Raw genomic sequence first — 72,089 nt, 5'->3', positions numbered from 1 at the left:
AAGAAGCCTACACTTGCATCATGACATTCTACACAAACACTTGCATGAGGATATTATACTTTTGTACTTGCCCGAATACATTCAGTTTAATATCAGACTGTAAATAAATCAGATGAATGAATGAGCACACATTTAGATTCTGCATGACTCTAAAAGCATTATGATGTTGTATTGTTCAAATGGTGATCATATATCTTATGACATCTGATGCAGGGATGGATGCTCAAGTATCTTATGCATTTCATTCTGAAAGGAAGCTACACCCAGAAAAATTCAAAAATCAATTGGCTAACCAGGTTCATTTTCCACACAAGTTGTTACGCTCTAATGGTTGGACATTGAGTAGCTATGATGTTTCTTGCCCTCTTAGATGTTGAACTTCTTGCTTCTAATGGTTGGACATTGATAAGCTGTGATGCTTCTTGCCATTTTAGATGTTGGAACTTGAAAGTTTAAATTTAAAATGCTTTCATGGTTCATAATAATGCAATCATATTTTGTACTTCAAGTGCTTTGCTATTTATCATGCAACTTGGACATCATATGGTGCGAAACTTGAAGCATATTTTTAATTTTATGCATATATGGTAAAATGGCATTTCACCTTTGGTTCCTTACCTGATAAGTGGTTCACGTGTTAATTTTTCTTCATTTTTTCTTTTAAAGCAACAAAAAGGAGAAAGAGATGGGCAGTGATCAATGTCAATAGAAATTCACTACTACGTTGATGCTTCATATTTTTGAGGGTGTGATGCCAGTATTGGAGTTATAGTCACCAATGTATGCCTCATCTATTCAATGAAATGTGAGAGCTGGTATGAAGAGAGACTCAGAAAAGACTTCAGAAAGCAGTTCTGTGAGAAACGAGAAGCAAAGGAGGATAAGCAATCTCATACCCAACACATATCATCTAATCAATGTTTACATAAACAGAGTGGAGTTAAGGGTCAATCTCACAGCCATCCCTTATAACCTAGTCTCGGCATAAGTATGTTCATTACTTAGTTCAATATACTGATTTTCTCTGAGAAAAGCAAATAGACTAGTAGATACGATGTGGATGGAGGCCACCCAATAGTTAACTTCTGGAAAAGTTGACCCCAAAAATGCTGCTTTATATGATAACCATTGCCACAAATATCATCTACGGGTATAAAAATGAGAGGTTTTTTCTTGGGTATAATATGACAAAGTTGTTTTTCTCGGGAAAATGTTGGCAATTTTTTTTTTAAAAAAACTAGAAACAAAAATAAAATGTGAAAAATATGAAAATAAAAAACTGGTAATTAAAAAATGTAAAAACCGTGAAGAAAATGCAAAAAAAAAAAAGAAAACCAGGGGAAAAAAGCAAAAAACATGAAAAAGGGAAAAACGTGAAAAAAACTAGGAAGAAAACACAAATGAAACAAGTTTTTCCCTTTTTACTGGCTGACTTGTTTTTAACGTTTTCGTTGCATTTTTTTTTTCGAATAAAACATGTTTTCTGTGACAATGATGCTAACCTCCAAATCCATACACATGATATTGGTTTTGGCAGATGCCAGAGTTTTCACTTGTTATTGAACGACAAACCTGAGGAGTCTAAACGGGGCCAAATAATAATTTTTTTAGTTATTATCTTTTGTGCTAACAATATTTGATTGGTCCCACAGAATGATATTGGACTATCACTGCTGTTTTCTCATCTGTTATTGGAAATAATATGTGGCTTAGAACAATGCTTGTTGTAACTTCTAAGTGGCATACTGTGAGCACATTACACTTGTAAATGCCCTTTTTGTGCTATATATCTACTGTACCATTTAAAAAATGAATGCCTTTAGACTAGTTATTTTTGCTGTATCTTTTTTCTTTTCTCTTCAATTCATATAAGTTTGTTTGTGTATTTGTGTTGATGAAATTTGTTTCAATTTGTTAGACAACCTATGCAAAGCTTGGTTGCTCTCAAGGATGGTTTGCTGCTCCTCTTTTCCATAAATCATCCCGGTATGATTCCTAAATTTACCAGTCAAAAAAATTAAGTGCCCTCATTCCATGTTTTAGGAATCACTTGATGTGTCTATGCAGTTCTGGAACTTATTTGATTTACAAAACATGCTTTAAATTCCTTGATTTGGTTCTAGTGGATGTTTTCTCCATGATTGATGTGCATCCTAGAGAATTACCTTACAAATATGTTTGCGCCACATGGTAAATCATATACAACTAACTATTTTGTTGTTGTAATTCTAACTGGTTGGATGAGAATATTCAATCAAATATGCCAGAGACTTTTGTTATCAATAATGCAGGTGGTTGGTGGGTCCTAAGAGAAAGTGGGCACATGACCATTTATGTTCCTGACCATCCAAATATCCATGCAAAATATCTTGTCATATGTTTGAATAGTTTGAAAATGGAAAAATCTTCATCATTTTTGTTGAGAACGATGGGGGAAGAAACATCAAAATCTCATTTATTAGCTCTAATCTCTTCTTAAACAGTATGTGGCATCCTTATTACCACATTTCATCTCCATAGGAATAAAAACTTTGACTTATAGAACTAATAAAGATTTAATCCACATCACCTCTGCTGCAGTTAGGGCCATAGATCTATATTCAGATTTTGCACTAGACCTGGTTACGACATTTTGCTTCTCCATGTAATTAACTTTCCTCATACAAAAACACAAGACCCAGAAGTAGACTCTTTAAGTTCAATAAAACCTGCATAATCGACAATATAATATGCTACGACATCAAATGTTGGTCTTTTCTTAAATCACAATCATTTTCTAGGGGAAGACTTTAAGTACCTGAAAATCTTTGTGGCTGCTGCATAGTGTACCTTAGTCTGTTAATGTTTATTCATAGATTGACTATCTTCGCTGACTGCCCAAGATATATTAAGGTCTAATGACTGTGACATAAAGTTGCTTACCAACAAGTAAACAATAACCAAGGTCACTTTTGACCTTTTTCAGACTCGGTCAAAGTTGACTGAGTCCAAATTTGTCCGATTTTAATGTTAACGATTTTTACATTTTAACTCTTTAAACCATTTTAATGTTAAAATTTTCGAAACCTTCATTTTAATGTCCCACTTCCCTCTTTTTTCTTCATTCTTGCTTCGTAGTGTTGGGATTCGATTTTTGCTTCGCTAGCTCCTTTATCTTGTTATGTAAAAGTTTATGTTTCTCTTTTGTTTGTGCTTATGCTTCCGTACACGTGTGATTTTCTTTGGCCTCAGTTCAGCAGTAAATTTGCGACTGAGGAGAATGAGAATCAAGAATGATAAATTTTGGATTATGATTTATGAATATGTTATTCTGTTTGTGATTTTTTGATATATATATGTGTGAATATGTTATTTTGTTTGAAATTTTTTGACATATATATATATATATGTGTGTGTGTGTGTGTGTGTGTGTGTGTGCATGTGTGCGTATGGCCATAATCCCGCATCCAAGTTTTTTAAAAATGGTCTGTAACCGTACTCGCACCGGCACCTGTACCCGCACCCGTACCCGTACCTATGTAACATGGGTTCTATATAAAAGAACTCATCACATCATTCATAAGCCATTGTATATTAACATCACATTTAGAAATGAGAAATAAGAAATTCATAATGACATAATAAGCATCTATCACAACCTTAATGTTTAAACTTTAAATGCCTTGGAGGTTGTTGCATATATATTGTCTTAGACAATGTTGTAAAAGGCGTATATGCATATCGGTTGGGCCAATCTATATACTGTATCGCAAACGTAGCATAGTGCATTGTAAAATTATTTTTTTAATTATAAATATTTAAAAATAGAAAAATGGGAAAATTCAGAAAAAACCCAAAAAAATCTAAAACAAATATTCAATAGAAGGTTTATCTTCACTGCCAACTAATCTGTAGATTTTCATTAGAGGTACATAAATCTTCAATAAGTTCACACATGATTCCCAAAATTCAGTGTTGAATATAGTATCTAGTCACTATCCACAACTGTTGTGGCCTTTCTTATATAGGCATATGGATATGCCGCCCAATCATCACTTGAAAACATCTACTTGAGAGGATTTCTTTGCTTAACTAGGATTTCTTTGCTTGACTATACCATGTACAGTCAAAACATTTGTGGCAAAACCGTGTTTGTGCAAGTCAAATCAATTCAACCCCATTTGTGAATTTTTTCATTAAGTTCGAAACATAAGCATGATTATAAATAAACTTCATTATTTGGCATCTTTTAGCTGTCCACTTCATATCATTTCTTTCACCAAGATTTTGAAGCATTAGGTTGAAACAATGAGCAGCACATGTTCTTCAATAGAACATCCTATATCGTGTTATTAATATTTCACCTGCAACTTTATAATTTGCCACATTATCCATAATAAATTGCACGATATTCTTCTACCCAATTTATTGTACAACTTTATAAAAAATCTCACACAAAACATCAACAGTCTTAGGAGTATCGGACAAATCAATATATTTTAAGAACATTGCACCTAAGGGGCAACATACAAGGAACTTTACCAATGTTCTGTTCTTGGTGTTTGTCCACCCGTTTGCCATCACACTGCTTCTTATGTCTTTCCAGCTCAATTGCAGTTCATCACCACATGCTTTGACATTTCTAACTGCATTATAAAGAATTTTACCTTGCAATTTATGATAAGTGGGCATTTTAGACTGTCGACCTACAGAAGCGATCGCATCTGCTATAGGCTTAAAATGATAAGAGTTGGTTGCACTAAAGGGAATGGATGCATCATAGAACCACCTCCCGATGGTATCATTTGCTGCGTCGACAATGTCCTTTGAACACATGCTTGTATGAATCTCAGGCTGAGGACTTGCAACAGTACAAGTGGGAAAAAAAATTCTTCATCGAGACGGATCCAATACTTGATCTCCCAATAGTTACTCTAGTCTCTACCACCAGTTCCAATAGTACGACCATGGTTCCTACCACGTCCTCGTGAAACTGTACTTGTACCTGCACCTTCCCCTCTTCCCTTTCTGGCTGAGGCTGAAGAACCACCTTTGTGCATGATGCCTTTCCCTTTATCTGTTCCCATACTGACACCAACATTTTCTTCTTCAAGCTCAACATCTTCACCTTAGCTTCCTCTTCATATGGCTATTGGCTCCCCATGTCCTACATCAACGTCATACCTTTCCTTCTCAATCCTATTTGATTTCATAGTATTAATAAGCTCCATACACTGATGCTTGATATAGGGTGGCAATGGGTTTCCTTGCAAACTAGTGCATTGAGCCATTTCGTTGTATCATTGGTGCTTAAAGCAAGAGATCCCTCCTGATACGATTTGCTTACAAAAATTACAAGTAACTTTTAACCTATCTTCAGGGTCCACCATTGTACACCACTGGATGCAGGGTCCAACATTATATCTCTACAAAACAAGTAAAAACCTACAATTAACTATAGGAAACAAGAGAAATCCACGATGCAATGGTGAAAATGAGAAATTTTTTACCTTCTTGATGTTAGAAACTGAAAAGCCCTTTCCTCCAAGCCTCTCACCATTCCCACTATGAGAAAGCTTCTCCACCAACTAGTAAGCTCTCTCAAATCGACGACTCCTCAGCGATTTTTGGTGAAAAGGAGTAAAATCTCTCCCTTCCACAACTCTTAGAGCATTTACAAAGAAGGAGAAAGAGAGAGAGAGAGAGCAAAGTTGAAAAACATAACACAAAAAGGGGCATGACAAACCCTTTTTTTTTGTTTTTACCTATATCGTATGATACGGGCGATACGTTTATGATACACGAGTGTATCGTGTACTGTAAACATACCATGCATGTTTTATATGCTTATACGGCATGCGCGTATGTATTGTACGATATGGATAACATTGGTCTCAAATAAGTTTCCATAGAGGAATGCATTGTTTACATCAAATTGACATAATGCCTACTAACAATGTACTACAATTGAGGTAACCAATTTGGTGGTACCAAGCCTGCCAACTGTGGAAAACACTCTCAAAGAAATCTACTCCATAAGTTTATATAGAGCCTTTGGCTACCAACCTTGCTTTATGTCTTCCTGTGGAGCCATCGGAATTATGTTTGATAGTAAAGACTCACTGACAATCTATGATATCTGCATCTGAAGGAGGTGTGACTAGCTCCCACTTCCCATGTTCATGTAAGGAATCCATCTCCTGTTACATAGCTTGTCTCCACTGGGGCTCTAATAGAGCCTGTTGATGATTTAAGGGAACTAAGGTAGCCAATAAAGTCGATATAAACGGTTTCATACCCAAGTCTGACATCAGTCACAACTTTGAAGATGAGACGAAAAGTGCAGTGCCTAGTTCCTTTCCTCCCAACATTGAAGTTGAGATGTAAAGTGCACTGTCTGGTTCTTTTTCTCAATGCAATGGGTTTGTCATCATCTTTCTCTGGAACTTCAACCTGCACCTATTCTTTGGGAGTCACAACATCAATACCCAGACTACTGGCATTACTTACCACTGGCAAAGAAGTGGTAGAGACACACTTAGTCGGTGGTTTTTGAGCATATTCAAATGGGGGATCATAAAATGTAGCAAGATGGGCCTTTTTAGGGTTTGTAGGCAAACTTGGCTTAGACTCACAAGATTCATTAAGTCACGTAGTTGGAATGGACTCCAAAGGAAATGAGGGTACAACAAGAGGCATGTTGTCGCTTTGATCAGGCTGTAGCCTCAATGCTGAAGTAGAGTAGTATCGAACAAACTTGAAGAATGTCATATCTGCACTGACAAGCTCTTTTGTAGCAATAGGATTATAACACATATCCTTCTTTGTTCTTAGGATATCCCCAAAAGATACATTTTATGGCTTGGGCTCCAAGTTTGTGATGGTTAGGACCCAATTTATGCACAAAGCACACACATCCAAAGGCTTTTGGAGGTATTTGGAAAAGAGTTTTGATAGGAAAAGTATCTGAAATGGAATTTGTTCTCCTACTGAAGAGGATGACATACGATGTTTAACATGTTGTAAGGATGACATCTCCCCAACATGAGGCCGGGTACTAGGCCATATCCTTAAGGTATGGGCAACTTCAAGTAAATGTCTGGCCCAAAATTTTCATTGCTGTACCCTTCTCCCCCACTTACCCCAGCCATGTGATACAACTATGTCTGCTTTTGTCATTTAATCGAACATCGATTTGTTCAGTTAACTGACTATGCTTGTGAAATACTTTGCAGGAATATTGCTCAGCTTGCAAAGGTGAAGGTAATGAAAAGGCCTGGTCACTGGGAGGACCTTCACATCCCACGCAGGTAATTCTGATGGATTGCAGAGTTCCTTTTTGCGAACATATCTTGTATAAAAACTTGATGGTATGCTTGTGTCAACTGATCTTCATGCAGAATGTTCAAGGCTGATGTATGTATTCCACCAGCGTCTATAGTTTGGAACATCCATTAAGCATTTACTTGTTTTAATAAAAATTACCTAGTCAACAAAAAGGTTTACATGCTTACAACCATATATGAATATTATTGGTATGTCTTGGACGGCGTGCCTTACTACATGTTTAACTACCTGTTGTTATTTCATTGTAGTTCATTTTGTAATATCTTTACAGGTCGGAAAGAGTTCTGCAGCCTTTAGGATATATTTTCATATTAACAAGGGGAGAAATATCCTGCCCTTTTTCAGATTCATGTTCCACCTGCCTTTCTTCCTTTTTGTTTTCTGTCAGTGTGGTGATACGTATGGTTAAGGTTACTATTTAGCACGTACTAATGGATAACCAGAGGATCAGGGTTGGAAAAGTTTTGAAAACGTGTTGACATGCAATGAACTGGTATAACTTCAAAATGTTAACATTTAAAACTCTTATTTATAAGAATATATAACTTAGTTTTATTTGGATAATCCATGACAAGCTATCAACTGAAAAATCTGACACATTTAAAAACATATGTTGCAATCCTACTCAGAATCTAGATCACATTCATCTCTGTTTTCTAATTGATCTTAAAAATGAAAAAGTCATCATTGATTAGTTAGCTGAGTCTTGCTTTGGTTGTCGTCATCTTCAGCATCAGATCCATCATATGCCTAAACTTGCCTAGCTTTTCTGGTGGTTTTAATCCATGGGGAACGCCAAACAGTAAGAAAAAGAGAGATGTAAGTGCTGGTGCTTTTTATGCTTCTCGCTGCATTTGCTTGTTGCCATTGAGATTATTAGCTTTATGTCTTCTGATTATTTGTATGAACCATGACGTTCGACAGAGGGACTTGACTGCACCTTATGTAGATGATGGTCTTATTGAGGTGGTAGGATTTAGAGATGGTTGGCATGGACTTGTTTTACTTGCGCCTAAGGGACATGGGACTCGACTTGCACAGGTACAATTGGTTTCCCTATGTTGCCAGTCAAGTACAATGTTTAATTAAGAAAGTGTGAGTGTAATTGTAGTGTCATACTTTCATCGTTTCACAATTGTTTCTTTTTTTGAACGGAGAAATTCTGTCAGATCCAGTAAAGCCATCCTACACTTGCATTTTACTACGTTAGCACCTTTTTACCGCATAAGCTGTAAGTAATTCTTGTACATGGTTGCCCTTGGTTGCGGAAATATGTCAAAGTGATCTTGTTTGGAAGCCTTGAAATCACCAGGAACACTTGATATGGGTCATTAACAAGGCACAAAAGTTGGATAGATTTTGACAGCTGTTCAATCCAGGCTGTTGATAAGGAGTGCACAGGCAAAAAGAAAAGGAACAAAAGTACTGAAATTCCACTTGGCATGTTTTGGCTGCAAATAACGTTTCTATACGCCTGAATTCTATAAACCAGGATCAAGGGAACTAAAATTGATTGCGAACACTCGGAAAGCTGAACGTCTTTAGTAGTCTGCTATAAATTGGAATCGGGTCACAACTTGTGCATGCAGCTCAGCAAGTTGGACCACATATCTGGTTTGCCCACGATGTCAGTGTACTGACGAGTGTACGCTGCCAACCTCGATGAAGGGTTCTTGTGGCTTGGCGAGATAAAAGGTGAAACAGATGGCAACCTGATTTCTAGTCTTCTGTTGTCGGAAGCAAGAAAAACTATGCGATTTTTGACCTCTATATTTATTTAGGAGGTGAACATGGCCATGTTGTATGTGGCATGCATACATGTGTACTTATTATTTATCTGCTTGTGGAGCTGTGCTTTTTGCTGAGTGCATACTAGATGCCTTCTGCAGAAAAAAGCTGAAATCTGGCTACTGCTTTCCATAAGATATATTGTGAATGCCACTTATATTTTTTGGAAAATGGGTATACCTTTTGCCATTGCCGTAAATAGCTTTTTTAGCAGTCACTGTCTTCTAAAACGCTGCGTCAATGTATCTCATCATTATCTATACCTGGTCAGCCTATTCACAGAGTTGAAGGTCAGTTTGATCACTAACATGAGTCTTCTAATTGTATGCAATTCACTATAGACATCTGAATACAATTGTTCAATCTTCCCTTTTCTGTATGCGCCTCATTGCCATTATTTTATGTTAGTAGCATGATCTGGTCTCACAGTGACCCTCTTTGGACTATAACGCTCATGTTTTACCCATGTCGATCCCTTCCTTGCGGTTCTATTGCCACTTAATCATGAAAGGGGACCGAGATAAGATCAGCTTAAAGTCTGGTTATATGTTCTCAGCCTTGTGTTTTGATGAAGACTAGTATTTTGCATGCTCAGATTCCAATGTCATGATCTCTTATGGTTATCTTGATGTAAACTGTATGTCCGTGCAGTGCAGAATTATTAAAGTACACAACCCTTGTCATGCTGCTGCTGCCTGAGATTTTCCATGGCGTTGTCATCCTAGTAGTCGGGACTCATCTGGCTTAAACCTTTTTTTTTTTTTAATTTACATAGGGACAGGTGTCTTCGTATGCAGGTTTTCACATTTAGTCCTAATCCATTCCAGACTGAAATTTCCTTCTTAAAAACGAAAAATTTCATAATGTCAAACTGCGTCTGCATGGCTTCTATGTGTTTGTTGTGATAGGTCCTGAACTTTGTTTAACAAGTTTGATTTGAAATGTTTTCAGGCACGTCGCGTACGCTTTGAGTTTCACAAGGGCGCAGCAGAGCACACGTACATGAGAATGGATGGGGAACCATGGAAACAGCCTCTCCCTAGTGAAGACGATACTGTGGTGGTTGAGATTTCACACCTCGGTCAAGTCAATATGCTGGCTACTCATGATTGCAAAGCCAAAAGCGTTGACGATCCTAGCACTCCTTCTCCTCGTCGCGAGGATGAAGACGATGAGGACAGTATGGCGTCCGATGAGGAGTCCGAGGGGAGAAGGAAGTTTGGAGCGGCGGACACTTTCAGATTTTCTTTTGATGATGATGTTCTTGCGCGCAACAGTTAGTGCTTCTCATTGCTATAGACGTGGTAGATTTCCTGTCATTCGAAATCTGTAATTTTGTTGGTCCTCTTTCTAAGTTTCCTTTTGTTGGGTGGAATTTGATTCCCGATGTTTTCTTTTGAAATAGATAGAAAGAGGAAAATTGGCAAAACATGTTGTGTTTATGTTCAGTTCCTTCTCTATGGTGGTGTGGATTCGACTCTCTTGTATATTCAGAAGAAGCATCATAACTACTTTTTGTTGGTCCTACAAACAGTACTTCTTTAATTATTAATGCTATTATGTAGCCTATTTTTAAGATAGTTAAAAGGACCAACCTGCTGAAAATCGATCAGCTCCATAAACAGCCTTAGGAAGGTCTTATAAAGTGAAATTTTCAGCTCAGCACAACATCGACAAAAGGAGGATGGTTTCAGAAGATACCATTATTCTTAAATGCTACATAAACCAATTCAACTGCACGGTGAGTTTCAATCATCTCTTCATTGCAATGAAGTTAACCACCAACATGGCGGCATTAGTTTAAAAAGATTCCACAGAAAACCATGGTAGGCAGAAACTGTTTCTTTCATTTTTTTTTTTTCCTTTTTGGTGACTGGGAGGCTATTCTCACCGCCGAGTGAAGGCTGAAGGCTCCTTTCTTCCTTCCATCTTCCCAGGTTATAGGATCTTCCTAGGGTATAAGGCTGATTGTGGTGCCTCTAAGAGATGTCCATGTCTCCCTTTAGCAGCACATAGGGTTTGACACCACTGAAGTTGGAAACGAACACTGACCCTACCAGCTCTTATCCTACCATAGTGCCAACAGCTTCAGGGATTGTTTCTTTATCTTTGTACTTGTGTTCCAAGGGCAAAGAAATAAAAAATGCACAGAGAAGTTTGAATTAATATCAACCGCACCTGTGAAATCTTCAGCTATTTTAGCGTTTTTGAGGTCTTTTCATTATCCCAGAAGATACCTAGCTCCAGTGGTCCAATCAAAGTGAATTGTGCAGTAACCAGTCGAGAACAAACTGATGCCACCATGAACATGATAGGATAAAGATGAACCGACCACAAGAAATGGAACTTCAGAAAACTTCTTGCCTGTCCCCTGCCACTTCCACCACCAGCAGCAGCAGCAATCCATTGCCGCCTGCAACCATGCTGTTCGCGTTTCGATTATGAAGAGAATAAGATAGATACAGACTGGTCATGCAGTCCCCATGATGGTGGCAAAGTGACATACGCTGCCGGAATCCGGTGGGGACCCTCATTAAAATGAGAGGCTCTTAAGATCCTGGACCTGGGTAGGTGAGCCTGTGGTGAACGACGACGGAGCAAAGGGAACGTGGGAAAAGGAAACTTTTACAGAACATTTTACCAACACGTTCAACTTTTGAAGAGTAATAAAATATTGGTTTAGTATGAATATCATTTACTTAACTGCCCGAACTATACTAAACTTTTTTAGTAAATTTTGGTACAACAATGCTTATTAATTAAAGACTGTCAATCATTGAAAAAAGTCTTACGAATAAGAACGGGATACTAGTCCAATAAACAAACTTAAGAAATTTTCTATTAAAAAACTTGATCAATTCTTTCGTGTTGTTTTAGATTCTTATAATTGGAATTAGAAAAACATAAATGACATTGTACGTAATCTAAAAGTTTAAGCCTATTATTTTTTTCTCAATTCTCTCTTTGTTGGAAGTGTGAATGTGGGTGGAGCATATTCTTGCATCCGTGAAGCACCAATGACGAATATATTCGGCATCATCATTAAGAACCTTTCATGTCTTCAACAAGTAGGAAATAGGACGAACCAGTAAAACGATATAAGAGGTCTTCAAATTGCATAAATCCACCCTACCAAATAAATAACTGATTTTTTTTTAGAAAGAATCTTCAGAAGCTGCATATTCACAAAATAACACAAAAATATCTCTCATAAACGACTATCCCCTTGATGAAAGATTTTTTAGGTACTTTTGTCATTTCAAATAAAAATTTATGGTTTTTCGTTGATGGGCTGGTCTTTGAGGATTTTGATAAAAAATTGGGTTTATTTGTTTTAAAAGTGAAGCAATGGATTGGTAAGTGGTTTTTTTCTATATTTTTTATATTTTAATTTGTTGGGGTATTATGCCATCTTATTTTTATCTCGTTATAGTATCTCGGATCCAAACCCAGATATGGATCTACACGAGTTCGACCCGTTTCTATCTCTTCTGCCAGGAAGCCGCAGCTCGGAGTTATCGGCATCCTTAACCATTTGGTCAATGAAGGCCAAAACCAACCCACACCCACAGGATTCACCTTAAACCAGAAGGCTCAGGATTGCGTTCATCTTCCCACGTTTCGTATCTAATAAATTGTAATCGTCCATCATTCATCCCTATCCGCGACCTTGATCGGCAACTCAGTCGCCCCTCCACGCGGAGGGAGCCGCCGGTTTCTTCAAATCCCACGGCGCTCTTTCTTCCCTTATATGTTCCTCCCTCGGCTGTCTTACTTCCAAAGTTTGCGATAGCAACAATCCCGAGTTCCTGTCATCAGCAAAGCTCATCCATATTCCGTCTTCACAACCGTTCCTGTCGATTCCATCAAGTTGGTCGTCTCAAATCCGCACGAATCAGGTTCCCGTGAATTTTCCGGCGATTTGGGCAAGTGGGTCGTCTTTAACCCGGTCGAGTTCTTAGCCTTCCGGCGATTCCGTGAAGCGGGTCGTTTTTAATCCGTTCGAAGAAGAGCCCTTTTTCTTCTACAAGTAGAGGGGGAATGAGCCTGAGGCATGCAAGCAGGGTCTGCCTGGCATATGGCGGCAGGGCGCTCCAGGTGCTGAAGGACCAGGCGCCCAAGCGCGAGGTGGCGGCGAAGATCGGCGGCCGGAAAGACGCCGTCACCTCTCGCCAGGCGAGGCGCGTATCCGCCGCAATGGAGCCGGTGAAGAGGAGGGCCACCGAGGAGAAGAACAGGCGGGCTGAGGAGTCGCTGCGTACTGTCATGTATCTCAGCTGCTGGGGTCCCAATTAAGCCTCTGAGAAGGAGAAAGACCCTCCTATTTATGAGAGTCGACACAGTTATGATGAGTCAAAAGTTGTTTGGTTGATGTCTATCAATACTGTATAATTCATATTATGAGAAATAAATATTTTGAAAGTGTAAATACTTGACCGTAATCTGTTTGATGTTTTCATATCTTGTTTTGTGTTTAGAGCAGAAGGGTGGTTGAGATGTGCGAAAAAGTTGTCATTCTGAATGATAGACAGAGGACGAATTATATGAATTACTTTATGTCAAATTAGACTTCAGGCCGATTCTTGCTTCTGTTTGATCATATCATATGTATTTCGTAGTTCTTTTTTACAAATCGAGGATGTCTTTGAGATCCTTTTTAGATGACAGAGCTTTGGAGCTCGAGCTCTTATAAGAAAGAATTGGGATATAATCAGAACAGTTGATCGTGAAAGGGATCTCTCGGGTGTTGTCGTCGTGAAGCACGATGGTTATTGTAGGAGAGATTCGCTTTCTCTGTTAACTCCTCATCTCTCTCCTAAGATGTCGAAAAAATCTCTTCTAAAAACCGTCTTTTTGTTCCACGCCTTGCCGTTCTTGTGCTCTTCTCTTCTAAAAACTGTTTTTTGTCACACCTGAATCTATGAAGGTGAGTGTTTTTAGCAGTTTTCACTCAAACTGGACACGACTAACCTGAGGTGACAGTCATCCAGTGTTGGTTAACCATTTTTTCATTTTTGATCACTCTGCTTCACTGTACTTTGCTTTCACCTTGCTTTAAGAGTTTAATAATGAGCTGCTTGTACCTAAAATCTCATTAGAATTATATCCTGTTTCAGCAGATTCTCTGCTACTGATATGGGTTTCCTCAGATCCACTTAGCTCCACCCGCAAAATTCTATCCTGAACCCACCGATATAATGATTTTCTTAGTTTATCCATCATTTTCCCATTTCCTCTTGGATTTTGTTGCCTTTGATTTTTGAGAAAGTGATTTTTATAGAAAACCGAGAGGAGATTTCATGTTAAGTCTAAAACAAACTTGTTTCTAGCGGGCCATCTAATCCATGCCCAATCTTAGAGAGCTAACTCGTCCAAAGTGCTCTCGTCTAAAAATTTTTGAGGGATTGAGTAAGGGCAAATTGGTCATTTTGAATGCAGCCTATAGTAATATTTTGGAGTTTTGATCATGATATCATATTTTGGTCGTCTACTGAGGTTTATGTATACCTTAAGACTGTCACCCAATTCAGTGGGCCCCACCACTGAACTAGGCCTGGAGACCAACCAGGCTCGACCCACTACCGGCTTAGACCTAAGGCATGACCCTGTTGACTTGGTTTGGACCTGCCAAGCCCAGTTTGAACTTGCTCGGCCCTGTTTTTCATAGGTCTAAAGTCCAGAAACCTGGTCTAAGCATGTCATGCTCGAACCAATCACACCAAGCTAAGTCTCAAGTAACTCGGTCTTGGCAAAGCCAACTGCACCCAGTCCCAATGCACCAGCCTTAACTTGCTCCAATGTCCTATGAGCCCAACATGACCCACCTAGGGGATGCCCCTCTCTATTTCAAATCCCATATCTTCAATATAAATCTTTTATCTAGATCCATATCCGTGTTCGAGTCTACAATCCCTTCGACTTTGGATTTTGATCCAAACCCACAATTCAAATCCAAGATCTATGATCTATCCCTCTGCTCCAGATTTGAATCTCTACATCAGATCCCAACCCAAATCACTATTCCAAAATTTCATTCATAATACTTGACTCAGCTTTTAGAAGCTTTTTCTAAATTCATATTTCTATCCAAATAGTTAAGTCAGCCCTAAGATCCATGAACTGAATGGACAGGGCAGTGCCACCGAACACATGCAACCATCCATCTCAGGGTTTACCCAAAGTTTTTCTCCTTTCTGCTTCTTCTTCTTCTTCTCTAAATGTAATTAGTGTCAATAGATTCAAGTAAAAATCCAATTCAAAATGGGCATAGAAGATCTAACAAATTATATCTACTTTGAAGACAAATCAAATCGAAATCCAAATTGCTTTACAACAAATAATATACATCATACGTATCATTTAAAAAAAAAAATCAGGTTTAGATCCAAATCTGCATACATTAGCTAACATGCATAATATGTGTATCGTCAAAACGAATCAGATCTAAGTCTGTTTTCAACACCAATACACATAGATATATGTTTACAAAATAATTCAGAGCCAAATTTGTCATATGTACTTCAAAACAACTATATTCAGATCCAGAATTGTTTAGAACAACTAACTTTAATACACAAACACAATCTATTTACAACTATTACCACACATAAGGATGTCTTTTTAAAACAAAGCATATCTAGATCTAGATCCATATGTAGTTGTAATTTCAAAGGAAATGAGTTTGAACTCAAATCCATTTTCAACCGCTTTACACACACACACACACAAAAATGCAAAATCATTGAGATCTAGTTTATTTAGAACAACTAAAACATAATCTTATACCCTGCATCCAAATATGAATTTGTATCAGATCCGAAACTCCTTAAACACCAATCCAACTCACAATGTCATATTCAAATTTTGTAAGAATTATTTATACTTTTAACACAAATTTAAAGTTCTTCAATTATTTTTAATCAAACTCATTATAGGTATTAAATCTCCAACCAAACATGAACTTCCCAAAACACTTCAATTCAGACGGAACAGGTCAGTCCAAATCTATTTAGACTTACATATATAAATGCTCTTGCTAGAGATGCAAAATAAGCCAAAGAATTTCTCACCAGAATCCATAATATTTTTATTGTTCCAACAATTCTGTTCCAGAGCCAACATGAAACATGAGAATAGACGTTCCTGAGAAAATAAAACTTGTTAAGAGTGTTGGAATTAATGTAATATTGAGCTATTAAGGGAATGGTAATCCACGTCATGAAAGTCGTGACATTGAACATCGGTAGAACACACACTTCCGCTGAGATACATAGCACGGGGTTGTGTTGCTTCTACCAATTCTTTTATGGCAAAAGCAGCCCAACATGCACACTAAGTAATGCACCGAGTGTTGCATGGGCTCTGGTCCTACTTTTTTTTTAAAAAAAAAAATTATATGTAAATTTTAAAAAATTTCACTTGTTTTATATAAAAATTTTGAAAAATGATATTTTACAACTAGTCAAAATTTAAAAACTTTAATTCACCACTCCTCATGAAATTTCTTTTAACTCTAACCCTGTCTAGGGACACTAGAAACCTCATGCCCAACATCTCCATCTAGACCATCGTAAAGTGGGAACTTCAAACATCAACACATGAAAAAACCCTAGTCTCAAGAAATCTCTCTCTCTCCCTCTCTCTAAAAAAAAAAAGAAAGTAGGGCAAAAAGTACATACAATCCCAAAGAATTGAGGTGAAGACTCATGTTCCCATTGATGAATGTGACTAACAGGCCATATCTGGCTAGATATTGACTTGGAAACACCTGTGCGAGAGTGCAGCCTAGTAGGAGGACTTCAGCGATAGAGCCAGGGCTGGAGCCAAGGGGGGCTCGCATGAGCCTTGGCCCCACCTTAATTTTTTTTTTAAAATTTACATATAAATTTAAAAAATTTTACTTGTTCTATATAAAAATTTTAAAAAATAATATTTCCACCATGATCGGGTGCGTTTTGCTAAGTATTTAGCCAGATATGGCCCACTGGTCATGTTCTTCAATAGGAACATGACTCTTCACCTCAATTTTTTGAGACTGTAGACACTTGATGCCCTACTTTTTTTTTTTTTGAGAGATTTCCTAAAACTAGGTTTTGTTTTGTCTTGGCGATTGAAGCTTGCACTATACGCGAGGTTTCTATGCCGTGTTTTAGTGGCTTGCACATACTAAAATTTTCGGGTGGATTAAAATGCAGAAAAAAAATCTCACCTTCTCCTTCCAATCTCCTTAAAAGTTAAAACCGTGTTCTCTTTTATCTCAACTTACTTTAAAAGTACACTCCAACTTTTGATCAGACATTTTTAACTAGTTAAGATTATTCGCCTTAGAAACTAATCTCAGATAAATTTCAAGTTACTTGAGAGCATGAAAATTAAAAGGAAACTTTTGCCCTAGGTACTTCAGTCTAAAGAAATATTTTCCTTTGGATAAAATAGACAGGGCTTTGCAAGACGCAACAGAATTTCTACGAATTTGGGTTGTTGCAATTAGGTTAAATCTACACCGAACCCAAATGCGTGATGGACCCGTGAAAATGCTTTGGGTATTGGATTTGGATGCATTCGTTGCGTCATGCAAAGTCCTGTCTATTTTATCCAAAGGAAAATATTTCTTTAGACTGAAGTACCTAGGGCAAAAGTTTCCTTTTAATTTTCATGCAATCAGGTAACTTGGTGCGAAATTTATCTGAGATTATTTTCTAACGCCAATAATCTTAGCAAGTTAAAAATGTCTGATCAAAAGTTGGAGTGTGCTTTTAAAGTAAGTTGAGATAAAAGAGAACTCGGTTTTAAGGAGAAAACTTCACTTGATTTTTGGGAGATTTTTTTTTTTTTTTTTAAACCCCAAACAAAATGTCTTACATCCTTTATAAAAGTCCACTCAGACAAGTCTCGTCACGTATTTGCTTTGAGGCCCACCTGGACTTCACTGGGAAGGAGAACCTTTACGTTTACGTACGTTAGAGAGATTTCTTTCTGGATTTTAATCAGTCCGAAAATAGGATCAATTCCTTTCGGGTGAGTAAGGGGTATTAAACCCACCGTCCGAAAAAGGCCCGAAGGCCCTCCCATTCCCCCTGCCTTCGGGGTCCTGAGCTGCGTCGGTGTCAGCGATAGCAACGGTGCACCCTTCAGCTTGGGTGCCGCGCCCTACCGTCTTAAGACACAGAAACATAGCGCCAACGGAAATCAAACTAGAAACCTGCCTTAATACAGGCCCCTAGCTCGACCAGCTACGCTATGCCCCTTGAGGCAGGATCAATTCCTTTCACTCCATATCTGCTGTTACTGCTTTTCCGGCATATTCCCTTTCCCTTTTGCTCTGCCTTGCATGAATTGGTTGTTTTGCACTATGCCGAGTGCACCTGTTCTGCTTTTCAACATTTTATGTAGCCGATTTATAATTAGGCCTGCAAAGGAAGACTAAAAGAAAGATCACATAATGAATGTTTTTAATAAGCCCATTTTAAAATGGTCCTTATTTTTGAATCCCTTGTGAGAATCCAAAGGTCCTTCAGAGAGGCAATTGTCTTATAGCATGAAAATAATTGAATATATAAATGTCTATTGGAATGAAAAATACTTGTTAAAGTAAATAATAGGTCTTTAAAAAAATCAGGTTTTCTGACATATGCCATTTTAAATGTACAAGAATAAGAAGTTTTTTTACCACATTATGTATCTTTATTTGCATATACAATTGAAACAAATGAAAGCTGTTAATGTTTTTGATATATACTAAGCATATTTTAATAAACTGAGGGCACGCGCCTACCCAGAACACTAACATATCGTCAGGGGTTAACAATCTAAAGCAATACACATTCAAATCAAAACCTCATTCAAACCAGCACGCTTTCACAGCAACAAAAACTACATCAGCACGCCCAAAAACCGAGCGCCGCAAATAGCTGGAGGGTTGAAAGAAATTCTCGGAAGGGAGAAGAGGAAGAGCCGACCTGTGCGGAGGGGAGAAGGGGGAGCTGATGTAATGCTTTCATCAAATTACAAATATTCTCTATTGACGAAAAGCAATGGACTTATAATTTTTAATGCGACAGACCTATAAGGGTGAGAATAATCACCGGTATAAAAAAAATAAATAAAATTACAAAAAAAAAGTTACTAAGAGCAGGAAAAATGAGAAAAAAGTAATTAAAAAAATTAAGAGAAACTCACGACATAGTTTAGAGTACGAGCATCAACAAGAGGCATATATATATATATATATATATATATATATATATATAGAGAGAGAGAGAGAGAGAGAGAGAGAGAGAAAGGAAACAAGAAAAATAAAATAGGAATATGAGGTGCTTCTATTCTATAAGACCGTTAGAGAATGACACCCATGTTTTCACATTATTAAAAGTTTAAATATGGGTCGGACAAGAAGGAAGAGAGAAATTTTTGAAAAGTAACTTCATTGACGTGAAATGCTGTGTCACTAGTGATTAGATTTTTAAAATAAAAAAAAATCAAAATATTGAAACTTTTACTCATATTTATGTGCTGCATAGCTGAAGGGTATCGCCTTTATTGATGTTTTCCAAAGAAACATCACTAAAAACAAAGAAAGATGAGATTGTAATTGATATTTTTAGAAAAAATTACACTAAAAGTTAAAGTGGTTTTGTTTGGATAGCGGAAAAAGAAAAAAAAATGATGATGGATAGAAAGAAAGAAATTGTTAAAATCATATTTGTTTTTTGATTATATGACAAAAAGAAAAAGATAAAATTTATAATACTTTACAATAATACCTTTAACATTAAAAAATTTATCATTCAAATAAAAATATTTTTAATTTGATTTTTTGATTCAATAAAAAAAAACCTATACTTCCAGTCGGCATTTCATTTTATAGTAATAAATATGATAAAAATTTATATCAATCAAACAAAACACTATTTTCAAGTATACTAATTGGATGACATAAAAATGACAAAAACTTGATTTTGGCAAAGGAGCAGATGTAAAATGCCATCCAACTCTCGAGCAATGGCGAAAAGGGAGAGAAAGACAAATCCCGAGTGGCCCGAAAAGAGAGAAAGACATATCATGCATCTATCGAAGTCTTGACCACAGGCGGGAAAGAAGAGAAAGAGCCAGGCAACATCAATTGATATCTCTTATATGAGTGAGTAAAAATGAATAAACTTTTCTTTTCCTTTCTAATCCCCCTAATTCTAATCCCCCTAATTTTGGAGAGACTAAATTTACGTTATAACTCTCTTTCCTTTCCTTCCGTTTCACAAAAAAGAAAAAATCTTAAAGACAAACCAAACCAAAAGTAACATGTTCACTGATGTCCTGTGGAAAAACGTCACTGAAAACTTTCAATGGGGGGATTTTTGATATGCATTTACTGATAGTTGTGTGGCTTCTACCAATTCTTTTAGAATGAAAGCAAGTTGAGATGTGCGTAACTGTAATAAGAACTAATGCACCCAGTGTTGCAAAACAACCAATTCACAACTTTACTCCAGGTAAGACAGACAAAAGGGAAATGAAATGAAATATTTCAGACAAGCACTAACAACAAACTTAGAGGAAAGCAGCTGGTGCACCTGTGGGCCATATGTGGCTGGATACTGACCAGAATCATTACACACCCCAATGTGTTAGTCGAGGGCTGGTCAGAGAAACTGCACTCTTCCGCCATGATCGGGCACTTTGTGGGTATTTAACCAGATGTGGCCCAGTAGTCATGTTCGTCAATAGGAACATTGACTTTCCACCTCAATTTTTTGGGATTGTATGCAAGTTGCCATTCTTTTTCTTTTCTTTTATATGTTGAGAGATTTCCTGAAACTAGGGTTTTGTCTTGTGCTGGCAAAAGAAATAAAAAGAAAGATCACATAATGAATATCTTAACGAGCCGATTTTAAAATGGTCCTTATTTTTTATATCCCTTGTCAGAATCCAAAGGTCCTTCATGGAGGCAATTGTCTTATGAAATGAAAACAATTGAATGTTGTCTATGTGAATGAAAAATACCTGTTAAAAAAAATTAAAAGGCCTTTAAAGAAATGAGGTATTCCGACATATCATGCCATTTTATATGTAAGAGACGTCGAGAGCCAGCAAGTCAGCTTTTTGAAAAAATTATAGGTCTTTCACACATATACAATTGAAATAAATGAAAGTTGTGAACGATTTTGAACTATACTAAGCATATCTTAAAAAATATTTGAGCTGTACTAATTTTGCGTCCAAAAACAGAAGCAAAATTCAACTCTATCCATGATCAATTCGTCAAGCAAATATATTACATAACCTAAAGATATAAATAAAAAAAAATTGACCCAGACATGGACATACTATAGTGCTATCCCTTCGGTAAACATTTACTCGAGAGTGGCTTCCTTATGTCATTTAAACAAGAAGACATTGCACTTGCATAAGAAGAAATGGATCCATTTGCAAAGAATGGAGATTCTCAAATAAAAAAATGGACACAATCATTTACATGTAATTTTGTATATAATTAAAAAGGAAAATCAAAATATTGAAACTTTTACTGATAATCATGGGACTTTTACTGATAAACTTTTCTTTTCCTTTCTGCATCACTGAAGGCCATCACTGAAGACATTGCACATAACCAGCTTCGGTTCAACATTCATATTCCGACTATCCTCATGAAGGGACTTCAAACATACATATAAGACAAAACTCCAGTATCAAGAAATATCTCAAAAAGAAAAGAAAACAGAAAACCAAAAAATGGAAAAGTAAGGCAAAAAGTGGGTACAATGCCAAAGAATTGAGGTGGAGAGACATGTTCCCATTGATGAATATGACTAGCGGGCCATATCTGGCTAGATACTGACCAGAATCATTACACATCCTCGTGCATGCACAGGGTATGCATATAACCAGTTTCACGATCATGGTGGGAGAGTGCAGTGCGGTAGTTAGTGCAGCCCTGCTCCTATTAATCCTCGATGAAGATAGAGCCCAATTGATAGCAGATGTGATCAGAGTACCCATGGTAGTCCTCGAAGCAGAACGCTCTGCTATCAATTGGTTGAAACAAGATCAAGATGATCGAGAGGAGAAGGTTCATAGCCAATGGGAGGGAGTTAGAGGGCACCATGGCGATCAAAGGTCTCCTGATGGTGCCCTCTAACTCCCTCCCATTGGCTATGTCATCCTCCTCTCGATCCACTTGATCTTGTCTCAACCAGTCGATAGCAGAACGTTCAACTTCGAGGTCCACCATAGGCACTTTGATCACATTGCTGGTGGTTGAGCTCTGCCACCAAAGTGTTAGTCGAGGGCTGGTTAGAGCAACTGCACTCTTCTGCCATGATCGGGCGCTTTGTCGGTATTTAGCCAGATGTGGCCCAGTAGTAATGTTCTTCAATAGGAACATGACTTTCCACCTCAATTTTTTGGGATTGTATGCAAGTTGCCATTCTTTTCTTTTCTTTTTTATGTTGAAAGATTTCCTTAAACTAGGGTTATGTCTTGTGTTGACAAAGGAAAATTAAAAGAAAGATCATATATTGAATCTCTTAATGACCCCATTTTAAAGTGGTCCTTACTTTTGTAAGGAATCAAGGTTTGATGAATGAATTTCATTTTCATTGATGACAATGAAAGTCATTGATTCAGGTCAGACAAATTGTTAAAATTTAAAATCCAAAGGTCCTTCATGGAGGCAATTGTCTAATGAAATGAAAACAATTGAATGTTGTCCATGTGAATGAAAAATACCTGTTAAAATAAATAAAAGGCCTTTAAAGAATTGAGGTATTCCGACATATCATCCCATTTTATATGTACGAGAACCAGCAAGTCAGCTTTTTGACAAAATTACGTGTCTTTCACACATATACATTTGAAATAAATGAAAGTTGTGAACGATTTTGATCTATACTAAGCATATCTTAATAAATACTTGAGCTGTACTAATTTTGCGTCCAAAACAGAAGAAAAATTCAACTCTATCCATGATCAATTCGTCAAGCAAACATATTAAATAACCTAGAAGCAAATAAAGATATAAATAACAAAAATTGACCCTGACATGGACATACTACAGTGCTATCGCTTCGGTAAACATTTACCCGAGAGGGGTTTCCTTATGTCATTTAAACAAGAAGACATTGGAATTCCATAAGGAGAAATGGATCCATTTGCAATGAATAGAGATTCCCAAATAAAAAAAATGGAAACAATCATTTACATGTAATTTTATATATAATTAAAGACTAGTCTATGAAGTTTTTTTTATTATAAAAAATGATTTAGCTTATATTGAAAAGACAAAAGGAAGTTTGCCTAAAAAAACTCATGAAACAAAACTTCAAGCAAATTATAGATAAAAAAAGAAACCAGAAACGAAAGCACTACACAGTAAAAAAATTACTGCTTCGTGACATTCTGAACAATTTCTTGGTGCAGTACAGTAAGAAGAAGGGACAGTTGTATTGCACAGAGAAGAACTTTAGGTTACATTTTATAACAAAAGCACCAACTTTATATGGTAACTATAGGTCGAAAAAATTAAAATGAAATCGTAGCAAAAGAAGCAATTATAGGTATGAAAACCTACTTGGTAGGAAAATTGCCTTTTATACGATAATTTATTTTCATATTTTATGCCAAAAAAAGTGCATTTTAGGAAATTTATGACACTTGGAAGGAGATTAATTTATTTCCCTATTTATCTTTATTGCCTACTGAAGAAATGAATAGGATGCTTTCTGCTATTGATTGGCTAGATTTCTAAATGTTACAAAATCTAGTGTCACAACTCATTTTACATAGCAATTGCTTTTATACCTAAAGGGATTGGAATTCAGGCTGGGCATCAAACCCATCAGGGGTGTCCTGTAATAGAACTGACTTGGGCCTACTAATTTGACCCACAGGTTTTGATTTGACCCACATGCTAACATTAGGAGTGAGTTGGATCTTATTTTTTAACATCAGTTTTAAAATTTTTGTTTCTTTTTACTATTTATTTATTAAGTAGTTTAAATGAGTGGGTTGGATCCATCAAGAATATTTTCCCTTTCTATACTGCCCCAGGTTCTAAGCCTCATACTTGTGTTGTTGTGGTATCCAAAGATATGCTATATCTAGCAGGCACAAATGATGGTAAGGAACTAATATTATGGTGCATGTATTCTCTTCAATGCAACTAATTCCTCTCAGTTCCAAAGTCACGACAAATGCGATTGCTTCTATAGGCCTTGGATTTAAAATGTCATCATATCATTTTTTGAGGCACAAAATTTCTTGGTGCTATAGTCAACAGAGTAAAAAGCATTAACATGAATCGAAATTGAGCTGGAAGGAAACAAATTGACTACAACAAAGTTGGGCAATGCCCATGGATAATCCTTCTCTGTTTCATTTTACTTTTTCTTCAAAGCTATTGCATCTCATTTTCTTTCATCTTGCTATTTCTCTCCTGTAATTTTTCCCCAACCCTCGGTCTGGTTTTCATTTCTATGGTTTTGCAGGAATGTGCAGGTAACCTGGCCTAAAACGATTGATAGAAAGTCATTTCCTTTTTCCTCTTTCACTTAATGCATTTTTTTTCCTTGATCTTGTTCTCATATTTTTCCCTTTTAGTTGTTCATCCAAGCAGGAAGAATATGCCGCTACTGATCATAAATCAGTAACGACAAACATCCCTTTTTTCCTTTCACTGGTCATGAAGAGAGGAGCAGAAGTACTCTATTTCCTGGTCACTTGTTTCATTTTGGTCATTTTTCTCTGTTACATTTCAGATGTACAATTGGATAGGTAGTTAACTTGTTACAGGTGAGACCAGCTGGCTGTAATCTATAAAGCTCTACTCAGTTCCTGTAACACACTCTCTCAAGTTAGTAATCTCGTATTTGAGATTCCTAACTAGTTAATGATCTCGTTAAATTGACCTCTGCTAATTGGCTTTGTGAAAATGTCCACAAGCTGAGTTGTGTCGTTAACATGAACTGTGTCTATATCCCGATTCTGAATCTTCTCTCAAAGTGGCAGTCTACTTCGATATGCTTCATCCTCTCGTGAAAGATCATTTGTCCTCTGGTGGAAGATCACTAGTATAAAGGAAAGCAAGCGATCTTCATCAATAGGGTTTTGATGTCAAAGCAAGTTGGTGTGTTGTTGGCCTTACAAAAATATGCATTTTTGGATCTGGTTCCCTCACACAAGTTTTCAAGTTGTCCCCTCATTTGTTGTATTTCTTACCCTAGATCAGGCAGAGTACCTCTTTCTTTAACGAAAACCATACTACATGCGACATATTCAATCTTACCAGTACCTCTTTCTTTAACGAAAACCATACTACATGCGACATATTCAATCTTACCACCTAATGATGCATGTTTTCCACAAGGGAGGAGAAGATCCAACTCAAGGAGAGTTGATCCATGCATACCCATTAATCATATGCTGGATTCTTGATCTTCATATTGAGTAGTGGCATAAATTGAGATCCCACAAAGGAAAATTTTCTCTATCTCGTTTAACGGCAAGAAAATATTGAAGATTTGTGGGATCTGGCAAAACCGGGAATACCTGATCTGTAGATGTGGTAAGATTGCTTCTGCTTTCATGACTGAATATGTTTTCAAATTCACTACTCCTGCCATAGTTGGTGACCCTATCAGCCTTTGCATTGAGAGTCATCAGAACAGTGTCGCCTTGGACCTTTGGTACCATAAAAATAGAGAATACAAAGAAGAAGTGTTAACAGAAATACCAAAAAGGCTCTCAAAGTGAATTACTTGGGAGATGAAAAGTCATGTCACTTGAGGGATGAAAAGTCATGTCTCTTGAGGGATGAAAAGTCATATCTGTTGAGAGATGAAAAGTCATGTCTCTTAGGAGATGGAAAGACATGTCTCTTGAGAGACGAAAAATCATGTCTGTTCAAAGATGAAAAGTCATGTATGTTGAAAGATGAAAAGACATGTCTCTTAGAAACTAAAGACCCCTTATGTAACTCCTCTATATAAATGAGCCTCCCCACCAAAAGAAGGCAAGCAAAAAATGATAGAGCAGTAGATGTAGGCTCATTGGCTGAACCACTTTAAAAATTTATGTCCCTTTAATTATTTCTTCATTTTGACTTTTAACATGGTATTAGAGCCACTGGTCCTTGTTTGTGCTGCTGCTAGATCATAAGGATTACATCTTGTGTTGTCACTTTTCATTCTCATGGCAAATCAAAAAGCATAATCAAATACGGGAGTCAACTTTGATACATGTATGAATTTTCTTGCTTCTCCTCTTCAGTACCCAAGCAATTTACAACATTTCCTCACCATCAAGTTAAACGCTAAAAATTATCTTATTTGGGAATCTCAATTCACTTCAAATTTGATCTCATTTGATCTTATGAGATATATTGATGGAAGCAAACCTACTCCGTCAATGTTTAGATGTGGATCAACTGAAATTAGTTCAGAATATATTGAATGGCTGAAAAAGAATCAGTTAGATTAAATCTTCTCTATTTGAAGCAATACATACCCAAATTATTGGTTTAAAAACCTCTCTAGAGGTTTAGAGTGCTCTTAGGCAGTTATATGCTGCTCAATCCAGGGCTCGAATAATGCAGTTAAAATCATAATTTCAAGATTTGAAAAAAGGGTCTAGTTTTATGGATGCTTATATAAACAAAGTAAAAGCTGTTGCTCATCAATTAGCCATTGCATCTAAACCCGTTCATGAAGATGATCTTGTTCTTCAAATTCTTAGAGGATTGCCAAGTGAATATCTTGATTTTAAAGTCAGTATGGAAACTCAAAAGGACCCTGTCTCTTTGAATGAACTTCATGGGCTTCTTCTCATACAAGAAGCCAACTTAAAAGAAGATGATTCTCAAACTTTTGAATCTATTATGCCGACTGCGAATATTGCGTCAAAACAAATTTACAATAAGCAAACCAACTACAGAGGTCGTGGTAGAAACAACTACTAATCTAGAGGAGGAGTCCAAAAAAGTGAGCAATACAAAGCTGATCGTCTTGTGTGCTAAATATGTGGAAAAGTTGGTCATATTGCAAAGTTTTGTTGGTCATATACTAACTTGCTTAAAGAAAAAGAGACAACGCCTCCCCAAGCATATCATGCAATTTCTTCTAGCGCTTTGAATCAAGACATTGGAGATGACAATTGGTATCTTGACTCCAGTGTGACTCATCACATCACCAATAATATCAATAACTTGTCCATTCATGCCAAATACAAAGGTGGAGATGCAGTAACAATCAGAGATGGATCAGGTTTGAGATTTTTTTATATTGGTTCTTCAAAGACATCTCAAAATTTAGTTATAAATGATCTCTTTCATGTGCCCAAAATAACAAGAAACTTGTTATCCGTACAACATTTTTCTAAGGATAATGAAGTCTATTTTGAGTTTCATCATAATATGTGCTATGTTAAGTAGCAGGGAACGAGAAAAATTCTTCATCAAGGAACTAGTAGTGATGGGCTATATAAAATAGACCTTAGTAGTAGAAAAAAAGATGCGCAACTTGGAGAACGACAGACTATTGGGCAGTGGCACAAAAGACTTGGTCGCCCTTCATTTTCTATTGTTAAGAAGGTTTTGAACATGTGTGATTTGTCTTATTATGATGATTGTTTGAATTATTTGTGTGAAGCTTGTCAAAAAGGTAAGAGTCATAAACTTCCATTTAATGCTATTTCAAATAAGGTGAAACGCCCGCTTGAACTCATTTATTCTGATGTATGGGGTCCAGTTCTAGTGGAGAGTGTGAATGGTTTTAAGTACTATGTGATTTTTATGGATGCCTTTCTAAGATATACTTGGATTTATTTGATGAAAAAAAATCAAACGTTAGTCATGTTTTTAAAGCTTTCAAGGTACTTTTTGAAAATCTCATTGGACACAAGATAAAATATTTTCACTCAGATTGAGGAGGAGAATTTCAAGGGCTTCAATCAATTTTGTCGATAATGGAATTAGACATAGAATATCATGTCCTCATATCCCTGAACAAAATGAAGCAGCTGAAAGGAGACATAAACATATTGTTGAAACAGGTTTATCTCTGATGGCAGAAGGTAATATTCCCAAGGACTTTTGGTCGTATGTTTTTTGTACTGCTGTTTATTTAATTAACCAAATGCCAACCAAGGTTCTTGATTTTGCTTCTCTTTTGAAAAAATTGTTCTAAGAAAAACTTGATTATGATTTCCTCAAAATCTTTGGATGTGAATGTTTTTCTTGTTTAGGAGCTTATCAGAAAATTAAATTAGATTACCGATTTGAAAGATGTGTTTTCTTGGGTTATGCTCCTCAACATAAAAGATATTATTTTTTGGGTGTAGGTAAAATCTATATTTCGAGGCATGTCCAATTTAATGAGAAAAAATTTCCTTTTATTGATACTAAAGAGACTAAAACTCAAGATCTAGAAAGTCAAAACCAAGCTATCATTTTAACCTCCTCTCATGAATATCTGTTCTCAAATCCTACAATACCACTATCTAGTACCTCCCCAGCATCAGGGGAACCCTTACTTCAGTCTGAGATAAATAATGAATCTCAACCTAAAACTCTTGAAAATGAGGAGCCAACCCAATCCAATGTAAATGAACCAAATCAAGAACGAGTCCTTCCTATGACTACTAGATCTCAAGTGGAAACCTTCAAACCTAATCCTAAATACAATGAGTTCAATACATATTTTTCTAGCAAACACTCTCCTCCAAAAGCTCTTGTCTTCACTCTTCTTGAAGACAAAGAACCCTTAAGTTTCAAGGAAGCATATGAAGATGAAAATTGGAGGAAGACCATGCAAGACGAATATGATGTTTTTATTCGAAACAATACTTGGAAACTTGTTCCAAAGAAAGAAACCAAACACATTGTAGGATGTAAATGAGTGTTCAAAATCAAGCGAAAGGCAGATGGATCATTGAAAAAATACAAGGCTAGACTCGTTGCCAATGGGTATAGTAAAAAAGAAGGAATTGACTATACTGAAACCTTCAGTCCTGTTGTGAAGCCTACTACAATTCAGACAGTATTGAGACTATTTCTATTAGTCTCAAATGAAAAATACGTCAGCTGGATATTCCAAATATATTCTTATATGGATCTATTTCAGAAGAAGTTTATATGGTTCAACCACCTGGATTTCAAAATCATTCTTTCTCAAATCATGTATGCAAGCTTGAACGTGCTTTATATGGTTTAAAATTGGCTCCTAGGGCAAGGTTTGCCCGTCTTAGTCTATTCCTCCAAAATCTTGGTTTTAAAGGGGCTCAAACAAATTCATCTCTTTTTATTTTAAGAAAAAAAGAATTACTTCTATATGTTTTGGTATACGTGGATGACATGATTATAACAGCAAACTCCCCTGAATATATTAAATTTTTTTTTATCAATTCAAAAGTGAGTTTGTCATTAAAGATCTGTGTGAACTTCATTTCTTTTTGGGCATAGAAGCAAAAAGAATTGACGATAAGCTAAGATTGTCTCAAAGAAAATACATATTCGAGTTTCTCAAAAGAACAAATATGCTTGGAGCTAAGAGAGTTTCAACTCCCATGGCATGCTCCTCTGCTTTATCTGCTCAAACTAGATCAAATTTTTATGATCCAACTTTTTATCCAACATTGTTGGTGCTTTTTAATACTCTACTATGACTCGTTCAGACATCTCTTATGTTGTCAACAAGGTTTGTCAATACATGCATCATCCTACTGATGCCCATTGGAAAGCCGTAAAGAGAATCATAAGATATTTGAAACACACTATTGATTATGGTTTTGTTATTAGACCTAATTTAGTTCTTAATATTAATGTTTACAGTGATGCAGATTGGGCAAAATGTCTTGATGATAGACGGTTTATATGTGGATATGTAGTGTTTATTGGATCCAATCTAATTTCATAGAATGCTAAAAAGCAGCCAGTTGTCCCTCATTCTAGCACTGAGGCTGAGTATCGATCTATTGCCAATACTACTACTGAAATCATGTGGTTACAATTTTTATTAAAAGAACTTTGTGTTGTTCAATCACAACCTCCCATATTATGGTGCGACAACATCGGTGCAGCCTATCTTGCAGCTCATTCTGTGTATCATAACCGCAGCAAACACATGGAGATTGACCTTCATTTTGTTCTTAATATTAATGCTTACAGTGATGCAGATTGGGCAAAATGTCTTGATGATAGATGGTTTACATGTGGATATGCAATGTTTATTGGATCCAATCTAATTTCATAGAATGCTAAAAAGCAGCCAGTTGTCCCTTGTTCTAGCACTGAGGCTGAGTATCGATCTATTGCCAATACTACTGTTGAAATCATGTGGTTACAATTTTTATTAAAAGAACTTTGTATTGTTCAATCACAACCTCCCATATTATGGTGCGACAACATCGGCGCAGCCTATCTTGCAGCTCATCCTATGTATCATAGCCGCAGCAAACACATAGAGATTGACCTTCATTTTGTTCGAGAAAAATTGGCTAAAGGAGATTTGAAAAGTCAATACATCTCTTCCAAAGATCAGGTTGCTGATATTTTAACTAAGCCACTTAGTAAGCAGCACCATTATCAAATAATTAACAAGCTCAATCTCATTGTTGGAGCATTGAGCTTGTGGGAAGATGTTAACAGAAATACCAAAAACTCTCAAAGTGAATTACTTCGGGGATGAAAAGTCATGTCTCTTGAGGGATGAAAAGTCATGTCTGTTTGGAGATGAAAAGTCATGTCTCTTAGGAGATGAAAAGACATGTCTCTTGAGAGACAAAAAGTCATGTCTGTTGGAAGATGAAAAGTCATGTATATTGAAAGATGAAAGGTCATGTCTTTTGGGAACTAGAGACCCCTTATGTAGCTCCTCTATATAAATGAGCCTCTCCACCAAAAGAAGACAAATAAAAAATGATAGAGCAGTGGATGTAGGCCCATTGGCTGAACCACTTAAAAAATTCATGTTCCTTTAATTATTTCTTCAATTTGATTTTTAACAAGAAGAACACAACACAAATTATGCGGTTTGACCCCAAGAGTCTACGTCCACGACTCCAAGTTTTCTTTCTCGCTTTGGTTACTCCTCAACAAGGTGATAGCAGTGTTAGTAAATTTGTGGGAATCAGTCTGAGTCAGTCGATTCGAATCGAATCAGCCCTTTACCGATTTGACTCGAAGGCCGATTCAATGCCCATAAAACATGGGGCTATTAGGTAGGATTCCGGTGAAAACCGGGTGGTGCTTTGAATATTTGCCCGATTCTCACTTCTTTTAAGATCATCTTGTACATGTCACTCCAGTTTATGTCACATGCACTTAGGAAAGTGGGCAATGTGCACACCCCTATGCATGAAAAAATTGTGCACATGGTATGCAGTGACTAAAATACACCCATTAAAATAAAAAAGAACTTTTTAAAAGGAAAAATGATTGTGAAAAAAGTTAAAAAATCTGAAATACCCATTATTATACCCTCCACCCCCTTGGTGCATACATGTTCTGTGCACACAATTCGATCTAGCATGAAAGGATGACCAATGCTTTGCCAAAAGTCCATCAACTTTTTTTTTAATAAAATAATTTACTATATTGAACCTTAAATAACAACTAGTTCTAAAAAAATGTTGCTAGTAGGTGCAAAATCTCCATTAAATTATGTTTATTGTGTTGTGTTACTTTTAAAAATTTTCTTCCTGTTTTTGATTGAATTTTTAATTGTTTAACTCGAATTTAATTTTAAAATTTAAAATACATCTTTAATCAAATTGGATTCACAAATGATTCTGAATCTGATTCGATTCACTGATTGACTGATTTACTTTGCCTTTTGATTCGATTAAAAACGAATTTTGATAACATGGTGTGGGTGGCTGCTTTTATGAAAACTCACCACTACATTTCATATAGCTCTCAATGATTTTAGGAGATTTACATATTTTTACCTCCTCATCTTTAGTATTAAGATTAACATTGGTACTTAATTTCTTTGTTTTGATCCTCAACTAGATCACTATCTTCTCCCTTGCTAGGGTGATTTAGGTCATGTTGGGATCGCCCTCTCATTGTGCCACGAGTCAGCACCAAAACTTGGACGACTTGACGACTAGATTGGTTACTTGGACTGGAATTGTCTGAGTTTGGTTCTACTGTTTAAAGTGTAAAAATTAAGCTTAATCCTTAGGTTTTTAATTATTTTTTTGTTTTTTTCTCTCATAGCTTTTATGAGGAACATGAAAGGAATACTAGCACAACAATTTGTGAGAATATTCTCACCATCAATTTCTAAACATCTAGAGGCCTGTGAGAGAGAGAGAGAGAGAGCTGATAAAATGAGAATGCAATAACAAGATTTGGGACAAGAAGTTCCTTAGATACAAAAACAAACCTAAAAACAAAATAGAATAATGAAATATACAAAACAATAACACAATAAAGTAAAACAAGAGATGTGTGGAGAGAGTGGATAAATGGAACGGCAGAGTTACTCAGCAAACAAAAGACGGTACCGTAGCCAAATAACAAAGTGGACATCCCCATGCACAAAGCGTGCCACAGAATCCGGCGATGAGAATGTGCCCCTGAGGACCTTGTTATTGCGCTCCTCCAAAATGTGTCACCAAGAGGATATAAGCCACAACCTCCAGATACGACCCCAAAAAAAGGGTAGGTGGAAGAAAAGACAACAGAAGAAAAGAAGGCAATTGGAGGGTAGGCCTGAAAGGTTACGAACAAAGTAAGACTATGCAGAGGCAAGAACACTATAAAAAAAATGACATTAGATAAAAAGGTAAACCAAAGACTTAGCTGTGGCGAGACAGATGGAACACTGGTTAGCTAAATTAATGCCAAGACGCTGTAGGTGGTTAAATGTATTGATGTGACCAGCAACAAGAAGCCAACCAAAAGCAATGGCACAAGGAGACGGGTCAGAGAACCAAATAGACCGGAGTGGGAACAGCGCAGTGAAAGAACCAAAGAAAGCCGGGTAGCAAGAAGAAAAAGTTGATGTCACTAAAAAAATGTCACTGAAAATCGATGTTGACATTTTATGTTTATTTCGTTTATGAGGTATGATGATCTTGTCATTAAAGTGGTAACATTTTACTGATAATCCTTTCATTAAGAACGAGAATACTTTTTTTATTGACATGGACAAATGTGTTACTAAAAGCAATTCACCTTTATAAGTCTATTGAACTACTGACAAAAAAAGTCCCACGTAATTATTCTTGTCAATAGAGCGGGTTCTAGATCTTCAGCCTCTTGGCTGAAAGCTTAGGCAAAAAAGAAACGAAAAAACAAAAAAAATACTAAATGAAATTACTAAGAATAAGAAAAATGAGAAAAAAACAGTAATTAGAAAGATAAAAAGGAAACTCACGACAGATTTTAGCATCCATAATTGAAATTGAAGTGGTAATTGACGTGCCTTTTCTGCAATATAATCCGAAATGAGTACGAGCATTAAAAAAAGGAGAGAGAGAGAGAGTAGGTAGGAAAGAGGATCAAGGAAAATAGGCATATAATATACATAAAGAGAGAGCGAGAAAGAATAGGTAGGAAAGAGGAAACAAGGAAAACAAAGTATGAATATGAGGTACATCTATTCTATAACGCCGCTAGAGAAAGATACCGATGTTTTCACATTATTAAAAATCTAACTATGGGTGGGAAAAGAAGGATGAGGGGAATTTAAAAATTAAATAACCTTTATTGCCATGAAATATCTTGTCACTAGTGGTTAGATTTCTAAAATTAAAAAAAAAAGGAAATCAAAATATTGAAACTTTTACTGATATTTATGGCTGCATCACTGAAGGCCATCACCTTTATTGATGTTTTAAAAACAAAGAAAGATGAGATTTTAACTGATGTTTTTAGAAAAAAAGACATTAAAGATTGAAGACCATTAGTGGCGTTAAAAAAAAAAAGGTACTGAAGACAAATGAAAAGTAGCATATTCGCTGATGCCCTGTGGAAAAACGTTACTGATAAGTTCCAATGGGGGGATTTTCGATATGCCTTTACTGATGTTTCCATTAGCAATAGTTGTGTGGCTTCTACCAATTCTTTTACAATGAAAGCAAGCTGAGTTGGATATGAGTGTAACAAGAACTAATGCACCCAGTGTTGCAAAAACAACCAATTCACAACTTCACTCAAGGTAAGACAGAGCAAAAGTTGAACTAACCAGCTTCGATTCAACATCCATATCCCGACTATCGTCATGAAGTGCAAACTTAAAACATAGACACAAGACAAAACTCTAGTATCAAGAAATATCTCAAAAAAAAAAAGGAAAAGTAAGATAAAAAGTGCATACAATCCCAAAGAATTGAGGTGGAGAGACATGTTACCATTGATGAATATGACTAGCGGGCCATATCTGGCTAGATACTGATCAGAATCATTACACACCCCCGCGCATGCACCTGGATGTACATATAACCAGTTTTGCGATCATGGTGGGAGAGTGCAGCTTAGTAGCCAACGCTGCCCAGATCCTATTAATCCTCGATGGAGATAGAGCTCAACTGGTAGCAGATGTGATCAGAGTACCCACAGTAGACCTCGAAGCGGAACGCTCTGCTATCGATTGGTTGAGACAAGATCAAGATGATCGAGAGGACGGGGACCATAGCCAATGGTAAGGAGTTAGAGGGCACCATGGGGATCAAAGTTCTCCTGATGGTGCCCTCTGACTCCCACCCACTGGCTATGGTCATCCTCATCTCGATCCACTTGATCTTGTCTCAACCAGTCGATAGCAGAGCGTTCTGCTTCGAGGTCCACCATATACACTTCGATTACATTGCTGGTGGTTGAGCTCTGTTGCCAAAGTGTTAGTCGAGGGCTGGTCAGAGCAACTGCACTCTTCCACCATGATCAGGCGCTTTGTCGGTATTTAGCCAGATGTGGCCCAGTAGTCGTCATGTTCGTCAATAGAAACATGACTTTCCACCTCAATTTTTCGAGATTATATGGAAGTTGCCATTCTTTTCTTTTCTTTTCTTTTTTTTATGTTAGAGATTTCTTGAAATTAGGGTTTTGTTTTGTGCTGGCAAAAGAAAATTAAAAGAAAGATCACATAATGAATATCTTAACGAGCCCATTTTAAAATGGTCCTTATTTTTTAATCCCTTGTTAGAATCCAAAGGTCCTTCATGAAGGCAATCGTCTCATAGAATGAAAACAATTGAATGTTGTCTACGTGAATTAAAAATACCTCTTAAAAAAAAAATAGGACTTTAAAAAATTCAGGTTTTCTGACATATCAGGCCATTTTATATGTACGAGAACCAGGAAGTAAGCTTTTTGACAACATTATGCGTCTTTGACTCGTATGCACTTGAACTAAATGAAAGTTGTGGACGATTTTGACCTATACTACGCATATCTTAATAAATATTTGAGCTGTACTAATTTTGTGTCCAAAACAGAAGCAAAATTCAGCTCTACCCATGATCAATTCGTCAAGCATACATATTAAATAAGCTAGAAGCAAACAAAGATATAAATAAAAAAATTGGCCCTGACATGGACATACTATTGTGCTATAGCTTCGGTAAACATTTACTGGAGAGGGGCTTCCTTATGTCATTTAAACAAGAAGACATTGCAATTGCATAAGGAGAAATGGATCCATTTGCAATGAATATAGATTCTCAAATAAAAAAATGGACACAATCATTTACATGTAATTTTATATATAATTAAAAACTAGTTTATGAAGTTTTTTTTATCATAAAAAATGATTTAGCTTATATTGAAAAGACAAAAGGAAGCTTGCCTAAAAAAAACTCAAGAAACAAAACTTCAAGCAAATCATGGATAGAAAAAGAAACGAGAAACGAAAGCACAACATAGCAAAAAAAATACTGCTTTCAGACATTCTAACAATTTCTTGATACCATACAGTGAGAAGAAGTGACAAACTCTAGTATCAAGAAATCTCTCCCAAAACAAAAAAAAAAGGGAAAGTAGGGCAAAAAGTGGAGTACAATCCCAAAAAAATTGAGGTGGAGAGACATGTTCCCAATGATGAATATGACTAGTGGGCCATATCTAACTAGATACTGACTAGAATCATTACACACTCCCGTGAATGCACAGGGTTGTACACATAACCAGTTTTACGATCATGGTGGGAAAGTGCAGCTTAGTTGTCAGTGCTGCGCAAATCCTAATAATCCTCGATGGAGATATAGCTCAATTGGTAGCAGATGTGATCAGAGCACCCATGGTAGACCTCAAAGCGGAATGCTCTGCTATCGATTGGTCGAGACAAGATCAAGATGATTGAGAGGAGGAGGATCATAGCCAATGGGAAGGAATTAGAGGGCACCATGGGGATCCCACTAGCTATGGTCATCCTCCTCTCTATCCACTTGATCTTGTCTCAACCAGTCGATAGCAGAACGTTCAGCTTCGAGGTCCACCAGAGGCACTTTGATCACATTGCTGGTGGTTGAGCTCTGTCCCCAAAGTGTAAGTCGAGGGCTGGTCAGAGAAACTGCACTCTTCCGCCATGATCGGGCACTTTGTCGGTATTTAGCCAGATGTGGCCCAGTAGTCATGTTCGTCAATAGGAACATGACTTTCCACCTCAATTTTTCCGGATTGTATGCAAGTTGCCATTCTTTTCTTTTCTTTTTTATGTTGAAAGATTTCCTGAAACTTGGGTTATGCCTTGTGTTGGCAAAGGAAAATTAAAAGAAAGATCATATATTGAATCTCTTAATGACCCCATTTTAAAGTGGTCCTTATTTTTGAATCCCTTGTCAGAATCCAAAGGTCCTTCATGGAGGCAATTGTCTTATACAATGAAAACAATTGAATGTTGTCTATGTGAATAAAATACCTGTTAAAATAAATAATAGGCCTTTTAAAAAATTCAGGCTTTCTGACATATCATGCCATTTTATATGTATTAGAACAAGTCAGTTTTTTGACAACATTATGCGTCTTTCACACGCATACAGTTGAAGTAAATGGAAGTTGTGAACGATTTTGACATATTCTCAGCCTATGTTAATAAATACTTTAGCTGTATTAATTTTGTATCCAAAACAGAAGCAAAATTCAACTCCACCCAAGATCAATTCTCCAGGCAAATATATTAAGTAATCTAAAAGCAACTAGAGATATAAATAACAAAAATTGACCCTGACAGGGACATACTATAGTGCTATGCCTTCTGTAAACATTTACTGGAGAGTGGCTTCCTTATGTCATTTAAACAAGAAGACACTGCAATTGCATAAGGAGAAATAGATCCACTTGCAATGAATAGACATGCTCAGATAAAAAAATGGACACAATCATTTAAATGTAATTTTATATATAGTCAAAAACTAGTTTATGAAGTTTTTTGGATTATCGCAAATGATTTAGCTTATATTGAAAAGACAAAAGGAAGCTTGCCTAAAAAAACTCAGGAAACAACAATATCAAACTTCAAGAAAATTACAGTTAGAAAAGGAAACGAGAAACAAAAGAACAACATAGCAAAAAATTACTCCTTCATGACATTCTGAACAATTTCTTGATTCTATACAATGAGTAGATGGGACAGTTGTATTGTACAAAGAAGAACTCCAAGTTAGCATTTTATAACAAAAGCACCAACTTCATATGGTAACTATAGATTCACAATAATTAAGGTTAAATCCTAGCAAAAGAAGCAAATATAGGTATGAAAAACTTACTTGGGAGGTGGTGTGCATGTGAGCCCATGCATATTCCAGTTACGATTACCCGCAGGAATTCATACGGTAGATGTCTAGCACCAAACTTTTTATTATGTTATCTGCCATACCAATTTGACCATATCAGTGTTGAGTTAGGCTACCCTGATCTCGAGTACTGGTGTTCAAGCATGAGGCAACCTCTTGAAAGAGTTGAGTGGGGCTTGAACATTGAAAGTGTTGGGCTTGGTTTAAACCATGTGCACCTTTTAGGTGGAAGAGGATGCTACTGATGTAACTCATTGGTTCACTGCTTTGGTGCAATTTAGGATTTTTGCTAGACATCATTTTTGGGTATGTTCAGGGCCACACTCTGACCTGGCGATCATTGACATATTCCACCATGTGCGGTCAACATTTTTATCTTTTAATGTTACTAAGATCAATCATTGTAATATGATTTTCAATTTCAAATGCAGTTGTTTCTATTACTTTCCACATATTTTGGGTGGTAGCATAATTGTGGTGCAATGATATATCTGTTTTATGCAATATCCTGACCTATTTCAACCTATTAGATGATCAGTCGATTGCTACATGAGATCTTTTGTGTGGTAATCAATATATAGATTAATCTGGAATAACACTTTTAAAAGTTTGCTACTTTGCCGCTGATGTTGAATTTTGTTATCGGGTATGTCTATCTGACTAAAGCAATATAATTTTAAGTTTTCTGAAAAGATGTGTAACAAGCATAATTGGTGAACATAGTGTCTGATCTCGTAGGACATTCCTTCATTTCTGAATGGTAACCTTTTTATATTATGCAGTTAAATCTTAAAAGATTCTGGTGCAGATTCTTTTTTTTGCTCATCATTCTGTTTTTAACTTCTTGTGCACCTGATTTTTGTACTGTGTAACACATGCTTTCATGGTTTCTCTTACAGGTTCATCTGCTGCTGATTGCTCACGGGAGCTAGATATTTCAAATTGGGCAGACCAGAATATGCTGGATTCTAGTAGTACCCATTTGGGGGAGAGAAGCCGCATCCATCCTCGGTGCAACTCACTGAATCAAAAAAACAACTGTATAGAACTTCATCACCCTAAACAAACATCATCCTCATTCTGACCCCATTCTTGTGCCCAAGTCATCCTTCAGCTCGTATCTCCACCTGGTGGTCAGCTCCATGCTTCCCCTAATCAGTCGCAATTTTCTATTGGAAATCCTTTGTCTTTTCCTGGACCAATCCTCTCACATCCTCCCTACGGAATGTACTCTGGTAATGCCATGCCTCATAGTTCTTTCCTCATGGACTTCCAATTAAAAATGGAACTCATCAAAATAATTGGGTGAACTAGAGAAGTATATTCTCTGAAAATCATGTGTCACCTTTGCCTGTACAAAACCACACGCCAGGAAGAAAAAATGTGATAGAGGAAGAAAGGAGAAGACAACAAATATTTTAACGTGGTTCGACCTTTGGTCTACGTCCACGAAGGAAAGTATCTCTTGTTAAATTTTACAAGACAAGAGATTCTCTTTTATAGTCAATTTACATATCCATTAATCCCATATTTGTTGGGATTTGATTTGATTACAAAATCACACATTTCCCTTTTTCAGTTGCTATACATAGATTATCCTCATCTTTTGTAGCAGTCTTGTTGGCCTGGGCGTTATCTTTGGTATGTATGTGATTTCTTGTAGATCTGATATGGGAGAGACCTCCTCCAGCTGCAGACGTGTGAGCTTCGACGTTATCACTTCCAGTGACATTCATGGAGCTGCCGAGTATGTCTTGTTGTGGTTTAATAGCCTGGTATCGTGCATTAGCAGTCATCATCCAATGGGTTGATGTCCTCACAGTTACTGTAGCAGCAGCAGCAGCAAAGACTGCATTCTATGCAAGCACCCATGTCTCATTATCCTATGGTTCAGCAGCAGTTATTTAATGTGCATTCCTCCATCTCACATGATGAACAAGTGTGAACCTATGTTAGGGATGCTAGATCTTAGAGAGCAAAGACAAAAACCGTACCACTGGGGTGGCAACAAGCAGCCAATACGCGATTTGGTCAATCAAGCTTTGATACAAGTGGCCAACAAAGTGATAATGGTTGGCCTCAAGTTCGTTCAAAGTACATGTCAGCTGAGGAGGTTGAGAACATTCTTAGAATGCAGCATGCTGCTACTCATTGCATTTATACGTATATAGATGATTACTACCATCAAGCATGCCTAGCCCAAAAGTCTGTTGGATCAAGGTTGAAACACCATTTTTTCCCTTCACATTTGAGGGATATGCCTCCACGTGCACGTGCAAATTCAGAACCACATAACTACTTGCAGGTTGATGCACTTGGGCGTGTTCCATTTTCTTCTATCTGAAGGCCTCGTCCTTTGCTTGAAGTTGATCCACCTTCATCATCAAGTGATATCACCTTTGATCATAAGCCTATTGAGAAACCACTTGAACAAGAGCCTATGCTTGCAGCTAGGATCATGATTGAAGATGGACTTTGTCTTTTACTGGATGTTGATGATATTGACCACGTGTTGCAATTTAGTCAGCCACAAGATGGTGGTGCACATCTTCGAAGGAGGAGGCAGGTTCTTTTGGAGGGGTTAGCTGCCTCTTTGCAATTGGTTGATCCACTTGGCCATGGCAAAGGCAGCCATCCTGTCAACTTGGCATCAAAGGATGACCTTGTATTCTTGCGGTTGGTGTCTCTTCCAAAGGGTCGTAAGCTTCTCGCCAGGTATCTCCATCTCCTTGTCCCTGATGGAGAGCTGACACAGATTGTTTCCATGGCTATATTCCGTCACATGAGGTAGGACTGTCTCTGCATGTGTGTGCAGCATGGATCTCAGTGCATTGAGTGCTTGCCTTGCTGCAGTTGCCTGTTCATCAAAGCAACCACCTTTGCACCTACTTGGAAGTTCTGTTGGTGATGGTGCTTTCATCATCTTGAAATCTGTTCTTGATAGAGCAACAGATCTCTTTACTGACCCTCACATGGCTGCCACATACAACATGTCTAATCGTGCTCTTTGGTAGGCATCATTCAGTTCCTTCTTTGAGTTACTCACTAGGTATTTCCTGAGTAAGTATGACAACATCATCCATTCATTGATTATCCATGCTGCCAACATATCGGCTGTTGGGGCAGAGGCAGAAAAAGCAATAAGCAGGGAAATGCCAGTCAAATTGTTTAGGGCCAGCATTCTACACACAAATGAGCATCAGCGCAAGTTGTTGTCAGATTTTGCACAGCAGTCCATGCCTATTTCTAGTTTCCATGGACGTGTAACCCCAGAATCTGCGCAGAGATAAGAAATGTAGTTCCATTTGAATGAGAATTCATGGATGCAAGCTATTTTGCTTCTTGTCTAGTTGCTGCAAGGGCAGCACAGGGCTGCTTCAGATGCACATGCCAAAATGGCCAAACTGTCTTTGAGTGTCTCTTCAGCTAGATTAATCTTTTGCTCTTCAGATGCACTTGGAATCTTCATATTTGTAACATACATCTATGTGGCATTATAGAGTATCGACATGGTTGGACATGAAAAGGGCCAAAACTTTTTTGAGTATCTCTTGAGCTAGATTAATCTTTTGTTCTTCAAATGCACTTGGAATCTTCAAATCTGTAACATTCATCTATGCGGCATTATAGAGTATCCACATTGTTGGCATGATGGAGCTTCAAACCTTTTTAATGTTTGTTTTTTTTTTAATACAAGGAGTCAAAACTTCTTTGAGTGTCTCTTGAGCTAGATTAATCTTTTGTTCTTCAGATGCACTTGGAATCTTCAAATCCATAACATACATATATGTGGCCTTATAGAGTATCCACATTGTTGGGCATGATGGAGCTTTTAAGCTTGTTTGACAATTCCTCCTTTTGTGATACCAAAGGGGCCAACACTGCTTTGAGTGTCTCTTGAGCTAGATTAATCTTTTGCTCTTCAGATGCACTTGGAATCTTCTAATACATAACATACATCTACGTGATGTATACAATATCCACACAAATGAGCATGATGAAGTTTTTTACGTAATTGACATTTCCTCTTTTGGTGATACCAAAGCGACCAAAACTTCTTTGAGTGTTTCTTGAGCTAGATTAATCTTTTGTTCTTCAGATGCACTTGGAATCTTCAAATCCATAACATACATCTATGTGGCATCATAGAGCACTCACGTGTTTGGGCATGATGGAGCTCTTCACCTTGTTGATATTTGCTTTTTTGTGATACCAAAAGGACCAAAACTTCTTTGGGTGCCTCTTGAGCTAGATTAATCTTTTGTTCTTCAGATGCACTTGGAACCTTCAAATCCATAACATACATCTATGTGACATTATAGTGTACCCACGTGGTTGGGCATGATGGAGCTCTTCACCTTGTTTATATTTGCTTTTTTGGGATACCAAAGGGGCCAAAACTTCTTTGAGTGTCTCTTCAGCTAGATTAATCTTTTGTTCTTCGGATGCACTTGGAATCTTCAAATCCGTAACATACAAATATGTGGCATTATAGAGTATTCACATTCTTGGGCATGGTCGAGCTTTTAAGTTTGTTTGACATTTCCTCCTTTTATGATACCAAAGGGGTCAAAACTTCTTCGAGTGTCTCTTGAGCTAGATTAATCTTTTGCTCTTCAGATGCACATGGAATCTTCTAATATGTAATATACATCTACGTGACAGTATACAGTATCCACACGGATGGACATGATGAAGCTTTTTAGCTTATTGACATTTCCTCTTTTTGTGATACCAAAGCGGCCAAAACTTCTTTGAGTGTCTCTTGAACTAGATTAACCTTTTGCTCTTCAGATGCACATGGAATCTTCAAATTCGTAACATACATCTTTGTGGCATTATAGAGTATCCATGTGGTTGGGCATGATGGAGCTCTTCACCTTGTTGATATTTGCTTTTTTGGGATACCAAATGGGCCAAAACTACTTTGAGTGTCTGTTGAGCTAGATTAATCTTTTGTTCTTCGGATGCACTTGGAATCTTCAAATCCATAACATACATATATGTGGCATTATAGAGTATCCACATTGTTGGGCATGATGGATCTTTTAAGCTTGTTTGACAATTCCTCCTTTTGTGATACCAAAGTGGCCAAAACTTCTTTGAGTATCTGTTGAGCTAGATTAATCTTTTGTTGTTCAGATGCACTTGGAATCTTCTGATCCATAACATACATCTATCTGATGTATACAATATCCACACAAATGGGCATGATGAAGCTTTTTACGTTTTTGACATTTCCTCTTTCGGTGATACCAAAACGGCCAAAACTTCTTTGAGTGTTTCTTGAGCTAGATTAATCTTTTGTTCTTCAGATGCACTTGGAATCTTCAAATCCATAACATACATCTATGTGGCATCATAGAGCACCCACGTGTTTGGGCATGATGGAGCTCTTGACTTTGTTGATATTTGCTTTTTTGGGATACCAAAGGGGCCAAAACTTCTTTGAGTGTCTCTTGAGCTAGATTAATCTTTTGTTCTTCGGATGCACTTGGAATCTTCAAATCCATAACATACATATATGTGGCATTATAGAGTATCCACATTGTTGGGCATGATGGAGCTTTTAAGCTTGTTTGACAATTCCTCCTTTTGTGATACCAAAGTGGCCAAAACTTCTTTGAGTGTCTGTTGAGCTAGATTAATCTTTTGCTCTTCAAATGCACTTGGAATCTTCTGATCCATAACATACATCTACCTGATGTATACAGTATCCACACAAATGGGCATGATGAAGCTTTTCACGTTATTGACATTTCCTCTTTCGGTGATACCAAAGCGGCCAAAACTTCTTTGAGTGTTTCTTGAGCTAGATTAATCTTCTGTTCTTCAGATGCACTTGGAATCTTCAAATCCATAACATACATCTATGTGGCATCATAGAGCACCCACGTGTTTGGACATGATGGAGCTCTTCACCTTGTTGATATTTGCTTTTTTGGGATACCAAAGGGGCCAAAACTTCTTTGAGTGTCTCTTGAGCTAGATTAATCTTTTGTTCTTCGGATGCACTTGGAATCTTCAAATCCATAACATACATATATGTGGCATTATAGAGTATCCACATTGTTGGGCATGATGGAGCTTTTAAGCTTGTTTGACAATTCCTCCTTTTGTGATACCAAAGTGGCCAAAACTTCTTTGAGTGTCTCTTGAGCTAGATTAATCTTTTGCTCTTCAGATGCACTTGGAATCCTCTAATACATAACATACATCTACGTGATGTATACAGTATCCACACAAATGGACATGATGAAGCTTTTTACGTAATTGACATTTCCTTTTTTGGTGATACCAAAGCGGCCAAAACTTCTTTGAGTGTCTCTTGAGCTATATTAATCTTTTGTTCTTCAGATGCACTTGGAACCTTCAAATCCTTAACATACATCTTTGTGGTATCATAGAGCACCCACGTGTTTGGGCATGATGGAGCTCTTCACCTTGTTGATATTTGCTTTTTTGGGATACCAAAGGGGCCAAAACTTCTTTGAGTGTCGCTTGAGCTAGATTAATCTTTTGTTCTTCGGATGCACATGGAATCTTCAAATCCATAACACACATACATGTGGCATTATAGAGTATCCACATTGTTGGGCATGATGGAGCTTTTAAGCTTGTTTGACAATTCCTGCTTTTGTGATACCAAAGAGGCCAAAACTTCTTTGAGTGTCTCTGGAGCTAGATTAATCTTTTACTCTTCAGATGCACTTGGAATCTTCTAATACAAAACATACATCTACGTGATGTATACAGTATCCACACAAATGGGCATGATGAAGCTTTTTATGTTATTGACATTTCTTCTTTTGGTGAGACCAAAGTAGCCAAAACTTCTGTGAGTGTTTCCTGAGCTAGATTAATCTTTTGTTCTTCAGATGCACTTGGAATCTTCAAATCCATAACATACTTCTATGTGCCATCATAGAGCACCCACGTGTTTGGGCATGATGGATCTCTTCACCTTGTTGATATTTGCTTTTTTGGGATACGAAAGAGGCCAAAACTTCTTTGAGTGTTTCTTGAGCTAGATTAATCTTTTGTTGTTCGAATGCACTTGGAATCTTCAAATGCATAACATACATATATCTGGCATTGTAGAGTATCCACATTGTTGGGCATGATGGAGCTTTTAAGCTTGTTTGACATTTCCTCCTTTTGTGATACCAAAGGGGCCAAAACTTCTTTGAGTGTCTCTTGAGCTAGATTAATCTTTTGCTCTTCAGATGCACTTGGAATCTTCTAATACATAATATACATCTACGTGACAGTATACAGTATCCACTCAAATAGGCATGATGAAGCTTTTTACGTTATTGACATTTCCTCTTCTAGTGATACCAAAGCGGCCAAAACTTCTTTGAGTGTCTCTTGAGCTAGATTAATCTTTTGTTCTTCAGATGCACTTGGAATCTTCAAATCCATAACATACATCTATGTGGCATTATAGGGTATCCACATGGATGGGCATGATGGAGCTCTTGACCTTCTTGATATTTGCTTTTTTTGGAATACGAAAGGGGCCAAAACTTCTTTGAGTGTCTCTTGAGCTAGATTAATCTTTTTCTCTTCAGATGCACTTGGAATCTTCAAATCCGTAACATATGTCTACGTGGCATTATAGAGTATCCACATTGTTGGGCATGATGGAGCTTTTAAGCTTGTTTGACATTTCCTCCTTTTGTGATACCAAATGGGCCAAAACTTCTTTGAGTGTCTCTTGAGCTAGATTAATCTTCTGCTCTTCAGATGCACTTGGAATGTTCATATCCGTAAGATATATCTTTGTTGCATTATAGAATATCCACATGGATGGGCATGATGGTGCTTTTAAGCTTGTTGACATTTCCTCTTTTTATGATACCAAAATGGCCAAAACTTCTTTGTGCATCTCATGAGCTAGATTAATCTTTTGTCCTTCAGATGCAATTTGAATCTTCAAATCTGTAGCATATATCTATGTAGCATTATAGAGTATCCACATGGATGGGTATGATGGAGCTTTTAACCTTGTTGATATTGCTTTCTTTTTTTTTATACCAAGGGGGTCAAAATTTCCTTGAGTGTCTCTTGAGCTAAATTAATCTTCTGTCCTTCAAATGCACTTGGATTCTTCAATTCTGTAATATACTTCTCTGCGGCATTATAGAGTATACACATGGATGGGTATGATGGAGCTTTTAACCTTGTTGACCTTTGCTTTTTTTAGCATACCATAGGGGCCAGAATGCCTTTGAGTGTCTCTTGAGCTAGATTAATCTGTATCATTTAAATCACAATCATTAAAACTAAAAAATAGACGATATCCACTGTCAAACGAAATAATAACCACACTATCAAATTATGCAATTCCTCACTATGCCATCGTTCTTTTTAGATCTTGCATTTATTTTTATCTACTTTGGGAGCTACTCATGCATTCGTTTTGTCTAAGATTATTTTGTTTTGCTTAGGAAAAATGGAGTACATGGACAGATTCCAAAGGAAAATTTTCATGATCCTACTAAATTTAAACAATGAGACTCATTGATGTTTGCAATAGCTATTTATGCAACTTCTACACAAGTTGCTGTTCCCAACAGACCTATTTCAGAGATTATAATTTCAATTAGACAATAATTAAAAAAATTGACTTCATGACCCAACACCATTAAGAAAACATAAGTTCAAGTTTGAAAACTATTGATTTTGACAAATTTTAATAATGGGCTACTTAAGGAAAGAAAAATTTATTAGCTTGTAACAAAATTATCAATTCAATGTGATGGGAATGTCAGAATAAGAATCAAAGTTCTCTTATATGGCATATTGATTGTCTCCAAAAACAAAGTTAATGTAATAATGCACATAGAATGATAGACCAAGTCTCACCATGAGTCACCAACAACTTCACATATGTTTCCACACAGTGATTGGAGTTGCAAAACTAAATGATTGCTTAAAAGGCTAAAAATGACAACCAAAAGATGAAACTATCACCAAGAAACAAAGGCTTCTAAACTTGAGTAATATGCAAGTGTCAATGCACGTGCACACAACCACACACATAGAGCCATACTTGCATGTGCACCTACATACACAAGTAAAAGAACCCAATGCAAACACAACTAAAAAAAACCTATGTCACACATAGAAACAAGAGCAAGACAAGAGAAAGACTATCATGAAAATATATCTACCATCAAAACAAGATGATTTTGGAATGAAGAAAAAAAAATTTCCTTCCAGTTTACCCCATCCTTGGACAAAAAATTTTTAAAATTTTTGGTCCATCGTCTAGGCTCATTACAAATTAAAAGTTGCTCCTGCTACTCAGCCTAGAGCCTTGAGCATTATGCAAGGATGCACTGTAGGGCATCAAACACACCTTAATGAAAAACAAAATAGGTTGATTAGTTGAAAAACATAATGTGGCTAATGAGATCTGCCCACATGGTTAGAAGTGATGGCACTTCATGCTAAAGACAGCCATGAGATAATAGCCAGGTCACTTCTCTTGGCATAGTTTGGTGTAGATGCTGCAAATGGTTTGGGCATGATTGAAGCTCAGTATTGATTTGAATTTTCCATTTTGGTATGTTAGCATGGCATATGTGAGGTGATGTAGATGCAACTTCACATATAAAAAAAGAAGAAGCATTCCTTGGATTACTTTCTTTTGGTTTAATGATAAATGCATACTCTATTTGTGGATTTAGATGTATTGTTAGGAGCCATAGCTCGTATGCTGACCTCATCCATTTTATCAAAGTATGAAATATCTTAGTTTCTTTGAAGCAATAACACTATGACAGACTTTACAAGATATACATGAAAGGAGACAATGTCATTCTTAGAATACCTTCTCAAACTTTTTTTTTTTATACTGCACATACTTAGTATTTCCTCCAAAAATAAAGAAAGAGATTAATGTCATCATTGTAACACCTTAACTTATGTAAAAAGCCTAAGCTCGTACCTTTCTCTTGCAAAGAATTGAACAGGTACATGGTTGTCAAATGTCTCAAGATTTCATATAGTTGCTATATAAATAGTTCCTGCAAAAGAAAATACAAAGAAATGTCATATAATGACTCTTTTAATGAGCTTGAATCCCTTATGTAAATTTAGTATCACAATTTGTTCAACAGTAAATTCATGAGACTGTTCTGCACTAACTAAATCCATACATTAGTTCAAATGCCATAAATTTGTGGTCTCTAAATATTTCCTTTGATCAACTACTTAGCCAGGTCTTAATGAGGACATATTGCTGATTTATAGCTCTAAGACAAAAGAATGATTAGTATAAAAAATACATTTATATTTGTTTGAATTGAAGATTGTGATAAAAAGCAAAACGTTCCCAATGGAGCCAATTTTTTAGAAAAATCAAATGAATAAATGTCTATATATATAAAGGTACAATTGTTAGAATTAATTATAGGTCTTGAAAAAGTCAAGTTTCATCACATATCATGTCATTTCACTAATTTCCCACATAGTATAATTGAAATAAAAGAAAGCTGTTAGTAATTTTGATACATTAAAATATGTTTGTTAGATGCTTGATTTGTACTGATTTTGTGTTCAAAATAGGAGCAAAATTCAAATCAACCAATGGGTCAACCAAGGACATCAAATAACATGAAGCAAATAATTATATAAATTAAAAACAATTAAGGATGATGTGGACATCCTATAGTATTAGCCTTTTGATAAACATTCTCAAGAGAGTGGCTTCTTTATGTCATTCAATTAATGGGAAAACTTTTCAATTGTGTAAGGAATAGTGCATCCATTTTCATGGAAGAAAAATTTTGAAATTAAGAAAAAAATACATGCAATCACCTACATACTGATTTAACATGTACATGATATCTAGTATGAAATTTAACAGATGTTGGAGAAGGATTTGCCTCCAATAAAAGGGCAGAGGGGAACTTTCTCACAAAATTCATTAAATGCAAGTATGAAACTTCAACAAAAATATAGATAGAAAAAGAAAAGAGAAACTAATGCAGAACGTACCAAAAAATTAGAATTTCATGACATCCTAAACAAGTTCTCCATACTATACAGTGAGAAGAAGAAACCATTGTATCGTACCAAGAGGAACTTGAGGGTTGTATTTTATAGCCAAAGCACCATCTTCATATGGTAACTATAGATTCAAACAAATTAAAGTGTCATAACAGCAATTGAAGCAATTATAGGTATGAAACAAATGGAACTTTATATGCCTTGCTTTTTTGGCAGAACAATTACCTTTTATAAGTTTATTTGTTTTCGTATTTTGTGCAAAAAAATATGCATTTGAGAAAATGAGTGGCACATCAGAGTTGATGAATTCAGTTATGTATTGATCTTTATTGCCTATTGAAAAAATGAACCACTATTGATGGCTAAATGTTTGAATCTCAGAAAATCTGTTGTTACAACCTACTTTTTCTAGCATTTGTTTCTAGACCTATACAAATTGGAATTAACATGGGCATCAGACATGTTTGGGCCAGCCCTACAATGGGCTAGGCTCGGGGGTAAGAGAGACAGAGAGAGATCCAAGAAGAAAGAAGATGATGATGATTATGAAGAAGGGGAAGAAGAACCACCAAAGAGACTTAATGGCCATGTGGTGGTCGCGAAGGCAGTTGAAGACATCTCCCTCCCAGATCCTCTACAAGCCACATCCTTCCAAATAGGGATGTCAATATATTCAACTTGAATTAGATGTCCAACCGAACCATTCCGAAAAAATCGGATATGAAAAAAACGTTTAATTTCTGAATAAGAACTAAAATTGGATTCAGAGTTAAGAAAGGTTCCAATTGGATTCATATATAGATACACATAAATATCCGATCGGGTTTGGATTCAGATTCAGATTATATTTAGTTTTAAAAAAATATCCTATATTCAATGCCCTTACATTTTGAGAATTGGCCAGATTTAGTTCAAATTTTGGATTGTAATTTGGATGTGAATAGGAAAAAGCAGATTTGGATTGTGAAACTGGATTTCAGATTTGGGCTCGGATATAACTTCTCTTCATTCATATTTACCACATGAGGCTCTGATTAGAAAGCAACATAGCTTTATTTCTTGCATGAGAACCTTGACTAGGGGGCGTTTGTTACGCTGGAAAAAGACTATTCACTGAGAAGAAAATTTCAAAAATTCAAAATTTTTCCATCCTAACAAACACAGAAAAATATTTTCGACTGTTGAGGTCGATTTCGGAAATTTTTTTCCGGAAAAAAATTTCCACCTGGAAAGACGGAAATATTTTTCCGGAAATTTTTAAGCGACCGTTAGGGCACGGTCGCGCGTATCGCCTCTTCCCTCAGTCGCCTGTCGCAGCCGCAGCCCTCCTCGTCTTCGCCCTCACACAGCCTCTTCGTCTTCGTCCTCATGCAACGCAGACTCTGCGTCCTCACGCGCTGTGAAGCAGGAGGTTCATTTCTCCCGCAGCTTCTCTTCCACTCTCGGTGCGTCGGGCTTCTATCGCCGGCCGCCGGTGAAAGGTACATCCATTTCTCTCCTTTTTTATCTCTTTCCGGTTGTTCTCTCTTTTTTTCTCGCTCTCTCTCTTTCAATCTCGCTTCCTCTGGCACCCTTTTCTCCATTCCGCCCATGACCCTGCGCACCCACTTTTTAATCACGGCCCATTCGATCGTCTTCCTCTTGCAGGTTGCAGAAATCGCGTCCCCTCATCAGCGTGCTCACCGTCAGCACTTCAGCAACATTCATCTTCTGCCAAGTTCGAGCCAGTCGACTGAAGCTAGATGACCCTCTTGCTTCCTGCGCGTTCCTGTTTCAGGTCATATTTCTCTCCTTCTTTCCCTCTGTTCTCTCTCGCACTCTGTTTTTCTCTTGTTTTTCCCGGCCCCCTTTTGTCCATTCCGCCAATTCTTCACCAGCATTCGTCTTCTGCCGGCGTCGAGCAAGTGGCACGTCTGAAATAAAAAAAAAAGCTTAATACAGGAGAGGAGTTGCTAAATGTGCAGCTGTTGCTGATGATCCATGACTTATGGTTTTTAAGCTTTTCTTTTTCCATATATTTTTGGGTTTGGGGTTTGATCTGCAGGCATTACATGTTGCATAGCTTTTTTGGGCGTTTACTTATGTCGACTTTAACAGAGTTGTCAAATATGAATGACATGAATGTGTTTGTATGTCGTCCTGCTTAAATGTAGACAGAATGTATTTGTACGTCGTCCTGCTTAAACGCTGTCTGATTTTAGTTTGGAGCTCTTTGGTGATGGCAGCAAGACTGTGTAGAGGCATACATGAGATGAGCTCGTCACAAGCTTGTTTATCCAAGCTTGAGCTTGGTTTTTCTCAGCTAACGCCCTCTGCAACATAATTAACTTTTATTTAACCTAATTTCATCTTCAAACATTAGATCCTGCATCTTCATTTCTGCTTTGGGAAACTATATTTAAGATCTCTTGCGTAACATGTTTGTTTGTTATGTGTTTAGTAGTTCTCCTTCTCCTTCATAAGTTTTTAAATTGTCGAACATGTTTGTTTGCCACTTCGTCATACATTGGAATGACGAACTAAATGCAAACCCTACAAAACAAGACAAGAAGATGTAGGATCGAATGTTTGAAGATGAAATTAGCTTATATAAAAGTTTTTTTTGTTATGGTGGATGCGTACAAAGACACTGCATATGTACTTGCTTCTATGGATACTCTACACATGCACTTGGCTTTGTCGTGAAGATTGATGGGAATATGTAAATATTTTATCACTGATGGGAATATGTATGTGGTTTGTTTGGTGTTGTAGACTTTATAGTGAAATTCTGATACATATCCAATGAATATGGTTCCTGTATTTATGAATTGTGCGTAGATGTTAATTAACATATTTGAGAATGTTTGTATTTATAGTATCTTGATGTGTTGATATGTTCTTCAAAATTTACTGCAGTTATTTTTGTTCTTGTAGGAAAAAGACTCGCAATATTGAGGGTTATTTATGTATTTGGTGTGGTTATTTATTTTTGTAAATCTGGACAAATATTTCCTTATTATCAAACTAAGAATTAATTTTCTGGAAATCTGGAAATATATTTCTATACCATCAAACTTAGAAATATAGAATTGGAAATATATTTCTGAGTCATCACACACACACCAAAATTGGAATTGGAAAGATTTTTCCTATTCCATTTTTCCATTTCCTATATTTCCAGAAATATATTTTCAGAAATATATTTTCAAGCCATCAAACGGCCCCTAAAGAAAAGTTTAATATTGAAGTTCATTTATTTTAGGGGCACTTTTAATTTAAAAAGAATATCTCTGTACCCACTTTTCAAAGACTAGCTTCAAATCTAAACCAAAGGGGAAAATGAAAATTGTGAATGATTTTGGAGAGTCAAGCTTGGAATCAAAAAGTTGCAATCGATTCTGGAAAGCTGACAATCTTATCGAAAGAGAAATGAAAACTATGATTGACTAAAGAGAGTCCACCACCAAATCAAAGAAGAAATGCATCTTGTGACCAACTTAGGAAGACGGACCATCAAATCAATGATAACATTGTTAAGGATAATTATGTTAAGAATTATCCTCCAACCGATGAAAATGAAACACCTGCTGCAATTCAACAGCTAGACTGCACAAAGCGCAATCACAAGGATCCTTCCTCTGCTGTTACCTAAAGATCTTTGATTTACAGTTTTTATTTTTTGTATATAGCAATATATAACTAAACTATAACGCATAGTCACACACGTCAATATAAATAGATACTCAACCCACACGCTAAAGTGTGTGAAGTGAGATTTTCCTCCATTCTGGTATAATCCTAATATGGTATCAGAGCCATTTCACTAAGAGAGCATGAGAAACAATCCTTGGTTTTTCTTCCTCTCTTTACCTGCTTATTGTTTTGAGGTCCTCTGTCTGTGAGCAGAGGAATTGCCACAGAAATATCGACTGTCCAGCAGTTCTTCAATCCATCGACGGTATCCAATCTGACCTAAGGAGCCGTCGAGCAGGAGTGCATCCGATTTCCAGGTGTCTGGAGATCATTCTCGCCCTTTCTTTCAAAACTTTTGAAGGTCGCTCCAGTGGGCGCTTGAGTTTTGAAAGTCTGCCTGCTGTTCTGGAGGTTCTGTGACAGAAAGCAGAGGGTCCCCATCGCATTCTCTTTCCTTTGTTGTTGATATAAAACTCTGATTTTCCAGAGTTTTTGGTAAATTGGTATCCCTCTGATACGCCCAACTCGGTCGAGGAGCGACCTCCTGATCCACCCGTGGTCTCCCTCTGAAAACCCCCACCTCTCTCAAGAAGTTCTTGAACGACAGCAGGAAGCAGCATCTGAAAACCCCCAACTCTGTCCAGACGTGACTAACAGCATTGAAGCTGCTTCCCATTCCTCGCACAAGAAACCTGTAGAGCTTGACGAGGAGCTTCAGCAAGAGCTTGCAGGCGACATCCAGTTTCTCAGGCGACATCCTGTTTCTTAGTCGGCATTCTGTTTCTCCAACGACATCCAGATGTGACTTTCTTTAGGGCGCGATCCTCACTGGAGACGCATCAAGGGTCAAGTAACTGGGGACGATCAAGGGTAAAGTAAGGTGACATTGGATTCCTACACACACTAGTATTTTTTGACAAATGTGCATGATTTTTGGATGATCAGTGCGATTTTACAAGTACGCAGGTCTCATTTGCGCTTTGTTGTGTATTACCTTCTCTTTCTATCACTTGTCTATAGCGTCACCAACTGCCTCCAGCTTAGTGTCTGAACAAAGACAACTATCTTAAAACGGTAATGGGCTCCCAAGGGCTCATGAAATACGTTGATGGATCTCTGCCTGCCCCATCACAGTACATAGAAGCAACAAATGGAATGAAAGAAAATACAGCCTACGAATCTTGGCATCGCTCTAATCAACTAGCTTTGAGCTGTCTCATTGCAGCTATAGATGTTCTAATCTTCTCTAGAAATCAGCAACTGACAAAAAGTGGCAAACAATAAGAATGTAAAGAACTGTCAATTAATGTGGTGAAAAAAGCAAAATCCATGCCTTTAAACTTATAAAATTTTCAAGCTTTTTGGAACTTGTTTCTTCTTTCTGGACTTGAACTCTAAAGTTAAAATTCCAAAGCATGCAAAAGTTTTAACGTATACTTCTATGCCAAAGAAAAAAATCGATATAAGCAAATATTGACCTTTCCGTTTACCCCTCTGCTCGGGTGGACTTGATCCTACAACAAATTCTACGTCAAATATTCACTCAGTTGCAATAGAACTTATAAAACAATGAATTTCAATTTAGCATAACATCAGATAATTAGGTTGCCTACTGAAGAACAACTTCAGAATAACACACCACAATGCATGCCTTCAAATGTAAGCTTCCACCAGCCAGAAAGGGAAACCAAAAGGCACACTTGACCTCCACGTCGCTCTGGAAAACCTTTTCTCAATCAAATTAACTAAAATAATCTTATTAAAAAGCAAGTAGCGTTTAAATTTACCAAAAGCTGTTGATAAAACTTAGTCAGTAGCTTACACCAGATATGTAACAAGCATAAAATCCTTGCAACTCAACCAATTCGGATACTGTCTCTCTTAACTTTGTATATCTTTAATTTCTTTAACTAAAACTGCAAAAACAGAAAAGTAGTGTTGCAGGTATATGTGCAACTTTTCACCAAACGTACAAGGTAGATTTTAAAAATTTGTTAATAAACCAAATTCAGTAAAATTTTACATCTTTTGAAGTTGCCATCATATAAAATCAAAGTTTGCTCCACTTCAAACATAGTTGGTTGACTCGCCAGGTTAGCTCGAGAATTGCCCGAGTCAGCTTGGATCACTTAAAAACCTAGCCACAAGTCAAAGTTGGCTCAGCTCGCCGTTGACTCGGCCTGACTCGACATGATTTAGGTTATTTGAAAACTCAACAGAGTTGGCAACTCAATTCATCAAGCCGGCGAGTCAACTCCTGACCTAGTGACCCGGTTATCTGCCTATTTGAGTCTGCGTTACAGGTTTGCCAACTGTGACTTGTGACTTCAAGTACTTTTTTTTGTGAACAACCAAGAAAAAACGAGTACATCAAGAGCCATTATCCACCCGGGAAAAATGTCACTGTTCTCCTCGCTCGGTAAAACTCTACTCAGGAAACGATTTTTTCTTCTCCCATCAAACAAGCGCTAAGTTGCAAGAGTTCAGTATCCGTTGCACTCTCGTGTCTCTGTTGACATATCTGATACATTGTATTTTTAACGGACACCTTGCACGATGAGAACATTCAGAAGAAACACCAACACCCTTCGAATGTTCGATCAAAGCTGATGCATGACAATTCAATGAATTGGTAATCTGCAGACACAGATTGGAGCAAATGACAACTCGAGAAACGAAAAAAGAAACACTGCAAAACTTGATGCATTTGTATTTTCAAATTTGGTTCCAGATTACGAGATAATATACAAGCAGGATCTGCCATCTATTCTCTTTAAAGATACTGCATCCTCTTAATTGGTCCCCCAACGAGTCAAGTACATACATGACTTTACTCAGGGACTCCTCTGACTCTTTGCTCCTCTCACCTCACTCCCCTCTGCAACAGAGAAGAGGAAGGCGAGGAATCGATGGTGGATGACCATGCTCGCTTCAATTGAGTAGAAGAAGCATGATTCCTCCTGGCGTTCTGATGGAGGACTGGACTGTCATCACCGAGTTGAATCTGATGCCTTGATCCTTCAACCCCTGAACTGCGGCAGTCACTCCTGCTTCTATAACTGCTCTGTTCATGGAACTCATGTTCTCAAACTTCTTTTCGTTCCTGTTTGAAAAAAGGAAGAAGAAAGTTGGGTTTCTGGAAAAGAAAAGTTTGAACTCGGGAGGCAGGACGTTTTGCGTTCTTCACCAAGTGTGGGTGTTTTCTTTCACTGAATCAATGGGATACGTGAAGGAGGAAAGAAGACACATATTTATACTGGTGCCCCAAAAATATGGGATGGTTTCTGCGACACCAGAGGAACTGTGCAAAAAAACCACTGGTACAGGCTTTTCTCCGATGGTTTTGACGATATGGTGGGAGCCTGGGTGGCATTGTAGGCTGTATTTTGTCTTCTCTGCAATTGTATTCTTCTGTTCTCTATACATAACCAATTGCCTCGGATCCAAGTACCCAACCTCTTATTTTTGAACGAACAAAATTCATATACAGTACATACATAACCAATTAACTAAAAAGTGGCATGTACTTGAGGACTTTTGCATTTGGGCCCATCAATTTTATCTGGCTCCTATCACAATTATTGTCCTATGTGCAGTCACAGTTCAATGAATTGTGCCCCTCGTGCTCTCAGGCAATGTGAAAATGCTACCTGGTCTTTTGCACCATTTTCAAGCAAGCCCAGCTGTTCGTGGACTTGAGTAGTGTAAGGTACACCACCAATTCAAGTGTCTCACAACCACTATTTGCAGTTCAGAAGAGCAGCACCCACAGGAATCAAACTGGGGAGGGTAGTGATTCTAGACCAGTGTGTTAGTGGAGCCATCTAGAATAGAACTGAAGATCTGTTCAACCAAAAGATTTCTCCTTGCTCAGATCTAGACGCTAAGTTGGTCAGATGGATTAAGCTAGCATTCGGTTTCAGATAAGATCATTTACCAATGTTGGCTCTTTGCTTTTCAATTTATTATCTGGAAAACGTAGAAAAGAAGGAACTTTTGTCATCCACAAGGATTCATCGAAATACCACATTAGAAGTTATTAAAGGAAGGTGCGGAAGGTAAGTTAGACCACCGTGGTGTTTTTGTGCAAGCAGGCTGCTTCAAAAGTCCAATGGAAAAGAACCCAAAGAATGAGAATTGTTGCTGGCAAAATAGATACTTATAAAGAAGTTAATCCCCATCCGGCGTCCCAGAAAATATGGAGACCAGAGTGAGCAAAAGAGAATAAACTACTATATCTAAGGAAGGAATTTATTGCCCACATGAATAAAAGGAAGAGGGTTAGTGGAGAAGTGGGTTCCATCGCAGCAAATACCACAGGCAACAGGCAAGGTTGGTAGCTAAGATCGAAAACTGTCTGGTTATCTCGTGGATAAGATTTGTACATGAAAAGTAACTCTTTTTCTTTATTTCAACCAAAGAAGTGACCTTTGGGCCCCCCATGTTCTGATCTGATCCTTCAGGTGCTTAATGCATTTCCAGCCGCCTCTTATTTCTAGTTTTTTACAATACTCAGAAAAAGGAACTTGTTACTTTTTAGAGATCCAATAAAATACTAGAAAGGGGGGAGCAGATTAGATTTGCTTGAGGCATATCTACTACCTGACAAACAGAGACACTAGACTAATTGGATCAAGGGTAGGATTTGGATGCATGCATGTAAAAAAACACTACAAGATTTTTTGTAAATTGTCTTTACAAAAGTTGTTGGAAAAAGGTTTTCCTGCTTGTAGATCCAAGGGAAAAAGTCATGATCTTCTGCTCTTTTACTGGTGAATGATTCGGCATGTTCTTTTGTTACCAAATCTACAAGAAGAAAGCACCCTGCTGTACTGCTCCTCCATCAAAGTTGCTATTGGTAGCTAGTTTGAGGCCACGGTCGCTTAGCAGCCACTCATGTACAGGTAGACTGAGCACTGTGCATTTTAAACATCTAGATAATCTAGATAGCTAGATTTTATTCTCTCTTGATGTAGAATACCGGAAACTTACTAGACAGCCTAATTGTTGCTTACATTATTTAATGGGACATCTTGCGGTGTGATCTCCTGTTCTTAACAATCTTAGATTTAGAATGGACCCCAATCGACATCCAGAAACATGCATCGACACGTGGTTTCCACCAATCGACATCTGATCCAGATAATCTTACATTTTATAGGTGCTGCTGAAGCTTACAAATGCAAGGCTGGTGAAGAAGACGAAGCAGATCATAGTTGAGCTCAGTCAGGCTTGTAAAGGGTTCACTCAAACTAGCTGCAGGTTGGCAAACAAAATATGAATTTATCCGTTCATGTCATGTGAACCCATTATAAATTATGAACTAACACTTCTTTTCCTGAATCACATGAGGGGGTTGGTTCTACAAATGTATGCTAATCTTCTTCTAAACAACTCTCGTTGTGCTTGAATTCAAATCCTACCACTACTTACATATCAATAAGCTGGGTGCTGAACGATCTACCTTCTGCAGTTCTTTCAAGTTTAAAGTAATCTTTTCAAGAGTAAATTGTTTGGAACTGAGGGGCGGTTGAAATTTTTGAATTTACTTTCTTTACAAAATTCAACCACCGTAATTGAAGTCATCAAACACCGGAAAATATTTGAAGAAGAATCTTTCTGTTTCAGATGGAGCTCTCAGATCCAACTTTTTTTTTTCCTAAAGAAGACTTCAACCACGGCACAGTTTATATCATGCCATCAATAATCAAAGGCCTCTTTAAGATTTAAACAGCGAACATAAACGCCATTCATTATCCATTGAATTTGTTGAAAGCATTTCCCACAGATGCATCTTCCCCCAACCTCGGTGTAACAGCAATTTGTGGAAGGGCAGCTGGTACTGGGCATTGTGCTTGGTTATGAGAAGAAACAAAAATACACAAATTCAGGCTTCTTAGGTTCCTAGATCTCTAGAGGGACGATGCTACGAAGCATTACATATGCACATGGAACACATGGAACTTTACTATAGAGCTGAAACTTTAGTTCAAATTTGGTGGAAAGTTCCAGCTGCAGGGGGAACTTTAGTGCCGGAAGTTTTGGAGCGGTTATAGAACTTTAGTACGGACATTAAAGTTCCACCTAAACACATGGAACTTTAATACTGGGAGAAATTTTCCTTCTCAATGCCCGAAACAGAAGTTCCAGAAATCAAACAAAGGTAAATAGAAAATGGAACAGAAATTCCACAAAAGAACACCCGGCACTAAATATCCAGCAGTTTTAAGCCTGGGTATTTAGTTCCATGTATTCAAACCGGCCCTTAATAACTTGATGATGCTTCACCAAAATTAGACATATTGATGGGAAAATTGGAAAGCAAGAACGGAAAGGCAAAAATTTCTGAAAATAAGAGTTTCCTTGGTACAGATTGGCTCTGAAACTTGTTATAAAGGACTTCCAAGGCTATACATCTGTCCTAGACGCAGTGAAACATTCTCCGCTTCCTTTCAATTGGGTCCTCAACAACTCAAACACATGACCTTCCTCAGCGACTGCTCTGCTTCTTTACTTCTCTCTTCTTCCACCTTCCTCTGCAACAAAGAAGAAAAGCAAGAGGAATCGGTGGCTGCTAACCATAGTCTGTTAAGTTGCAAAGAAGAAGCATAGTTCGGGTTTGAGTTCTGATGGAGGACTATCAAGATTGAGTTGAATCCGATGGCTTGGTCTTTCAAGCCCTGGACTGCTGCAGCCATGCCTGCTGCTACCACTGCTTTGTTCATGTTACTCAACTTCTCTGAGTTCCTACAGTCTCCTGTTGAACGGGTAAGAAATCTAATAACTCCAAATAAGATGGTAAGAGTTCTAGAGAGACAGCTTAGCTCTTGGTGATTGAGAAAGAAGGGAAGTGGCATCAAACATGTAAAGGATAAAGGGGAGTGTCAGAACCCAAGAAAACAGGGATGGCCAGGTCCATCTGACAATGCCACGCAGACGCACTGAAGAGCCTTTTCCTTTCCCATGGTTTCGGTTGATGGGTGGAATGCAGGCATGGTGAAAAGTGTAGATGATGTGTAGGCCTTATCTCGAGGACAAAGAAACAGATTCAAGTCAATCCTTTCTTTCACAAGCTGTTTTGTTTCCATCCCAAATTACCATCAGTAAAATGAGTTACTGGTGCAGAGAACTAGTTTTTTCTGCTGAATCGAATTCAATCTAATCGGTTAGTTGAAATCCTTAATGGATAAAATTATCAACTAAGCTTCAAATCGTGTGCTGCACAGTGAAATACTAGCCTTTGTTCTTGCACGGTAAAATGGTTTCAGTCATGTCGATGATTCAATGATTTGGCTGATTTAGCGATTCAACTAAACCAATTATGAATACATTGAATAGAGAAAGAAGAAATAACTGACCGATTTGCATTGAAGCTTATTTTTACGACACTGCTAAGAAAGTGCATGAAACCTAAAAGGCACGAGTGAGCCACTGAGTGTGAAGTCTTCCAGAGTGCAGTTCCTCAGGAGCCAATCTATCGTTCAGTGACGACATATTGTCAAGGTGCTACTTTTGACTGTATGACTATGACTGTCATACACCAAGATGAAATTCAGCTTTCCAAAATTCCAACTCAAAATTCATTACTTTTTTACATAAAGGAATTTAACCTGACCAAAGAGTGCGATAATGGAAACATTCAAACTGCAACGTATCTGTTACACCTAAAGCGGCATTTTATGGCTTTATTGCTCACTTGTTACCCTAATTTACAATTTTTTAGATCTGCTGCTTGCCTTCTCTTTTGCCAAAGTGAAGTAATCTATTCCTATTTGTTTTGTAGATGCGTTTCAATCATCTTGAGCTGTGCACGCATAGAAGCTCTAGGCTTTAATGGAGGAGAATGGGAAAGGAGAGAAAAAAAAAAGAAAAACAAATTTGTTTGTTTGAAATGCATATGTCTACACTCTGAACTGAATTTTTCTGGACTTTGTTGATCTAGGAGTCGCATCTCTGCTATGTGTTAAGAGATGGTAATCTTTTGATGTAAAACTCGGGTCACCCAGCTGTATCAAAAACCTAAAGGTTGTACTTGAGACGCTAGGAGTTGAATACGTTAAATATGTGCAATCTTAACATAAACTGGCAAGAATCACAAAAAAAAGGTTATGACAGTTTTTGAAGAACTTATTTTTCTTTCATCTTTATTGGTGGTTGATTATTTTTTCTCTTGTTTCGAAATCCACAAGATCAACTACCTAAACTGCAGTTTATATGCCAGTCAATTAAACTCCAGGACTTTTTCCAATATTCAGATGACTAGATATGGTTTGCTTTTGTGATGGACTAAATGTTGGTTGTTAGATGGAGGCGAGGATTACATTTTCTAATTACTAATTTTGAAAAAGTGGTGGATCAAACCATGAATAGGTTTTCGAACATTAGTTACAGGTAGTTACGATGCTACAGTCCTGTAACGAAAGAGACGAGATCTGTCTAACGAAAGAGACGAGATGCTACAATTTTATCATGTATATGGAGTTACCTAATTAACAAAGCGTTGCATATGTACAACCACATTCATGGTCTGACGATTCTTCATTCAGAAATGGGTATGCCAGCAGAAGAGGCCAAAGAGAGAAAGCAAAAACAAAAGGCTTTCCCAAAAGGAAAACTTCATTATAGTATATTTCTGGTAAAATTTCTCACAGAATGTACAAAGATTATACATCTATCCGAGTAACCTTGGACCTTGTTTTTCTTTTTCCCGTTTCAATTGGGTCCCCAACAACTCAGGTAGATGACCTTCCTCAGGGACTCCTCCACCTCTTTACTCCTCTCGTCTCCCACTCTCCTCTGCAACAAAGAAGGGGAAGGAGAGGAATCGATTGTCGACGACGATACCCTCTTCAATTGCATAGAAGAAGCGTAATTCCTCCTGGCATTCTGGTGGAGGACTCTCAACACCGAGTTGAACCTGATGCCTTGATCCTTCAGGCCATGAACTGCAGCAGTCACTCCTGCTGCTATCACTGCTCTGTTCATGTAACTCATCCTCTGAAGCTTCTACCTTTCTCTTTTCTTCTACGAGCCAATGGAAATAGGAAACGAATCGCTCGTTTGCCTCTCGGAACAGAGTGATTGGAGTTCTAAAGTGAAACCACTGTGATGGATTAGCTCTCAAACAGATGGGGAAAGAAGAGGTGGGCAGCCGGTATTTATGGGAGTGAAGGGCTACAGAGACCCCAAGAAAACAGGAAATCTACCATGGAAACCGGACTCCTGTTTTACAATACCACCTACACCCATGGCTTTGGCGATTGAATCGGGAACCCGCTGATGTGTTCGCCTTATCTTGAAGCTGCCTTTTGCCAGCCTAGTTGATATCGGCGATTGTGGGCCCGCATTAGCAACAAAATGGAGCCCTGTTTTTTCCGTGTTTTACAGAGACACGCACTACCCCTAGAAATTTATAATTCGCTCGAGTTTGAAGAAATAATTCGCAGAAAACCGGTCAAAGCATGAATATTGACGGAAACGCTAAGTTTTGATTAAAATGACAAGGTACCCTTACTCGGTAGTTCATTTTCTAAATTTTTTCTTTGTTATGTTGGTTATCAAATTTTCTCAACACCTTTAACCACCTTTATCTCCAATCAGTGCCTGATATCTTGGGGAGATGGAAGGAAGAGTAAAGGCTTTGGTTGAACGGTACGATGAAATATTTCTTCTATTTATCTAGACTTTTAATGGCCTTTAACACCTCAACGTCTAGTTCATTGATTGTGCTCTACTATTATTTATACTACTCAAGCCTGTCACAATTTTGTATTCATGTTACCTCCTCTCTTTGTTCTGCCACTCTTGCAATAAAAAATAAAATAAAAAAAAAGTTCATGTAAATAGCATCAAGCTATTCCGATTACTTTCTTGAGCATCAGCTTTTATAGGGAAAACGTAACTAAACACATATATATCCATATGAATTGAATGGGGACTCTGGTTTTTAAAATTGTTTAACTATCTAATCAAGGCATCAAGCCTGTTCATCTAACGTCATGGATGGTCAAAAAACGAACAATAAGAAAAAAGCGATGAACTTGTCATGTAGTATTAATTCCTATTGAGTGAATGGTGTCTCTAGAAGTTCAAAACCACTCAACTATCTAATTAGGCTTTTCCTTCGATATAAAATGGATGGTTGAAAAGAAAACATGATGAAAAAGATGAAAATTGATATTAAAAGATGAAAATATCCATAACCTTTTTATCTTTATTTTTCTTTTCAATGGCTGGTTTCATATATATATATATATATATATATATATATATATATATATATATATATATATATATATAAAATCTGATATCCACGAAAGCAGGAGCGTCTTGCATGCAGACAGAAGCAAAACCGTAGTTTATTTGCGCGGATAGAGTGCAAAGAGATGTCATGATTTACGACCCCACGTCCAACCTGGATCCCTCACCACTTGCACCAATGCGGTAGGTGCAACTCACTTCTTGTAATACCATTGTTTCTTCTTGTCGTCATATCATTATACAGTTAATGCAATGGATGGGCATCAGCGAGCAACCGATTGGACGAGATCCAGGCTCCACCCCACTTGCAGAGAGGACAAAAGCTGCCCTCTAGACCACCCACCATCTAGAGAAAACCATGGGAACCACGCCCATTAAAGAATTCGATCAGTGGTTTCACAGTCCCCCGGTTTCTCAATACCATCCAATATTATTGGGGAGCGGATTATAAATGTGTGTTTCAGCACCTCCCTTCTCCACACTTCAATTCGCAGAACACCACCGCCACAGCACAAATCGCCTAAGCTTGTAGTCGAACGTTTCTTACAGAAACCAAACATTCTTCTTCCTTCTCTTGACAAGCGAGCAAAGAAGGTTCAGCAGGATGAGTTCCGTTAACCGAGCAGTGATAGCAGCAGGGGCGACTGAGGCAGTCCAGGGGTTGAAGGATCAGGGCATCAGATTCAACTCGGTCATAAGAGTCCTCCAACAGAACGTCAGGAGGAATTATGCTTCTTCTACGCAGTTGAAGAGAGTATCATCGTCCGCCATCGATTCCTCTCCTTCCTCTTCTTTGTTGCAGAGGGGAGTGGGAGATGAGAGGAGTAAAGAGGCAGAGGAGTCTCTAAGAAAAGTGATGTACTTGAGTTGCTGGGGACCCAATTGAAGAAAATGCTAAAACAGGAGAATGTTGTCCTGGAAGCCATATTATGGCAGCCTTCCTGTAAATATCTTGTGATCTGAAACAAAACATGAAAATACATATACATCAAGTTTTGCTGTAATCAGGCCCTGTTCGTTCTTTCATTTTTCTGAAATTCTCTTTTCACTTCTCTTGGCCCGTTACCATTTGACTGTTGTTTATCATGTGCGACTGTCATAAACTGTCTACCATGAGCAGGGTCTCAATGTTCTTTCGAGATTCTGGACGTGCAGTTCATCTAGATTTGTAAGCTAAGTGTGGTATTTTTTCTCAAAGAATGATGCTGGGGTTAGACAAATGGAATGAGAAAGTTTGTTCAACCTTCTCGGAGACGTGATTAATGAGCAGTACACAGGCAAAAATGATCAATACACAAGCAGCCCATCTATGTCAACCCTCTTGAAAAACCAAAAAACCATATCAAAGACCAAAACATGTTTGATGTTATGATGTATGTGTGGAGTTTAATTCATATATTATAAATGATATTGCTTTTACAGAGAGAGATGGTAAAATAGATATAAGTCAAGGATGGTGAAGAAGCATGATCGGTAAAGTTCAGTTACATGATAGACAATCCAAGGGTTGTCCTTGATCATGCAATCAAAGTTATATAGACGAAATTAGTGAATGAAAAATTCCTAGCTTAACATCAAGACGATCTATAGCATGCTACAATGGCAGGTTCTAGCAGAAGTAATGTCAAATTCATGCATGTTATAAAAAACAATAAAATTAGCTATATATCAATTTTAATAAATAATAAATTTGTTTTTACATTTTGAATTGAGGTGCTCTTGGGAAAAGATCCTGATGACTTGAATTTATTGAGAATTACTCACATTTTATTGGCTAAAAAGAGCAGCAAAATCACATGCATAATTTGCAGTTCATGAAAATGAAAATTGAAAGTTCAGTAGGGGGCGTTTGATTCACAGGAATTGCAGAAATTTTAGAATCAAAATTCTTGTTTCTGAACAAAATGAGAATCATAGAGTTCTTCTCTGGTTTCGTTTCAACAAACAAAAACTTTAGAGAAGTTCTTGACAAACGAATGGATAACATCTGGGAACAACAATGTTTTCAAAAGGCTGTTTTCAGTTAATTGTTTTTTATTGACGAAGCAGGAACAGGTGTTTCTTAATTGCTCTTTCCTTGGTGTCGGATTTTTGAGGGCAAAGAGAATGAGCACCTGGAATGCATAGGGACGAAAGTAACTGGGGCGTCCCCACAAAGCTAGGAGTATCTTATGGAACAACGTGGTTTCCCTGCAGTAATGCCCACAGGCTGGAGGCAAAAAACTGTTCTGTCCCATTGTTTCTGAGTATAAAGAAAGGGTAAGACGGGTTCAACCAGGTCTACGTGTGTTATCAGACATTATTATATGGAAATGTTCCTCATGCTACCTCGAGGCTTCTATGGTTTTTGTCCCCACATCCAACCTGGATCACTCACCACTTGCACATATGTAGCAGGTGGAACTTATCACTTCTTCCTATACAAATCTTGTTTCTTTCTTAATACTGCACAGTGCAGATGGGAAAAAATGAGAGTTACTATAGATTCGGATCTGTGATGGTTAATATTTAATTATGAAGCAGTCGATGTTCAGATATAATTTACATAAACTGAAGCTGTCCACTTGCATAGAGGACAAAAAACACCCACAAGATAGAGAAAACCATGGGAGAGATGTCCAGAAAAGTTGGGACCGTGGTTTTCATAGTCCCCTGGTTTCGCAAAACCATCCAACACTCTTGGGGAAACGATTATAAATGCACGTTTCAGCATCACTGGATCTCTCCATACATCCATTCAGAGATCAAGACGATCAAGACCAAGCAAACAATCCAGCCTTTGGAGTCGATCATTTGGTACAGAAACCCAACCTCCTTCCTTTTGAAACGGGAGCAAAGAGGGGCCAGCAAGATGAGTTCCATGAACAAAGCAGTGATAGCAGCAGGAGCGATTGCAGCAGTCCAGGGACTGAAGGATAAGGGCACCAGATTCAACTCAGTGTTCAGAGTTCTCCATCAGAACGCCAGTAGGAATTACGCTTCTTCTACGCAATTGAAGAGAATATCGTCGTCTTCCATTGATTCCTCTTCTTTGTTTCAGAGCAGAGTGGGAGATGAGAGGAGTAAAGAGTCAGAGGAGTCTTTAAGAAAAGTCATGTACTTGAGTTGCTGGGGACCCAATTGAAGGGAATGTGATAGAATGAGAACGGTGTCTCCCTGTATAATAGCTTGTAATATGGAACCAAACTTGGAAAATACATATACATCAAGTTTTGCAGCAATCAGACCCTGTTCATTCTTTCATTTTTCTGAAATTCTTGCCATTTCTTTCTGCCTGTTATCATTTGATTTCTGTTTATTATATCATGTGTCCTAGATGGTCTCAGTGCTTTTTCCGTATTCTGGTTGTGCAACTCATCTAGACTTGGTTTTTTTTTCCTCAAAATATGAGTGTTGGGGTTTTTAACCAGACTCCTCTGTCATTCGTGATTAGACAAAATGAAGGCAGAGGATTGTTGAGTCCTCCCATCAGGTTTTTAAGCAGACTCCTCTACCATTAGTGATTTGCTGCTGACATTATCTATCGAGAAGGATCTTTTTCAATGGGCATCAATACCAAAATGGGAAGCAAAGTGACCTGCCTTACAAGAAACTTAGGGAACGACTCACCTACTGGATGCTTTACAAGCTTTCCGAGAATTTTTCTGCACAATAGAAAAAACAAAACCATGTAAAGCCACCAAAAGAAAAAAGCAGAACCACTAAATGCCCACAACTTTAATTATAAAATAATTGATACACACTAAATTTGGAAAAAAAATCACCAACTCTAGCCCACTAGATCAGTTCCTAAATGGTGTTTGTTGGCCGAAATCTAGGATTTTGATCCACAGATTATGATCCACTCAAGAGGGGTGCCATCAAAATCTAAGGAAAAAAATCTGCCCTCAACACTTTGTATGCATGTTACTTCGATCTCCCTTTCTGTGTCTTTTGCAATCAAAAGGAAAATCAAAATAGAGTTGGTGTATATGGCAACAAGTTATTCGGGTTACAAGTATGACTCCCTATTTCTTGGGCGTCAGTCTTTTTAGGGCAACGTGAATATTTAGATATATATAGCCGGCAAAAATAAAAATTCTATAAAGACAAAATGTAGTGATATGTATATTACATATATCGGACAAAATGGAAATTCGATAAAAACAACTAATCTACAAAAACCAGAACAAAGAGAGCAGACAAAAGTCACATAAGAGAAAAAATGACCAAGAAAAAAGGAACAAGAAAATAAAGATCATAAACTAGAACAAGAACATAAGTAAGAACAGGAGGAGGTGAGAGAGAGAGATAGTTAAAAGCAGAAGTCATCTTGCAGCCAATGTAAAAGGCAATGTAAAAGGCCATGTGGTCATCTTTTTTCACTATATTTCCAATTGATGCAAAACTCGCTGTCTAACTCTAAACATTTAGTTGTTGCACTCTTCACAAACCCACTACCGCAGCAAACAAGACAAGACCACATGGTAAATTGCCAGCCACTACTAATAACTAAAGGTAAATGTGAAAATGTAAAAGAAGAGTTACATTGAGGAAAGGGGGAGGGAGAGTGGGAGGAGAGGGTGTAAGAAAGAGAAGGCTAGGCGGTGGAAAGCAAGCATAAGAAAAAAAAAAAAAAGCATATAAAAAATAGTCATTAAACAAAATTGTGATGCGTAGAGGAATAAATAAGACACTGGGATAGTAAAAATGGTTCAAAGCAAAAAAACAAGAACAAAGCAAAAACCATAATATGAAAACAAAAAAAACTTTAAAAATTTCAACAATCAACTTGGTTAAATAAAAGAAGGAAATGAAACAATCACCATGTTATATATATATATATATATATATATATATATATAATAGAAGATCATAAAGACAAAGAATGCTAAAACTGTGTGATCCAATCACATCCATGTGGTATTACTACCATATCACAAATGTAATGATTTATGACCCCACATCCAACCTGGATCATTTTTCTTGAATACCATTTGTTTCTTTCTTATCATTATACAGTGGAGCGAGTAACCATTTGTACGTCCAGGCTCCAGCCCACTTGCAGAGAAGACAAAAGCTGCCCACCATCTAGAGAAAACCAGGGGAGCGAAATGCATTAAAGAATTGGATCGGTGGTTTTCACAGTCCCCTGGTTTGTTTCTCAAAACCATCCAATATTATTGGAGGGACGCATTATAAATGTACGTTTCAGCACCTTCTTTCTCCACACATCCGTTGGCAGAACACCACCACTACAACACAAAGCCGTCTAACCTTTAGAGTCGAACATTTCTTACATAAACCAAACCTTCTTCTTCCTTCCCTTGACAAGCCAGCAAAGAGGGTTCAGCAAGATGAGTTCCATTAACAGAGCAGTGATAGCAGCAGGAGCGACTGCGGCAGTCCAAGGGTTGAAGGACCAAGGCATCAGATTCAACTCGGTCATGAGAGTCCTCCATCAGAACGTCAGGAGGAATTGTGCTTCTTCTACGCAGTTGAAGAGAGTATCGTCGTCGTCCACCATCGATTCCTCTTCTTTGTTGCAGAGTGGAGTAGGAGATGGGAGGAGTAAAGAAGCAGAGGAGTCTCTAAGAAAAGTCATGTACTTGAGTTGCTGGGGACCCAATTGAAGGAAATGTGAGAACAGGAGAATGTTCTCCTGGATGCCATATTATGGCAGCCTCCCTGTAAAATATCTTGTGATCATAAAACAAACATGAAAATACAAATACGTCAAGTTTTGCAGTAATCAGGCGTTGTTCATTCTTTCATTTTTCTGAAATTCATTTTTCTTTTAATTCTTCCTGTTGCCATTTGATGGTTGATTTTCATGTGTGACTCTCATAAACTGTCTATCATGAACAATTTACCTAGATTGGTAAGCTAAAAAGGTGGTAATTTCTTTTCTAAAAGAATGACTGTTGGAATTTGGGCTCTTCCATTTATTAATCAGACAAATGAATGAGAAAGTATGTACAACCTTCCTTGAGACATGATTAATGAGCAATACACAGGCAAATATTCAACACAAGCAGGCAATCTTTTGGTTTCCTCTGAGACCCCCATTCCTTAAGCTCATTCAACCCTCTCTAAAAACCAAAAAAGCCTATCAAAAAGCAAAAATACACCCAAACTTTTAATTTTATGATGTAGGTGTGTTGTTTAATCCTTATATTATAAATGATATTGCTTTTCCAGCGAGAGAGATAATAAGAGTCGAAATCAAATCACGGGAGGCAAAGCGTTAAAAGATCAATTACATGATAGAGAATCCAAGAACTGTCGTTGCCCATCCGATCAAGGTTATATAGATGAAACTAATGAATGAAAAATCCTAGTCTAAAATCAAGACGATTTACATGCAGATTGTATTGAGGAAGGCATGCTAAAATGGCAGTTTCCAGCAACAATAATATCCAACTCATGCATATATCAAAAACAATAAAATTAGCAATATATCAATTTAAACAAAATAATCAACAAGTTATTACACTTTCAATTGAAGTTAAGTTTGGGTTCTTATGATATCAGCAGCTAAATCAGATTGGGGTCTAACAGAGCTGTCATCAGATTTGCAGCTAAAAATTATCTTAATTTACTCATTTCGATTTTTTCCCGGCTGGCCCTTGGTTAGTATCCAGACATCAGTCTTGAAATGCTCCGCTCTAGGGAAAAGATCCCATATGACTTGATTTTATTGCCTGCGCACAAGCTTAAATGACAAAAACTACTCACATTTTATTGGTTAAAAAAACAACAAAAGTACCTGCATAAATTGCAGCTCACGGAAATGAAGAATTGAAAAATTCGGCAGAACACGTAACGTTCGAACAAAGTGAAGCATTTCATTTACAGATTTTTTCTGATTTTGTTTGAACAAAGAAACACTTATGGAGAAATTATTGACAAACGCATGGATAACATCTAAGAACAACAATGTTTTAAAAAGATTATTTTCAGTTAATTATTAGCAGGTGTTTTTTATTAATCACAAGTAGGAATTGCTCTTTCCTTGGTGTCGGATTTTAAAGGGGAAAGAGAAGGAGCACCCGGAAGGTATAGGGATGAAAGAACTGTGGCAACCCCACAAAGTTAGGAGTATCTTATGAAAGAACCTGGTTTCCCTGCAGTAATGCAAGAAAGAACCTGGTTTCCCTGCAGTAATGCACAGTGCCCACGGGCTGAAGGCAAAAATCTTTTCAGACCCCTTGTTTATGAGCACAGAGAAAGGGTAAGAAGCTTCCAACCAGGTGCATGTGTGGTATCAGACATTATTATAAGGCTATGCTCTCTTGAAGCTTCGATGGTTTATGTCCCCACATCCAACCTGGATCACTCACCCCTTGCACAATGTGGTAGGTGAAACTTATCACTTCTTTCTATACAAATCTTGTTTCTTTCTTAACACTGTACAGTGCAGATGGGCATTAAGTTGATAACACCATGAGCAATTTATGTCATGAGATAGTGACTATAGATTCCGATCTGAGATGGTTAATATTTAATTATGAAACAGTCGATGCTCAGATATAATTTACATTTACTGAAACTGTCCACTTGCATAGAGGACAAAAACTACCCACAATATGGAGAAAACCATGGGGGAAAAGTCCTTAATAATTGGCCTGTGGTTTTCATAGTCCCCTGGTTTCCCAAAACCATCCAACACTCTTGGGGAAACGATTATAAATGCACGCATCAAGACGGTCAAGTCCAAACAAAGAATCCAGCCTTTGGAGTTGATCATTTCTTACGGAAACCGAACATCCTTCCTTTTGAAACACGAACAAAGAGGGTTGAACAAGATGAGTTCCATGAACAAAGCAGTTATAGCAGCAGGAGCCATTGCAGCTGTCCAAGGACTGAAGGATCAAGGCATCAGATTCAACTCAGTGTTCAGAGTTCTCCATCAGAACGCCAGGCGGAATTATGCTTCTTCTACGCAGTTGAAGAGAGTATCGTCCTCCACCATAGATTCCTCTCCTTCCTCTTCTTTGTTTCAGGGCAGAGTGGGAGATGAGAGGAGTAAAGAGTCAGAGGAGTCCCTAAGAAAAGTCATGTACTTGAGTTGCTGGGGACCCAATTGAAGGGAACGTGATAAAAGGAGAATGGTGTCTCCGAAGCCATTAATGGCAGCCTCCCTGTATAATATCTTGTAATCTGAAACCAGACTTGGAAATACATATACATCAAGTTTTGCAGCAATCAGATCTTGTTCATTCTTTCATTTTTTCTGAAATTCTTCTCATTTCTTTCTGCATGCTATCATTTGATTGCTGCTTCTGATGTGTTCTAGGTTAATGGTCTACCATGAGCCGGATCTCAATGTTCTTTTTCCCTGGTTCTGATTGTGCAACGTATCTAGACTTGGTTTTTTTTTCAAGAAATGACTGCTGGGGTTAGATCTACTCCATTTACTAACTAGATGAAATGAATGGGAAAGGTTGGACAACCTTGGTTCAGAGTCCAAACATGATTAATGAGCAATATACAATAAAAACTCTATAACCAAGCAGGCCGTCGATTAGTTTTTTGAGGTCCCTATTCCTTGGAAGGGTTCCTGCTGGGACCTGCAGATTTCATGCAAACAAGGAGCACATCTGCATTTTCCCAAGGAAAGTTGGACTCAGATCGATAGATGATGACCGGGTCATTGGGTCAGCGAGTCTACTCCATCAAGCATACAAATAACCATAATGTAAATCCGAACTAACTCGAGTGGGCGAGTTTGCCAACTATGATTTCTTGGTCTTCAATAATAGTTTTTGGTGCTCTTCAGCCTTCAATGTTCCACCATTGTCATGTATAGAACAAAACGGGGTTCCATTGTTCGTAGTGGAAAAGCTTAGAACAAAGCGCTACAAAGCGCCGTCGAATCAAACATGCAACCTACCATCTAATCACTATTGAGCTTTTCACTGGGCTTTGTTTCGTTACTTTGGATGTTTAGAAATGATATCATCAGTAATAAATGTTTCTGTTTTTTTGTTTTTTCCACCACACGTGATGTTCGATCTCCCCCTTCACTTGATTGGATCTTGATCCGTGAGTTTATTGCCAACGAAAGATCCATGAATTTAAGAGATTCGAATTGTGAAGTCATGAATTTACCTTTCTTTGAAGATCGAATTTGATAGCAGTTAAGGGTCGAATCTCACAGCAGGTCCGACCCTCGGTCCGCGTCCGACAAAAGTGGGATATAAGATGCGTATATGTGCAATGGAAGTTCAGATATAATCAAACATGGTAAGCAAAATAACAAAACTTTTGCATGGGATCCGGCCCCACTTGCATAGTGGAATAAAACC

General features: G+C 37.5%; 3 protein-coding genes across 7 annotated transcripts in view; all 3 read left to right on the top strand.

The window, feature by feature from the left end:
• LOC116264801 (diacylglycerol kinase 1-like) overlaps positions 1–10,701 on the top strand; it is a 17,153-nt gene extending 6,452 nt beyond the window's left edge. For all 5 annotated transcript variants that reach the window (XM_031645206.2, XM_031645207.2, XM_031645208.2 and 2 more), the window contains exons 8-13: positions 214–296; positions 1,919–1,986; positions 7,215–7,289; positions 8,058–8,145; positions 8,251–8,367; positions 10,066–10,701. In XM_031645206.2, the coding sequence (XP_031501066.1) occupies positions 214–296; positions 1,919–1,986; positions 7,215–7,289; positions 8,058–8,145; positions 8,251–8,367; positions 10,066–10,395 (761 nt within the window). In that variant the 3' untranslated portion in view covers positions 10,396–10,701. The remainder of the gene's footprint in view (positions 1–213; positions 297–1,918; positions 1,987–7,214; positions 7,290–8,057; positions 8,146–8,250; positions 8,368–10,065) is intronic.
• A 25,547-nt stretch (positions 10,702–36,248) lies between these two features.
• LOC116264352 (protein PAT1 homolog) lies at positions 36,249–41,132 on the top strand. Its single transcript, XM_031644496.2, is given in 6 exon segments — positions 36,249–36,350; positions 38,068–38,148; positions 39,635–39,756; positions 39,758–39,863; positions 39,866–40,629; positions 40,631–41,132. Coding segments are annotated over 6 exon segments (1,677 nt in total).
• Positions 41,133–50,138: 9,006 nt separating this feature from the next.
• LOC116263506 (uncharacterized) lies at positions 50,139–53,019 on the top strand. The gene is made up of 3 exons (XM_031643236.2): positions 50,139–50,345; positions 50,512–50,641; positions 52,753–53,019. The coding sequence occupies exons 1-3, from the start codon at positions 50,233–50,235 to the stop codon at positions 52,957–52,959; spliced, it is 450 nt and encodes a 149-aa protein (XP_031499096.1). The 5' UTR covers positions 50,139–50,232; the 3' UTR covers positions 52,960–53,019.
• Positions 53,020–72,089: the final 19,070 nt, after the last annotated feature.

Source organism: Nymphaea colorata, chromosome 11 (genome assembly GCF_008831285.2).
Source record: "Nymphaea colorata isolate Beijing-Zhang1983 chromosome 11, ASM883128v2, whole genome shotgun sequence".
Lineage (NCBI taxonomy): Eukaryota > Viridiplantae > Streptophyta > Magnoliopsida > Nymphaeales > Nymphaeaceae > Nymphaea > Nymphaea colorata.
This window is presented reverse-complemented; position numbering and strand designations above follow the sequence as displayed.

What these genes read in the sequence shown, in the direction of transcription:
- LOC116263506 (XM_031643236.2), top strand. Translation starts at nt 50,233, where the DNA reads ATGCAACGCAGACTCTGCGTCCTCACGCGCTGTGAAGCAGGAGGTTCA. An exon ending in TCGCCGGCCGCCGGTGAAAG is followed by an intron (nt 50,346 to 50,511) that starts GTACATCCATTT and finishes TTCCTCTTGCAG; the next exon opens with GTTGCAGAAATCGCGTCCCC. An exon ending in CCTGCGCGTTCCTGTTTCAG is followed by an intron (nt 50,642 to 52,752) that starts GTCATATTTCTC and finishes GTCTGTGAGCAG; the next exon opens with AGGAATTGCCACAGAAATAT.